At 43.6% G+C, this 72,089-nt stretch overlaps 2 protein-coding genes across 2 annotated transcripts in view; both read left to right on the top strand.

Annotated features, from left to right (window-relative positions):
• Nucleotides 1–6,376, top strand: part of LOC106590590 (catenin delta-2) — a 597,564-nt gene extending 591,188 nt beyond the window's left edge. The window contains exon 25 of the mRNA XM_045710617.2: nt 237–6,376. Within this exon, the coding sequence (XP_045566573.1) occupies nt 237–551 (315 nt within the window). The 3' untranslated portion in view covers nt 552–6,376. The remainder of the gene's footprint in view (nt 1–236) is intronic.
• A 16,514-nt stretch (nt 6,377–22,890) lies between these two features.
• Nucleotides 22,891–47,072, top strand: dap1 (Death-associated protein 1). Its single transcript, NM_001141583.1, is given in 4 exon segments — nt 22,891–23,043; nt 25,740–25,842; nt 37,756–37,798; nt 46,014–47,072. Coding segments are annotated over 4 exon segments (321 nt in total). The 5' UTR covers nt 22,891–22,988; the 3' UTR covers nt 46,134–47,072.
• Nucleotides 47,073–72,089: the final 25,017 nt, after the last annotated feature.

Genomic DNA, 72,089 nt, shown 5'->3' with positions numbered 1-72,089 from the left:
GGCATCTGGTGCCATGGTGATGGTTGTCACGGTTACGTCTTCAGGAAGGCGGAGGTTCTGATTAGCTCTGATGTCTTCTGGAATCTTCCCCACTGAACGCGCCGAAAATCTGGAGAGCTTGAAACCGTGGCAACATGAAACCATACTCCACCCTTATCCAATTAATAAACCTTATATTTTAACCTCAGATGAAGTTAGACAGATTAAACAGCTCTGTGTTTTCACTTCCTTTCCAGATCCCTCCCCAGCCCATGGCCCCTCAGGCAGACTGCTCCTCTACACCTCTAAAAGACTACGACACGTTCCCTCCATCCCTCCCTCCCTCCTTCCCCCCTCCGCAGAACCCTGGCCGCATGCTGGATGACTCCTTCTTCGAGCCTCCGGATCAGCCCCTTCCCCAGCCCCCGTCTCAGGCCACCACGGACCTCCGGATGCACCTTGGCCTTAAGTCCACCGGCAACTATGTGGACTTCTACTCTGCATCCCGGCCCTACTCCGAACTCAACTACGAGACCAGCCACTACCCGGCTTCACCTGACTCCTGGGTCTAAAGAAAGGAGTCACAACTTAACATGGGTCCTGGAGAGATACAATCTGGTGTAGGGTTTAGCTCCAGCCCAACACTAACAAACAGCACACCTGCAAGGTGTAATGAACCGTTGATTTGAGGATATTAGGTTGATTAGTGCTGGGCTGGAACAAAAGCCTGCATAGTCCCGTAGCTCTCCAGGATTGAGAGTGAAGAACACTGGTGTAGAGTAAATCGGGGGTGCGAGGTTAATGTTAGTAACCAACGGCAAAAAGGGATTGAAGGGGGTTAGGGGTGCTAGGGGGTTGTGAGGGGTTGAGGTGTGAAGAGAGACTGCGCATGTGCATGAATACCACAAGACATTTTGCTGCCAGTTCAGTTTGTTCAAAGCTTGTTCCACTGGGAGAGGGAGTGGATGGATGTGTCAGATAGAGAGATAGAGGGAGAGAGGGAGAGAGAAGATGAGAGGAAAACACCAAGCACAAGACAGGACAGGATGTTTACAGGAAAAACAAAGGGGGCAGCTTTCCACCCGTTCATTACATTGACTTCTGACTTTCATCGTCAATCAAAGCATCTACCTTTCTATGGAATGTTGTCTGTTGAAGAAGAATCTTCCAGCTTTTTAAGTTTTTATTTTCACATCTTTTTTATTTGTACTTTTTGAAGTTGTAGATGTACAGTATTTTGGTGTACAGTACAGTACAGTGACAGTTGACCTGGATGGTATTGTGTATATTACACATCTTGTCACTACCGACCGACCGACTGACCGGCCACTGGATATTGTTTTCTAGTAACAGAATAGAGACTGAGAAGAAAACACTTCCCACTGGGCACACCATGCCATTTCAATGTGGATATTTGGTTAATATTTGGTTTAGACAATGATCAATGAGATTACAACCTATATTCACCCACTCAAAAAGACCGCCAAAAGTTAGTTGAATGTCCAATGTGTTATCACTGTGCTTTCAACCATCTAAAAGCATAACCAAATTCCAATGGAAAAACAATGTCTTATTTTTGGTTTAGTTGTCACCCAAATGTCTATCACTGTGCTTTCAACCATTTTAAAAGCACAGCAAAGTTCAAATGGGAATACAATGTCAGATATTTTGTTTATACAACCAATTAATGTGTTATCACTTATCACTGTGCTTCATCTAATTACATTACAAGTACGTGTGCAAGTGATCAATACCGATGGAGATTCTACCAAATTATTACAACTGTGAAGATCTGCACAGACCTGCGACCACCTATACATGCTATCTTGATCACGCACGCTTTATATGATTACATAACAGGAAATGTATAGATGCAGTAAAATCTAAATGTGGCCATTGGATGTGTTACTAATTTTAAGGTTAAATGTTACATTAGTTTGTCAGATAGCCTTATCTTAAGGCTTTTTACTGTCTTACAAAAAGAATATTGAATTGTGTTCTGTTGACCAAGCAATGAAATATCAACATTTATAGGAGCTGTATCTACTGTATCTACTGTATCTACTGTTTGGATAACTCCATCTGACCCACTGGCTTCATCTTTAACTGGTATTTTTGGTTGAGTTGGTGACATGAATCCAACGTATAATTTGTAACTTGTCGACAAGTTAACAGGCTATTTATTGTATTCAGGAAGTGATATTGAATTGTGTTTGGTTGTCAACACAACCACATTTCAACATTTAAAGATGTATCTTCTGCTTGAATAGTTCCATCTGTGCCACTGAGGCTGTGTTTAATCGGATCAGCTGTGAAAACAAATCTGATGTGAAAAGTTCTGATGTGATTGGTCAAAAAAACAGATCAGAATTGGAATGCCTGTGTAAATGCAGCGTGACTTAGTCTGTCTTTAGTTCCAATTTGTATACAAATTAATAACTGTTGGATTCACGTCTCCACCTCAACCATAAATCAAAGTTTAAAGAATAGGAGTAAATCAAACTTGAAATGCACTTTAAATAACGTTTGATTTGATGTAGTCTTATTCTTTAACTTAGATCGTTGGTTGAGATGGAGACGTGAATCCAACATATCATTCATTAATTTGTAGACAAACTGGAATTAAAGCCAGACTAAGTCAGTGGCTCAGATGGAACCATCCAAATAGAAGATACATTTCCTTCAAATGTTCATGGTTGCGTTGACAATTCAATATCATTACATTTGAAATCAACCAGAGTCTGAAACCCTGGGTCTATAGTATATAAATTTTTAGTTGAATTATGGGTTGAATTGAAACAATAGTTGTTGATGACTTTGTAAATGCTATATAGGTCTTAGTAGTATAATTGATGGTATATTTGTGATATAGTATGGTCACATTTCAACTTTTCTGTCAAACCTACCCATTGGAATGACTTTGCTACCAACACTGAATCTATTTCATTTTTAAGTGGAGATTCCTGAACAGTTATTCTCACGATAGCACATTGGCAATAGTCAATCACAAATATTGTCGCTAAGCAGGGCTGGGCTTGGTTAGAACCCTGGATGGGAGACCAAACAGCAGCTGTAGGTAGATCAACTATCTAGGAGGTGCTGCCCAGCCTGTTACTTTTTTCTGATAGTGAATATAACATTGAAGATCTGATGTTGTTTTAAAGGTACAAATTCAACATGTTTTATACAAGGTTTGTCTATGTTGAAATTTGGTTACCTGATGATATAATTCTGTGATTGAAATTTCACCCTCAAAACAACAGTAATATTGATATTGTATTTTCCACATAGATTCCAAGTCACAATAAGTTGACAAATTACGTCGAAACAATGCTGATTCAACCAGTTTGTGCCCAGTGGGTTTGAAACAATGTCAATCAGTGATCACTGTCCTGTCTCCCCTTTCCAACCCACATCTGTTCTAACAGCCAGAGGGATGTGAGTCTGTTCTAACAGCCAGAGGGATGTGAGTCTGTTCTAACAGCCAGAGGGAAGTGAGTCTGTTCTAACAGCCAGAGGGATGTGAGTCTGTTCTAACAGCCAGAGGGATGTGAGTCTGTTCTAACAGCCAGAGGGATGTGAGTCTGTTCTAACAGCCAGAGGGATGTGAGTCTGTTTTAACAGCCAGAGGGATGTAGGTCTGTTCTAACAGCCAGAGGGATGTGAGTCTGTTCTAACAGCCAGAGGGATGTGAGTCTGTTCTAACAGCCAGAGGGATGTGAGTCTGTTCTAACAGCCAGAGGGATGTGAGTCTGTTCTAACAGCCAGAGGGATGTGAGTCTGTTCTAACAGCCAGAGGGATGTGAGTCTGTTTTAACAGCCAGAGGGATGTGAGTCTGTTTTAACAGCCAGAGGGATGTGAGTCTGTTCTAACAGCCAGAGGGATGTGAGTCTGTTCTAACAGCCAGAGGGATGTAGGTCTGTTCTAACAGCCAGAGGGATGTGAGTCTGTTTTAACAGCCAGATGGATGTGAGTCTGTTCTAACAGCCAGAGGGATGTGAGTCTGTTCTAACAGCCAGAGGGATGTGAGTCTGTTTTAACAGCCAGAGGGATGTGAGTCTGTTCTAACAGCCAGAGGGATGTAGGTCTGTTCTAACAGCCAGAGGGATGTGAGTCTGTTCTAACAGCCAGAGGGATGTGAGTCTGTTCTAACAGCCAGAGGGATGTAGGACTGTTCTAACAGCCAGAGGGATGTGAGTCTGTTCTAACAGCCAGAGGGATGTGAGTCTGTTCTAACAGCCAGAGGGATGTGAGTCTGTTCTAACAGCCAGAGGGATGTGAGTCTGTTCTAACAGCCAGAGGGATGTAGGTCTGTTCTAACAGCCAGAGGGATGTGAGTCTGTTCTAACAGCCAGAGGGATGTGAGTCTGTTCTAACAGCCAGAGGGATGTGAGTCTGTTCTAACAGCCAGAGGGATGTGAGTCTGTTCTAACAGCCAGAGGGATGTGAGTCTGTTCTAACAGCCAGAGGGATGTGAGTCTGTTCTAACAGCCAGAGGGATGTGAGTCTGTTCTAACAGCCAGAGGGATGTGAGTCTGTTCTAACAGCCAGAGGGATGTGAGTCTGTTCTAACAGCCAGAGGGATGTAGGACTGTTCTAACAGCCAGAGGGATGTGAGTCTGTTCTAACAGCCAGAGGGATGTGAGTCTGTTCTAACAGCCAGAGGGATGTGAGTCTGTTCTAACAGCCAGAGGGATGTGAGTCTGTTCTAACAGCCAGAGGGATGTGAGTCTGTTCTAACAGCCAGAGGGATGTGAGTCTGTTCTAACAGCCAGAGGGATGTGAGTCTGTTCTAACAGCCAGAGGGATGTGAGTCTGTTCTAACAGCCAGAGGGATGTGAGTCTGTTCTAACAGCCAGAGGGATGTGAGTCTGTTCTAACAGCCAGAGGGATGTGAGTCTGTTTTAACAGCCAGAGGGATGTGAGTCTGTTCTAACAGCCAGAGGGATGTGAGTCTGTTCTAACAGCCAGAGGGATGTGAGTCTGTTTTAACAGCCAGAGGGATGTGAGTGACTAGCAATATGGTCTGTTCTCTGAGGATGTGAAGTTGTTTTGTGGAAACTAAAACAGAAATGTCAAGCAGAAGCGGTTCAAGACCGATTACAAGACCAATGACATCATTCCACACTCCTTGTTGACAAAGTGCTTTTTCACTGCCTAAAAACTAAGATGTAGATATTTCAAATAGATGTTTTTGATTCTCCGTTTCCACACTCTGATATTTTATTTTGAAGATATAGTGTTTAAAAGGTTCTGAATTAAAATGTTTTTTACACATTTACATGATACAACCAGTCCATTCTACAAGAATCAACATTCTACATTCTAAGATGCGGCAGATAGCTTGGCTGTTAAGAGCGTTGGGCCAGTAACTGAAAGGTTGCTGGTTTGAATCCCCGAGCAGGTTATGTGAAAAATCTGTAGTTCTGCCCTTGAGCAAGGCACTTAACCCCAACAACAACTGCTCCCTGCATGCTGATAATGTTGATTAAAGCAGCCCCCTGCTCCTCTCTGACTCAGAGGGGTTGGGTTAAATGCAGAAGACACATTTCAGTTCAATGCATTCAGTTGTACAACTGACTAGGTATCCGTTTTCACTACTGTACATTAGAGAGAGAAGTGACATTGTGCTAATCTTTGCCCTCTCTGGTTCCAGCCCTAGACTGGAGGATGTATGAGAGACTCAGTTTACAGACAACCATGACCACTGACCCATCATCCCCTCTCCTGTTTGGAACTGTGTTTTGATGGGAGTAAGCTACATAGTACAAAGAGGTATCACTATAGAAATTGGGTACGTAAGTCCCCTTCTCAAATGTACAGATCTGCCTATGTTAGTTGAGCGTGTGTGTGTGTATGTGTACTTGGGTGCGTGTGCGTTCGTGTGAGTGTCTCTCGATCATTGTCTGAAAGTGGAGGTATCCCTCCAGATAAGTCAGATTTCTCAAGGTAAAAATCACTTGACTGACATATCCATATAGAATGAATGCCAAAACTATATATAGATATTACAGAATTTTTATGTGCAGGTGTCGGTGTCATTAAAAGCAACAACATTTTAAGGTGAAAAGACTTGTACGATATGCCTCTGTTCACTTGACTGTACTGATGATGATTATAATGATGAAGATCGAACCCCTGTATTGAGAAGACTGCTTTGCTCCAATATCCACACTAGCATATCCGTCATTGGCGATGTATTGGCCATGGATTCTAAGTAGGTTGCTAGCTAGTGTGGATATTGGAAGGTATCCTAACAGAACCCAGCTGATGATAATGAGGATGTTGACACTATGGTGTGAGTTGTGTTGTCGTGTGTCCTGGCTTATTAGAAGACTCTACTGCGTGTCGATGATACCTTTAACACCAGGTAAATAAAAGACTCTTTGCAATCTATTGTACCTATTCAGCCTTTATTTCACCAAGGTAAGTCATGGAGAACATGTTTAATGAATCACATTTTATTCATTATTTTAGTTCTATTTCAAAGTCGTATGTCACTGAACTTTCAAGAGAACTTGAAATGCCAAGGTCTACAGTGACAATAAAAAGCTCCCTTGAGGTTGGAGAACCATTGAGTTACCAGGGCATAAGTACAGATAATGTTTTGACAGTTCATCATTTTAACCCAACCTGGTCGTAGCCTTTTTTATCACATCCTACCATGTTAGCCTGGCTGACGTGACTCACAGCGAGGGAGCGCTGTGACGCTGCCCACTGGACACAGGCGTAAATTCAACATCGATTTCACTGAAATTACATGAAAACAACGTTGATTCAACCAGTGTGTGCCCAGTGGGTGGTCTGGACAGGAGTGCATTCTAAATGCAGTATTCCTGGATAAATGTGCTCCTGAATGTACTGAACTTTTATCAGTTCTCTCAACAACAACAAAATCTTTCATAGGGGGTTGAGTCCTTTCTTTCATGGGGGGTTGAGACCTTTCTTTCATGGGGGGGGGTTGAGTCATTTCTTTCATGGGGGGGTTGAGTCATTTCTTTCATGGGGGGTTGAGTCCGTTCTTTCATGGGGGGTTGAGACCTTTCTTTCATGGGGGGTTGAGACCTTTCTTTCATGGGGGATTGAGACCTTTCTTTCATGGGGGGGTTGAGACCTTTCTTTCATGGGGGGGTTGAGTCCGTTCTTTCATGGGGGGTTGAGACCGTTCTTTCATGGGGGGTTGAGACCTTTCTTTCATGGGGGGGTTGAGTCCGTTCTTTCATGGGGGGTTGAGTCCGTTCTTTCATGGTGGGTTGAGACCTTTCTTTCATGGGAGGTTGAGTCCTTTCTTTCATGGGGGGTTGAGAGCTTTCTTTCATGGGGGGTTGAGACCGCACATTGTTTGGATTTAAAAATCCAACAGTTGTATTGGAATGGGGCGGTGATCTGGGGTTGTGTGTGATTGTGCATCCCTTTCATTATCTACATATCGTGCAGACAACATCAAAATAACCTTTCCAGACTAAGGTAAGGAGGACTTCGAGTTATGTTTTAGCCAGACTAACCACATGTACCCAGATCTAAGAGTTAGGTGTTAGCCAGACTAACCACATGTACCCAGATCTAAGAGTTAGGTGTTAGCCAGACTAACCACATGTACCCAGATCTAAGAGTTAGGTGTTAGCCAGACTAACCACATGTACACAGATCTAAGAGTTAGGTGTTTGTTTTTTTATATATTTTTTAAACCTTAACCCTGACTTTAACTATTTGGAGTTAACCCTAACCTTCAAAATGTTGAGTTAATGCCTACACTTAGCCTTAAACACTTCCAAATTTGATGCTTGGGACAACTTCTAAATTTGAAGTTTGAGAAACATGGATGAACGTCTAGTTCTGATGTAAGACTGTGAGAGATGTGGTTGTGAATAGCTTGTGACCACAGAGCTGATGCACTGTAGAGGCCAGGCATACACTGACATGTTTTAAATAGGTTGATAATTCTACATAGGCTACCACTCTATAGATGAATAACCACAGTGACAACCCCTCTAATTTTCCTTAGTGGCGCAGTGGTCTTAGACACTGCATTTCAGTGCAAGAGGTGTCACTGCGGTACCTGGTTCGAATCCAGGCTGCATCACATCCGGCCGTGATTGGGAGTCCCATAGAGTGGTGCACAATTGGCCCAGTGTCGTCTGGGTTTGGCCGGAATAGGCCGTCAATGTAAATAAGAATTTGTTCCTAACTGACTTGCCTAGTTAAATAAAGGTCAAATGAAGACTATCTTTCTATGCTGTCACCTTTGATTCCATTCATCATAGAGGTACAGATGTATGATATTCATTTGACCAGTGTTGTCAAAGCAAAATAATCCTGCAGCAACAGGATTTGAACGTTTAGTCTATAATGTTGCTTGATCAGTGGTTAGTCTATTATCTGGGCAAAATTAGGCTACATGAAAAGTGCAATACTGTTAATATAAGCACTTGTTGCGGGTTTTCAGTGAATTTATGTAAGTCCTGCGGCTCAGAAAAATTGTCGGTGAGAACAGAGTGATAAAATTAAGATCCCACACCTGTAGGTTCCCGTTCACAAAGCCAGCCTGGAGGAGTGAAATAAGGAGGTAGTGACAATTGACTGGAATTAATTTCTTCAGTCTGTGTGAAATGCAGTGCTTTGTATTAACTCTGTTATCATGATTATTACCCTTCACAATAAGTAGAAAAGTTAGACTCTAGCAGAGAATAAAAGTCCCACAGCGGATGGGTGGTGGTACGTAATGTGGCATGAAATAGCTCTTCAATTTCACCTCAATTTATGTCTCCTAACACGGCAGAGATAGGCACCGTGCAGTAGACGTGGTACTGTTCCTCTCTGCTCTGATCTGCCCGACTTTGCCCATCCAGACGTGACAAACCTCGGGCACAGAGTCTATGCCGCTCTGACATTGCTCGTCCATATATTTATATATTCTTAATTCCATTCCTTTACTTAGATTTCTGTGTATTGGGTATATGTTGTGAAATTGTTAGATATTACTTATTAGATATTACTGGACTGTTGGAGTTAGAAACACAAGCATTTCACTACAGCCGCAATAACATCTGCTAAACACATCTGTGACCAATAACATCTGCTATACACGTCTATGTGACCAATAACATCTGATAAACACGTCTATGTGACCAATAACATCTGCTATACACGTCTATGTGACCAATAACATCTGATAAACACGTCTATGTGACCAATAACATCTGCTATACACGTCTATGTGACCAATAACATCTGATAAACACGTCTATGTGACAAATACAATTTTATTTGATTTGATTTTATTTGAGGTGTGTGTGTGAATGTGTGGATGTGCATGTGTGTAAGTGGTGGTTCACTCTGGAGGGTTTGTGACAAAAATCTATTTCTGATTAAACAAAGGTGAGCATTCAGCAGTGTGCCTCTGATACAGACAGACAGACAGATCTCAGACAGACCCAACACAATGTTGTACGAGGAACATAAATCTCATCCGCTTTAGGAGCGAGGGAGAGAGAAAGATGGATAGATACATAGAGAGAGTCAGAGACGGTGCAAGACAGAGGGAGGCATAGAGAGAGAGAAGAATGGGGAGAGAGGAAGAGGTAAAGAGTGTGTGTGAGCGAGAGAAAGAGAGAAGAATGGGGAGAAGAGGGGGAGAAGGAGAGAGAGGAGCCCAGACTGCTCTGAGTGATTTATTTAGAGCCGTGTTAGGAACCCTGACAGTTCAATTTGAGCTCTGCCTAGGAACCTGGCGTTGGGCGGATACGATGGGAAGGATTAATGTTGCTGATGAGCTAAATACAAAACCTCCAGTGTGTGGAACAGCAACATGAATGGAACAGGATAAATAATGGTAAACAACCCTGCTATGCACCTCACCTAACCTGAGTAACCATTGACTGGCAGGGAATGGCTTGGACCTAAACAGCTGTTGTAGAGATGCCACAGTAGGTGAGACACATAGTAGGCCTACTGTGTCTCATACGTCTATCGCCTTGTGAATATAACACAGTGAATATAACTCCATTTCATTGTGTCCCTCCCTCTCCGCCTCCTGCTACTCCTCCTGCTCATCCACACACAGAGGCACACACCATGAGGTGTCCTGTCAGGTGGAATCACCTCACCCTGAATGAGGCATGACAGTACAGTAGAGTGTTACCCAGCGGAGACATGGATAGAGGAGACATGGATAGACAGTTGTTCTTCAGTGTTGCAGCAGCCGCTGTCTTTGGTTTTAGCCTGCTGTGAACCCCTACCCCCTACGGAGAGAAGAAAACCTCCTCCAGAGAAAGGGAGCGATAGAGAAATCATGTGTTCTTGTCAGATGCAGCTTATCACTCACCAGTGACGTCCCCATTCTGTCTCTATGTAAACTTAACCGTCAAAGAGAGATCTCAGAGGCACACACACACACACACACACACACACACACACACAGCAATAGTTCTAGGACTTTGTGTTTGCCATTAGCTATGGTCGGAAAAACCCCCAGACAGACAGACAGACAGACAGACAGACAGACAGACAGACTTCTGAATGCTGATTGGCTGGCAGCCATGGTACAATTTGCAAAAAAATTCTAAAAACCTGTTTTCACTTTATCACTATGGGGTATTGTGATGTCATCATGGGGTATTTGTGTAGATTGATGAGGAAAACATTTAATTTAATCAATTTTAGGATAAGGCTGTAACGTTAAAAAAAAATTAAAAGGGAAGGTGTCATGTGCGTCGTAAGGATTGGATTAAGGCGCAGCGGGTAAAGTTCTCATCTTCTTAATGTATTTAAAGAAAACACTTAAACTAAATAAACAAACGACGAAACAGTTCCGTAAGGCAACACAGGCCATACAGGAAAACAACCACCCACAAGACACAAGTGAAACAATATCAACTAAATATGGTCTCCAATTAGAGACAACGACAACCAGCTGTCTCTAATTGGAGGTCATGCCAAAAAACCAACATAGAAATAGAAAACTAGAAATAAACATAGAAATAGATAACATAGAACCTAAACCCAAAACCACCGAAACACACAAAACAAACACCCCCTGCCACGCCCTGACCAAACTACAATGACAAATAACCCCTTTTACTGGTCAGGACGTGACAGTACCCCCCCCCAAAGGTGCAGACCCCGAATGTACCTCAAAACAAAAACCCCACAAAAACAACCCCAAACTTAAAGGGAGGGAAGGGAGGGTGGCCACCATCAACAACGGTCCCTGTGCTACACCCCCCCCCCCCCAATCCTCCCACTACGGAGGTGGCTCTGGCTCTGGGCGTAGCTCCCATTCAGAAAACTCTGGGCTGCGCGGCATCGCTGGAGACTCCGGGCTGAGGAGTGTCGCTGGAGGCTCCGGTCTGAGGAGCGTCGCTGGAGACTCCGGGCTGAGGAGCGTCGCTGGAGACTCCGGGCTGAGGAGCGTCGCTGGAGACTCCGGGCTGAGGAGCGTCGCTGGAGACTCCGGGCTGAGGAGCGTCGCTGGAGACTCCGGGCTGAGGAGCGTCGCTGGAGACTCCGGGCTGAGGAGCGTCGCTGGAGACTCCGGGCTGAGGAGCGTCGCTGGAGGCTCCGAGCTGAGGAGCGTCGCTGGAGGCTCCAGGCTGGGGACCTTAGCTGCAGGCTCTGTGCCATGGGTCATCACTACTGGTTCCGTGTCATGGATAATCACTGGAGGCTTTGTGCCATGGATCATCACTGGAGGCTCCGCGCCATGGGTTATCACTGGAGGCTTCGTGCCATGGATCATCCCTACAAGCCCTGGGCCATGGATCATCACTGGAGGCTTCGTGCCTTGGATCATCCCTACGGGCTCCGGGCCATAGATCATCACTGGAGGCTTCGCGCCATGGATTAACACTACAGGCTCCGGGCCATGGATCATCACTGGAAGCTTCATGCCATGGATTATCGCTGGAGACGTCGGACCATTGACCATCATTAGAGGCTTCCTTCGGGGCGCTGGAACTGGTCTCACCGGACTGGGGAGACGTACTTCGGACCGTGCGCTCACAGCAGGCACCGGCCTTACCGGGCTATGGTGGCGCACTGGAGGTAGAGTGCGCGGAGCAGGCACAGGGTACACTGGGTCTTGGAGGCGCACTGGAGGTCTGGAGCGCACGGCCTGCACAACCCGTCCTGGCTGGATGGTCACTGTAGCCCGGCATGGGCGGAGTGCTGGCACAGGGTAAACTGGGCTGTGCTGGGGAATGAGGGCTGCCGTGCGTGGAGCAGGCGCAAGGTAAACTGGGCCGAGGAGACGCACTGGAGACCAGATCCGTTGTGCCGGCACACTTCTTCCTGGCTGCCGGCCAACTCTCGCCCGGCAACGCTGTAGGGTCCTTATTGGCCACACCGGACTGTGCGTGCATATGGGCGACACCGTGCGCATTTCTGCGTAACAAGGTGCTTGCTTGATCCGTCACTCCCCATAATAAGCACGGGGAGTTGGCTCAGGTCTCCAACCTGACTCTGCCAAACTCCCCGTGTGCACCCCCCCCAAAAAAAATGTTTGGGGATGCCTCTCGGCCTCATGTAGCTCCCTTAATTTCCTCTCCCAGAAACGTCGTTCTGCCTTCCACGTCCATCCTTCTCCTCGGTGCTCCAATCCCCGCTGCTTGGTCCTTGTTTGGTGGGTAGTTCTGTCATGGGCGTCGTAAGGATTGGACCAAGGCGCAGCGGGTAAAGTGCTCATCTTCTTAATGTATTTAAAGAAAACACTTAAACTAAATAAACAAACGACGAAACAGTTCCGTAAGGCAACACAGGCTATACAGGAAAACAACCACCCACAAGACACAAGTGAAACAACATCAACTAAATATAGCCTCCAATTAGAGACAACGACAACCAGCTGCCTCTAATTGGAGTTCATGCCAAAAAACCAACATAGAAATAGAAAACTAGAACTAAACATAGAAATAGATAACATAGAACCTAAACCCAAAAACACCGAAACACACAAAACAAACACCCCCTGCCACGCCCTGACCAAACTACAATGACAAATAACCCCTTTTACTGGTCAGGACGTGACAGAAGGGGTCTGAATGCTTTCCGAATACACTGTATATCAGACCGTGTAACACGGGTATGACAACAACAAAAAAGAATTATGCTCTAATTGCGTTTGTAACCAGTTTATAATAGCAATAAAGCACCGTAGTATATATGGCCAATATACAACGGCTAAGGACTGTGTCCAGGCACTCCGCGTTGCGTCGTGCAGAAGAACAGCCCTTAGCCATGGTATGTTGGTCATATACCACACCTCCTCGGGCCTTATTGCTTAAATATACAGTACCAGTCAAAAGATTGGACACACCTTCTCATTCCAGCTTTTTTTTTTTTTTTTTTTACTATTTTCTACATTCTAACTATTAAATAACACATATGGAATCATGTAGTAACCAAAAAAGTGTTAAACAAATCAAAGTTTATATTTGAGATTCTTCAAAGTAGCCACCCTTTGCCTTGATGACAGCTTTGCACACTCTTGGCATTCTCTCAACCAGCTTCATGAGAAAGTCACCTGGAATGCATTTCAATTAACAGGTGTGCCTTGTTAAATGTTCATTTGTGGAATGTCTTTCCTTCTTGATGCGTTTGAGCCAATCAGTTGTGTTGTGACAAGGTAGCGGTGGTATACAAAAGATAGCCCTATTTGGTAAAAGACCAAGCCCATTGTATGGCAAAAACAGCTCAAATAAGCAAAGAGAAGCAACAGTCCATCATTACTTTAAGACATGAGGGTCAGTCAACACGGAACATTTCAAGAACTTTGAAAGTTTCTCATCAGGACCGCCACAGGAAAGGAAGACCCAGAGTTACCTCTGCTGCAGAGGATAAGTTCATTAGAGTTAACTGCACCTCAGATTGAAGCCCAAATAAATGCTTCACATAGTTCAAGTAACAGACACATCTCAACATCAACTGTTCAGAGGTGACTGCGTGAATCAGGCCTTCATAGTTGAATTGCTGAAAAGAAACCACTACTAAAGGACACCAATAAGAAGAAGAGACTTGCTTGGGCCAAGAAACATGAGCAATGGATGTTAGACCGGTGGAAATCTGTCCTTTGGTCTAATGAGTCCAAATTTGAGATTTTTGGTTCCAACCGCTGTGTCTTTGTGAGACGCAGAGTAGGTGAAAGGATGATCTCTGCATGTTTGGTTCCCACCGTGAAGCATGGAGGAGGAGGTGTTATGGGGTCGGGGTGCTTTGCTGGCATACTTAACCAGCATGGATACTACAGCATTCTGCAGTGATACGCCATCCCATCTGGTTTGGGCTTAGTGGGACTATCATTTGTTCTTCAACAGGACAATGACCCAAAACACACCTCAAGACTGTGTAAGGGCTATTTAGCCAAGAAGGAGAGTGATGGAGTGCTGCATCAGATGACCTGGCCTCCATAATCACCCAAACTCAACCAAATTGAGATGGTTTGGGATGAGTCGGACCACAGAGTGAAGGAAAAGCAGCCAACAAGTGCTCAGCATAGTACTGTTTGTGAGAACTCCTTCAAGACTGTTGGAAAAGCATTCCAGGTGAAGCTGGTTGAGAGAATGCCAAGAGTGTGCAAAGCTGTCATCAAGGCAAAGGGTGGCTATTTTAAGAATTTTAATTATAAAATATATTTTGATTTGTTTAACACTTTTTTGGTTACTTGTTGAAGACAATTTGCTGTTTAAAAAGGTTCTGATATGTGATTCTAGAGATCGGCACACTGTTATAGCATTAAAATGTCCTCTAGTCTAATACTGTCAAGAGAGATTAGTTGTTCAGAAGAGGACATAGTACTAAAGATTACATTATGTGATCATTACACTGACAGAGCAATAGCAAAGTCAGAAGACTTACAAACAGGCAGAGGGAACAGGGCTGCAATTGACTGTAATCATATACAACACAAACATAAATGTGTTCACTGTATGTCATTTTGTGGTAAATTATAATAAAATAATGTATCATTAATAGTATGGTAAAAGTGACACAAGCCTACCAGGCAAGCTTCGAGGCAAGTAACGCTGAAACATGCATGAGAGCATCAGCTGTTCAAGACAACTGTGTGATTGTGCTCTCTGCAGCTGATGTGAGTAAGACCTTTAAACAGGTCAACATTCACAAGCTCGCAGGGCCAGACGGATTACCAGGACATGTACTCCGAGCATGCGCTGACCAACTGGCAAGTGTCTTCACTGACATTTTCAACATAACCCTGTCTGAGTCTAATACCAACATGTTTCAAGCAGACCACCAAAGTCCCTGTGCCCAATAACACTAAGGTAACCTGCCTACTACCGACCCATAGCACTCACGTCTGTATCCATGAAATGCTTTGAAAGGCTGGTCATGGCTCACATCAACACCATTATCCCAGAAACCCTAGACCCACTCCAATTTCCATACCGCCACAACAGATTCACAGATGATGCAATATATATTGCACTCCACCCTGCCCTTTCACACCTGGACAAAAGGAACACCTATGTCAGAATGCTATTCATTGAGTACAGCTCAGCGTTCAACACCGTAGTGCCCTCAAAGCTCATCACTAAGCTAAGGACCCTGGGACTAAACACCTCCCTCTGCAACTGGATCCTGGTCTTCCTGACAGGCCGCCCCCAGGTGGTAAGGGTAGGTAACAACACATCCGCCACGCTGATCCTCAACACCTGGGCCCTTCAGGGGTGCGTGCTCAGTCCCCTCCTGTACTCCCTGTTCACTCATGACTGCACGGCCAGGCACGACTCCAACACCATCATTAAGTTTGCCGATGACACAACAGTGGTAGGCCTGATCGCCGACAACGATGAGACAGCCTATAGGGAGGAGGTCAGAGACCTAACAGTGTGTTGCAAGGACAACAACTTCTCCCTCAACATGATCAAGACAAAGGAGATGATTGTGGACTACAGGAAAAGGAGGACCGAGCACGCCCCCATTCCCATCGACAGGGCTGTAGTGGAGCAGGTTGAAAGCTTCAAGTTCCTTGGCGTCCACATCACCAACAAACTAGAATGGTCCAAACACACCAAGACAGTGGTGAAGAGGGCACAACAAAACCTATTCCACGTTCGGAGACTGAAAATATTTGACATGGGTCCTCAGATCCTCAAAAGGTTTTACAACTGCACTATCGAGCGCATTCTGATGGGTTACATCACTGCCTGGTATGGCAACTGCTCGGCCTCCGACCGCAAGGCACTGTGTGTACAGCCAAGTACATCACTGGGGCCAAGCTTCTTGCCATCCAGGACCTCAGAGGAAGGCCCTAAAAATTGTCAAAGACTCCAGCTACAGAAGTCATAGACTGTTCTCTCTGCTACTGCACGGTACCGGAGCGCCAAGTCTAGGTGCAAGAGGCTTCCCCTACCGGTGCCCCCGTATAGCCTCACTATTGTTATTTACTGCTGCTCTTTAATTATTTGTTATTCTTATCTCTTACTTTTTTGGAGATATTTTCTTAAAACTGCATTGTTGGTCAAGGGCTTTAACATTTACATTTTAGTCATTTAGCAGACGCTCTTATCCAGAGCGACTTACAGTAGTGAATGAATACATTTCTTTTTTTCATACTGGTCCCCCATGGGAATCCAACCCACAACCCTGGTGTTGCAAACACCATGCTCTACCAACTGAGCCACACACTGTAAGGTCTACCTGTTGTATTTGGCGCATGTGACTAATACAATTTTATTTTATTTGATCATTATTCTCATGACTTGAAGATGATGCATGCAGTAACAAGGAGAGCCTTGGAGTCTTCAGTGATAGTCTTCAATTCAGTTAAAGTCCTCAGTTCAGTTAAAGTCTTCAGTTAAAGTCTTCAGTTCAGTTAAAGTCTTCAGTTCAGTTAACCCCTAAAAGTCTAAGCAGTTGGGTTGAGGGTTCCACTAAGCTAACAATTGGAATTGTTTACCAAGGATCATTTATGTTGTTTACCATTTATCATTTATGTTCCACATAAATATTCTGCGGTTGGTGTTTTTTGTAATGATTTAAGTGACCATTGTGCTGTTGTTGCTATTAGAAATACTAAGATTTCTAAGTCTAACCCGCGTTTTATTCGTAAGAGAAATCTGAAGTGTTTCATTGAGCAGGCTTTCTTTCATGATTTGTTTTATTTTGACTGGAGCAAGATTGAGCTTATCCCTGATGTGGAAACTGCCTGGAAATTCTTTCATGATGGTTTTCTCCAAATAGTAAACAGACATGCTCCATTCCGCAGGTTCAGGGTTAAAGGGAGGGATAATCCATGGTTTTCGTCTGAGCTTTCTTGCATTGTTCACGACCGTAATCTAGCCTGGGATAAAGCAAGGAAATCGTGTTCTGATGCTGATTGGCTTGTTTTTAGGCAGTTACGAAACAAGTGTTCTTCTCTTCTCAGGAAGGCCAAATCTGAATATTTTATGTCTGTTACCACTGATAACCTGAATGACCCTAGAAAGTTTTGGAAGGCTATTAAGTCTATGTCTGGTAACAGTAATGTTAATGAATTACCGTCATGTGTATTGAAGGACTCTGTTGCTATATATGACAAAACTGAAATGCTGAATTGTTTCAATGAGCACTTTGTATCATCTGGTAGGCTGTTTGATTCAGTGTCCTCTGTCTCTGTACAACCTTGTGTGGATGAACCAGTGAGAGCTGGTCAAACTTTTAGCTTTTTGCCATTCTCAGTGCAGGTGGTACATAAAGCCCTGAAATCCTTAGATCAGAGAAAGCCTGCAGGTCCTGATCTTTTGGATCCCTGCTTTTTAAATCTGGCAGCTGATTTCATAGCTGAACCACTTGCATATCTGTTTAATCTAACCCTGGAATGTAATGAAATTCCAAAGATCTGGAAATCAGCATTTGTCCTGCCACTTTTAAAAGGGGGAGATCCAACTCTTTTAAATAATTATAGGCCAATCTCAAAGCTGTCACCCCTGGTGAAAATACTTGAAACCCTTGTGAGTGACCAGCTAAAAGAGTTTTTATATACTAACTCTATTTTATCAATGTACCAATCGGGTTTCAGGAAGAAGCATAGCACAATTACAGCAGCCATGAAGGTTTTAAATGATATCACTGAAGCTCTTGACAAAAAACAGCATTGTGTCTCACTTTTTATTGATCTCTCTAAGGCTTTTGATACAGTTGATCATGCTATACTAAGGCAGAGATTTTCGAGTGATAGAACTCAGTGCACTCAATTTGATGGGCTTAGGTCTGTTAAATTGTCTGTCTTAAATGGTGTGCCCCAAGGCTCTGTACTTGGTCCTCTCTTATTCACTATTTATATAAATAATTTAGACAAAAATGTCCAAAATGCACAACTTCATTTTTATGCTGATGATACTGTTATTTACTGTTGTGCTTCATCTCTTACAAAAGCTTTCCAGAACTTGCAAACTGCTTTTAATACTGTTCAACATACCTTGTCTCAATTGAAGCTTATCCTCAATACTGACAAAACTAAACTTCTGGTGTTTTCTAAAGCAAGAAATAGACCCCTGAACCTTTCACCTATTACTACCTTTCAGGGCAAGGAGATTGAGGTTGTAACCTCATATAAATATCTTGGAATTTTGATTGATGATGGCCTCTCTTTTAAAATGCATATTCAACAACTTACAAAAAAATTGAAGCTGAAATAAGGATTTTATTTTAGGAATAAGGCTTGTTTTTCTTTTGAAGCCAGAAGGAGGCTAGTATCAGCTACATTTATGCCTTTACTAGACTATGGGGATATTTTATATATAAATGCTTCCGCTCAGTGTTTGAGATCAATTGACACCCTTTACCATGGCACTTTGAGATTTATTTTAAATTGCAAAACCCTTACGCACCACTGCACTTTGTATACCAGGGTTGGCTGGCCTTCTCTAGTCACTCGTAGGCTCAGTCACTGGTATACTTTTATTTACAAAGCCATTTTGGGTTTACTACCTTTTTATTTGGGCATTTTTATTGTTCAGAAATGTGGTGGGTACTCTCTTCGTTCGAGGGACTTTATCTTGCTAACTGTTCCAAATGTCCGAACTGAATTTGGTAAAAGGGCTTTTATGTACTCTGCGCCATCGTCTTGGAATGCCTTACAAAATACTTTTAAACTGGAAGAACTTGTCCCGATTGGTATTTTTAAATCACTGATGAATGATCTTGAGACTGATTCCCTGACCTGTCAATGTTTTTAATTTGCTGTTTTTGATTTTGTTATATTCTTTGTTAATTTTATGGTTTTTACTAGATTACTTGTAGTTTTTCATGTTGTTTGTCTAATTTTTGTAATGACTTGGCGCTGCCTATCTTGGCCAGGACGCTCTTGAAAAAGAGATTTTAAATCTCAATGAGCCTTTCCTGGTTAAATAAAGGTTAAAAAAAAAAAAAAAAAATAAATAAATTAAAAAAATTAAAAATAAAAAAAATTTTGCTATTTGATTTTGAATTTTAGGACCCCTGTAGGTATATCAAAAAAAGATGTACAAATTATTTGATACAATATTGAATTTGGCCTTTACTACTATAGCCCATAGAAATGCAATGAATAACACAGTGCTAAAGGCGACACTACCGACCAAGGTTTAATTCCAGGCTGTATCACACCCGGCCTTGATTGGGAGTCCCATAGGGCTGCGCAAAATTGGCTCTAGTGTCGTCCAGGTTAGGGTTTGGCCAAGGTAGGCCGTCATTGTAAATAAGAATTCGTTTTTTACTGACTTGCCTAGTTAAATGAAAGTTAAATACATTTTTTTTTAAATCTATAAAAATAAAAAAAATCTATCATAAGAAAAAAGGGTTTGAAGTGTCTGTCCTATATTTAGAGGATATAAGAAAGCTCAGGATATATGCACCAAACATTAGGAGCACCTTCCTAGTACTGAGTTGCACCCCTCTACAAGGTGCAGCAAGGTGTCAAAAAGTTCCACAGGGATGCTGGCCCATGTTGACTCCAATGCTTCCCACAGTTGTGTCAAGATGGCTGGATGTCCTTTGGGTGGTGGACCATTCTTGATACACACAGGAAACTGTTGAGCGTGAAAAATCCAGCAGCGTTGCAATTGTTGACACAAACCGGTGCACCTGGAACCTACTACCATAGCCCATTCAAAGGCACTTAATCATTTGGCTTGCCTATTCACCCTATGAATGGCACACATACACAATCCATGTCTCAATTGTCTCAAGCCTTAAAAATCCTTCTCCTGTCTCCTCCCCTTCATCTACAATGATTGAAGTGGATTTAAGAAGGACATCAATAAGGGATCATAGCTTTCACCTGAATTCACCTGGTCAGTCTGTCATGGAAAGAGCAGGTGTTCTTAATGTTTTGTATACTCAGTGTATATAAGTGTATATATATTTTGGACACATATTTAACCCCTTTAACCCCTTTTATTACAAAACTAATTCCATACTTTCATAAAATGTTTTAACCGGTACCAGGTTACCTTCAGATGAGTTCCGTGACACTTGTGGGAAACATCATCATGTTTGTGAGAGTCTCCCCATTCCATAGTGGGGTCATATCAGTTTTTAGCCTATATGGTTCGGATGCTACAGACAGAAATTGGCACATCGATGGTACCGACTTCAGACTATTCCCAAGATGATTGTGGGGGTCATAGAGTAAAATGGAGAACACCATCGTGTTCGTGAGAGTCATATTAGTTTGTAAACCGTTCGGACACTACAGACGTTCAGACTCTAAGTACGATTTTCAGGATGTTTCCTGGTCTGACAAACAACGCTGTAGCTCTGCCACTTTCCACCACAGATGCAGAAGGCCGACATAGACGGATGCAGTGGTTTGAGACGCAGCCAATACAAAAACAGATATCTATAGTTTAAACAGATTTTGATGGGGATTTTTTATTATCCACCCTATTCTACTCCAGCCATTACCACGAGCCTGTCCTCCCCAATTGAGATGCCAGCAACCCCCTTCAGTTTACACACTCATATATATATATATATATATACTGCTCAAAAAAATAAAGGGAACACTTAAATAACACATCCTAGATCTGAATGAAAGAAATAATCTTATTAAATACTTTTTTCTTTACATAGTTGAATGTGCTGACAACAAAATCACACAAAAATAATCAATGGAAATCCAATTTATCAACCCATGGAGGTCTGGATTTGGAGTCACACTCAAAATTAAAGTGGAAAACCACACTACAGGCTGATCCAACTTTGATGTAATGTCCTTAAAACAAGTCAAAATGAGGCTCAGTAGTGTGTGTGGCCTCCACGTGCCTGTATGACCTCCCTACAACGCCTGGGCATGCTCCTGATGAGGTGGCGGATGGTCTCCTGAGGGATCTCCTCCTAGACCTGCACTAGAGCATCCGCCAACTCCTGGACAGTCTGTGGTGCAACGTGGCGTTGGTGGATGGAGCGAGACATGATGTCCCAGATGTGCTCAATTGGATTCAGGTCTGGGGAACGGGCAGGCCAGTCCATAGCATCAATGCCTTCCTCTTGCAGGAACTGCTGACACACTCCAGCCACATGAGGTCTAGCATTGTCTTGCATTAGGAGGAACCCAGGGCCAACCGCACCAGCATATGGTCTCACAAGGGGTCTGAGGATCTCATCTCGGTACCTAATGGCAGTCAGGCTACCTCTGGCGAGCACATGGAGGGCTGTGCGGCCCCCCAAAGAAATGCCACCCCACACCATGACTGACCCACTGCCAAACCGGTCATGCTGGAGGATGTTGCAGGCAGCAGAACGTTCTCCACGGCGTCTCCAGACTCTGTCACGTCTGTCACGTGCTCAGTGTGAACCTGCTTTCATCTGTGAAGAGCACAGGGCGCCAGTGGCGAATTTGGCAATCTTGGAGTTCTCTGGCAAATGCCAAACGTCCTGCACGGTGTTGGGCTGTAAGCACAACCCCCACCTGTGGACGTTGGGCCCTCATACCACCCTCATGGAGTCTGTTTCTGACCGTTTGAGCAGACACATGCACATTTGTGGCCTGCTGGAGGCCATTTTGCAGGGCTCTGGCAGTGCTTCTCCTGCTCCTCCTTGCACAAAGTCGGAGGTAGCGGTCCTGCTGCTGGGTTGTTGCCCTCCTACGGCCTCCTCCACATCTCCTGATGTACTGGCCTGTCTCCTGGTAGTGCCTCCATGCTCTGGACACTACGCTGGCAGACACAGCAAACCTTCTTGCCACAGCTCGCATTGATGTGCCATACAGGATGAGCTGCACTACCTGAGCCACTTGTGTGGGTTGTAGACTCCGTCTCATGCTACCACTAGAGTGAAAGCACCGCCAGCATTCAAAAGTGACCAAAACATCAGCCAGGAAGCATAGGAACTGAGAAGGGGTCTGTGGTCCGCACTTGCAGAACCACTCCTTTATTGGGGGAGTCTTGCTAATTGCCTATAATTTCCACCTGTTGTCTATTCCATTTGCACAACAGCATGTGAAATTTATTGTCAATCAGTGTTGCTTCCTAAGGGGACAGTTTGATTTCACAGAAGTGTGATTGACTTGGCGTTACATTGTGTTGTTTAAGTGTTCCCTTTATTTTTTTGAGCAGTGTATATATATATATAATCAATTGAGAATTCAGGCTATAATACAACAAAATGTGCAGTAAATCAGGGGCATGAATACTTTATGAAAGCACTGTACACTTACATGTTGTTTATGTTATGACTTAAATCTACTTGGTTCTATAAAAAAAAGGAGAGAAGGAAAGCAGTAACCTCCTTGCCTTTTGATTGATTGAGAGAGACAGAGAGAGAGATACGATTGCCTGCTTTTACAGTATCTATCAATGGGAAATTCTTTATTCTGGCACCAGCCGCCTCCCGTACCACCCTCCCGACGTCAGACTAAACTTGACTTTCCTATTTGTCTGATATTTTCTATGTCGTCATCACGCACAGTTGCCAAACAAGAAGCCACGTTGACGAACTGGACTGAAGTCGACTGCTGCTGTTTACCCCAGAAAAGAAAAGGAATAGCTATTTAAACGACTGTTTTCACGCTTCCGACAGATATTAGTTAGATATGTCTTCGCCGCCGAAGGAGAAAATCGAGACCAAAGGAGGACACCTCCCGGCTGGTATTGAACCTTATGTTGCTTTTTTAAAACGCAAGCAACATCGCTTTTTGTATTCATGGTTCAGCTGACGTATCACGGCATATGCATTAGGCCCATGTCAATAATTGCATTTGACAACGTTAGTTAGATATACATACATTTCAAGTAGACTAACATGTGTGTACTCTAACATGTGCTGCTGTTGAACAATATCGTATAGTTTAGCAATTAAATCAGTTTGTTTTTCTGTCGTTATGTCCTATTTCCCGGATGACGTGCCATATTGTAACGTTAGCTAAACGCCTGATCCACACCACGCCTATCGAATACGACTTAATCTTGCAAGACAATTTGATAGACGTTACCAATGCTAGATTTCCTGAGTGCCATTAAAGCTATATATTTGATTATAGCTTAGTATCGTGGAAGCTACCTGTAAAAGTCTGTGGGAAATCTGATAACGCCTAAGGAGTACGTGGACAGAAAGTAGGGCACGATAGTATGCCATAATTGCCAGAAGACACTGTTTCCTCCCATTACGCATGTTTACACTGGGCTGCACTGGGGTCAGTACGCAATTAGGAGTTACATTAACACCAAGGAGCGGTGCACGATATGGGTCGAAAAGCATACCTCAGTGCAGGAATGGGATTAGCCCATGATCATGACGCTCAGTTACATTACACATGAGTCACTGGACAAAGGTGTCTTCTATATGCGGGAGTTTTAAGAGCCAGGGGAGTTTTCTTAAGAGCCGTGACTCTGAACATTAAGGTGATACACCTTTTATAGGTTTAGGATTCCCACATAGCCACATTTCCATGTTACAGCGCTTGTTTAGGGAAAAGACGACCTGTGTGAATTAGGAAGACAATGTGGACTACCTGTACTAATTAGCTATCTGCGTTTCTGAACGTCTGTGCTGTGTGTAAACGAAAGACAGACCCCACACAGCTCTTGAGTGGCACAGTGGTGTAAGACACTGCATCTCAGGGCAAGAGGCGTCACTACAGACCCTGGTTTGATCCCGGGCTGTATCACAACCGGCCATGATCTGGAGTCCCATTGGGCGGCGCGCAATTGGCCCAACGTTGTCTGGGTTTGGACGGGATAGGCCGTCATTGTAAAATACAAATTTGTTCTTAACTGACTTGCCAAGTTAAATAAAATTAAAGTGTTGTCACTGAAAAATACTGTTTACTGTTAAAACCGGTTAAATCAGTGTACAGTATGTGTGTATTTTGATTTTGTGAAATTATTTTGATCTGATATGAAAGTAGAGGGATATGTTTCTAGAACCGTACTGCAATTGAGAATCAATTCACGTTTAGATGGAGTATTTGGGTTTGATTTTCAAGGGGGACCAGCACAAACTGTAGGCCTATGCACTCACTACTGTAAAGGCGTCCATATGCTTCCCAGCCGAAACTGTTCGTAAGAGTTTGTGCATATATTATGACAACATTTTGTGACGTTTTGGACTTCGGCAAGGTTTTTTTGGTTGTTCAGGGGGGCACTTTTTTTTCTTGATAAGCCGAAGTCGGTATCTGAAGTCTACGCCTCTTTGTCGGTGATTGATCAACAGTAGGGATTCTTCAATACATTTATTTAGTATTTATTTAACTCATATTTTACCAGGTAAGTTGACTGAAAAAACGCTCATTTACAGCAACGAGTCTTTATTGTCATTCAATGAGATGACTCATTTTCATGCAATTTTTTTCATTGTGAAATACTGCACCAAACATCTTAGTTAGATGTAAAATTGAGTCACTAAGATCTTCTCTGCAAAAACATCAAAATTAATGACAGATTTACTGAGTTATCTTAGATTAATTCAGACAATTTTGAGGAAGTGTATACTGGCTACGGTGTCTCAAAATGGACAAACAGAACTATTGCTGCTTTTTCAAATTTTTCAAACAAAGGTCTTTTAAGGGAGTATGTGAGCACACTCGTTTATGCACCAGACGAACTGAAGCATGCTGACGCCTTAAATCGCTCTGGATTAGAGCGCCTGCTAAATGTAAAAAAATATATGTATTTCAGCATGATATGAGTGCAATCAGTCTTCATTCTAGGTCACAAGCTATCTACTGTATGTCCTTTAAATTACACTGATTGGCCTGTCGCCCAGTTAGGCTATCTGTCTGTCTGTGGTTTATTTAACTGCTTTGGTGAAGGACATTTTCATTTTTCCTGAGCCTTTTATCTACCCTGTACCCTAATGCAGAGCTTCCCAAACTCAGTCCTGGGGATGGTTTTGTCTAGAAGGGATACAGCTTTTGTCAAAATTGACTTTTCATAGCAAGTGTAGGACAATCTACGCAGCAGGTTAGGAAAATTAACGTTTTGGGTTTAGAGTTGATGCGTTGATTATTTGAAACAGCTGTGTAGTGCTAGGACCAAACACTAAATGTGCACCCTTTGGGGTCCCCAGGACCGAGTTTGGGAAAGGTATCTGCTATCCGGGATCCTTGGGACGTCCCTACCCTAAACCCTTACCTAACCCTTAACTTAACCATTTTAAATGTCAACTTCAATGGGGTAGGGACGTCCCAAGGGTCCCGGATAGTATGGACCGTTTGGTAGAAGCTGTCCTAATGTGTGTCAACATGCATGTGGTGTGTGTTTGTTAATATGTTACAGTTTTAGTGTTTTAATGTGTAACCGTCCTAGTGTGTAGCTAATTGCGTGTCTGTGTGTGTGTGTGACAGTAAAGGCAGGGGGGATGAGGATAGTGCAGAAGCACCAGGGAGCAGCTCCACCTGAGACCCCTCCCATCAAAGATGAGGACGAGGACTTTGTGGAGGAACCTAGGTAACACACACACTAAACTTTGACCTGTGGCCTCTGAATAGCATGCCAGAACACTCTTGCTTCTTTTATTATCAATACACACACACACACACAGAGTCCTAATGTTTCATTTTTAAAACTGGTGAGAACATTCTACAAACAAGCCAATTACCCTCTAATTCACCAAATAACCCGTGATTGGCCGGTAGCTGTACTAGAGGAGAAAACAACCAGGTCTGATACTATCTGTTCAACAAGGTGAGGGCCACCTTGTTTTACTTAGATGGTTGTTATCGCCTACTGTTTAGTGGTTTTTCTGAACATGTGTCTGAGGCTTCATTAATGTGTTGTGTATGTCTGAGGCTATACTGAATGTTGGGTAAATGCATGGTGCTTTACACCCCCGCTAAGTTCCGCTCTGCGTCTCCACTCTTGCGAAATGTCTGTTTATACAGGTGAAATATTCCCACCACACTACCTGTGTGTGTGTGTGTGTGTGTGTGTGTGTGTGTGTGCGCTTCTTTGTGCGTACGTGCACGCGTCTGTTGAGTGTACTCTGCAAAGACAACCGAACGGTTGAACAACCTGTTGAGTTCTATGGAATCATTCAAACTCAGCTAGTCTTGTATTTTATTAGGATCCCCTTAGTTCCTGCCAAGGCAGCCACTACTCTTCCTGGGGTCCAAACAGGAACAACACAACAAAACAATAGTCTGCATCATTAATACAACCATACATTACACAATACATTGTGCGCTATACAAAGGTACACTGCTCCACCAATACAAGTGTACGCTATAACATTTTATAATATTACAACAATAAAATGTTAGTGTGTGCTGATGTCCTTAAAAGCAAACAAGATCTGTCGTTAGGTCTGGAAAAGTAAAGAGGGCAAGAGGTTTAGAGTATTGGAATGCACCCGGCAGGGTGTGCCCTCTACTGAGCCTGTCTAGAGAAGACTTTCCTATTCAGGAGTGTAGTAGTCACATGATTTCTCTTGACTCTGCAGTGGTCTGACCGACAACAAACTCTCTGTCTATCTTTTAATGGAACTTGTATACAATATGTACTGTAATTAATTTACATTTCTGTAGTACTCTGGAGGAACTTTTCTCAGAGAGACCGACAGACACAGAGACATACATACACACACACACAGTTGTAGTCGGAAGTTTACATACACTTAGGTTGGAGTCATTAAAGCTCGTTTTTCAACCACTCCACAAATTTCTTGTTAACAAACTATAGTTTTGGCAAGTCGGTTAGTACATCTACTTTGTGCATGACACAAGTAAATTTTCCAACAATTGTTAACAGATAGATTATTTCACTTAGAGTGAATTACAGTGGGGCAAAAAAGTATTTAGTCAGCCACCAATTGTGCAAGTTCTCCCACTTAAAAAGATGAGAGAGGCCTGTAATTTTCATCATAGGTACACGTCAACTATGACAGACAAAATTAGAAAATAAATTCCAGAAAATCACATTGTAGGATTTTTTATGAATTTATTTGCAAATTATGGTGGAAAACAAGTATTTGGTCACCTAGAAACAAGCAAGATTTCTGGCTCTCACAGACCTGTAACTTCTTCTTTAAGAGGCTCCTCTGTCCTCCACTCGTTACATGTATTAATGGCACCTGTTTGAACTTGTTATCAGTATAAAAGACACCTGTCCACAACCTCAAACAGTCACACTCCAAACTCCACTATGGCCAAGACCAAAGAGCTGTCAAAGGACACCAGAAACAAAATTGTAGACCTGCACCAGGCTGGGAAGACTGAATCTGCAATAGGTAAGCAGCTTGGTTTGAAGAAATCAACTGTGGGAGCAATTATTAGGAAATGGAAGACATACAAGACCACTGATAATCTTCCTCGATCTGGGGCTCCACGCAAGGTCTCACCCCGTGGGGTCAAAATGATCACAAGAACGGTGAGCAAAAATCCCAGAACCACACGGGGGGACCTAGTGAATGACCTGCAGAGAGCTGGGACCAAAGTAACAAAGCCTACCATCAGTAACACACTACGCCGCCAGGGACTCAAATCCTGCAGTGCCAGACGTGTCCCCCTGCTTAAGCCAGTACATGTCCAGGACTGTCTGAAGTTTGCTAGAGAGCATTTGGATGATCCAGAAGAGGATTGGGAGAATGTCATATGGTCAGATGAAACCAAAATATAACTTTTTGGTAAAAACTCAACTCGTCGTGTTTGGAGGACAAAGAATGCTGAGTTGCATCCAAAGACCACCATACCTACTGTGAAGCATGGGGGTGGAAACATCATGCTTTGGGGCTGTTTTTCTGCAAAGGGACCAGGACGACTGATCCGTGTAAAGGAAAGAATGAATGGGGCCATGTATCGTGAGATTTTTGAGTGAAAAACCTCCTTCCATCAGCAAGGGCATTGAAGATGAAATGTGGCTGGGTCTTTCAGCATGACAATGATCCCAAACACACCGCCCGGGCAACGAAGGAGTGGCTTCGTAAGAAGCATTTCAAGGTCCTGGAGTGGCCTAGCCAGTCTCCAGATCTCAACCCCATAGAAAATCTTTGGAGGGAGTTGAAAGTCCGTGTTGCCCAGCGACAGCCCCAAAACATCACTGCTCTAGAGGAGATCTGCATGGAGGAATGGGCCAAAATACCAGCAACAGTGTGTGAAAACCTTGTGAAGACTTAGAGAAAACGTTTGACCTGTGTCATTGCCAACAAAGGGAATATAACAAAGTATTGAGAAACTTTTGTTATTGAACAAATACTTATTTTCCACCATAATTTGCAAATAAATTCATAAAAAATCCTACAATGTGATTTTCTGGATTTTTTTCTAATTTTGTCTGTCATTAGTTGAAGTGTACCTATGATGAAAATTACAGGCCTTTCTCATCTTTTTAAGTGGGAGAACTTGCACAATTGGTGGCTGACTAAATACTTTTTTGCCCCACTGTATATCACAATTGCAATGGGTCAGAAGTTTACATACACTAAGTTGACTGTGCCTTTAAACAGCTTGGAAAATTCCAGAAAATGATGTCATGGGTTTAGAAGCTTCTGATAGGCTAATTGACATAATTTGAGTCAATTGGAGGTGTACCTGTGGATGTATTTCAAGGCCTACCTTCAAACTCAGTGCCTCTTTGCTTGACATCATGGGAAAATCTAAAGAAATCAGCCAAGACCTCAGAAAGAATTGTAGACCTCCACAAGTCTGGTTCATCCTTGGGAGCAGTTTCCAAACGCCTGAAGGTACCACGTTCATCTGTACAAACAATAGTACACAGTATAAACACCATGGGACCACACAGCTGTCATACCGCTCAGGAAGGAGACGCATTCTGTCTCCTAGAGATGAACGTACTTTGGTGCGAAAAGTGCAAATCCATCCCAGAACAACAGCAAAGGACCTTGTGAAGATGCTTGAGGAAACGGGTACGAAAAAGGGTGAGGCTTGCAAGCTGAAGAACACCATGCCAACCGTGTAGCACGGGGGTGGCAGCATCATGTTGTGGGAGTGCTTTGCTGCAGGGGGACTGGTGCACTTCAAAAAATAGATGGCTTCATGAGGGAGGAATATTATGTAGATATATTGAAACAACATCTCAAGACATCAGTCAGGAAGTTAAAGCTTGGTCGCAAATGGGTCTTCCAAAGGGACAATGACCCCAAGCATACTTCTAAAGTTGTGGCAAACTGGCTTAAGGACAACAAAGTCAAGGTATTGGAGTGGCCATCACAAAACCCTGACCTCAATCCTGTAGAAAATGTGTGGGCAGAACTGAAAAAGCGTGTGCGAGCAAGGAGGCCTTCAAACCTGACTCAGTTACACCAGCTGTCAGGAGGAATGGGTCAAAATTCACCCAACTTATTGTGGGAAGCTTGTGTAAGGCTACCTAAAACGTTTGACCCAAGTTAAACAATTTCAAGGCAATGCTACCAAATAATAATTGAGTGTATGTAAACTTCTGACCCACTGGGAATGTGATGAAAGAAATAAAAGCTGAAATAATGAATTCTCTCTTATTTCACATTCTTAAAATAAAGTGGTGATCCTAACTGACCTAAGACAGGGAATTTTTACTTGGATTAAATGTCAGGAATTGTGAATAACTGAGTTTAAATGTATTTGGCTAAGGTGTATGTAAACTTCTGACTTCAACTGTACATACACTACCGTTCAAAAGTTTGGGGTCACTTAGAAATGTCCTTGTTTTTGAAAGGAAAGCACATGTTTTTTGTCCATTAAAATAACATCAAATTGATCAGAAATACAGTGTAGACATTGTTAATGTTGTAAATGACTATTGTAGCTGGGAACGGCTTATTTCTTTTTAGATTTTTTGGGGTGGAATATCTACATGGGCGTACAGAGGCCCATTATCAGCAACCATCACTCCTGTGTTGCAATGGCACGTTGTTAGCTAATCCAAGTTTATCATTTTAAAAAGCTAATTGATCATTAGAAAACCCTTTTTTTTTTTTTTCTTCAATTATGTTAGCACAGCTGAAAACTGTTGTGCTGATTTAAAGAAGAAATAAAACTGGCCGCCTTTTAGACTAGTTGAGTATCTGGAGCATCAGCATTTGTGGGTTCGATTACAGGCTCAAAATGGCCAGAAACAAATAACTTTCTTCTGAAACTCGTCAGTCTATTCTTTTTCTGAGAAATTAAGTATATTCCATTTGAGAAACTGAAGATCACGTACAACGCTGTGTACTACTCCCTTCACAGAACAGCGCAAACTGGCTCTAACCAGAATAGAAAGAGTAGTGGAAGGCCCCGGTGCACAACTGAGCAAGAGCACAAGTACATTGGAGTGTCTAGTTTGAGAAGCAGATGCCTCACAAGTCTTCAACTGGCAGCTTCATTATAAATAGTACCCGCAAAACACCAGTCTCAATGTCAACAGTGAAGAGGCAACTCCGGGATGCTGGCCTTCAAGGCAGAGTTGCAAAGAAAAAGCCATATCTGACTGGCCAATAAAAGATTAAGATGGGCAAAAGAATACAGACACTGGAAAGAGGAACTCCGCCTAGAAGGCCAGCGTCCCGGAGTCGCCTCTTCACTGACATTGAGACTGGTGTTTTGCGGGTACTATTTATAATGAAGCTGCCAGTTGAAGACTTGTGAGGCATCTGCTTCTCAAACTAGAGACTCCAATGTACTTGTGCTCTTGCTCAGTTGTGCACCGGGGCCTTCCACTACTCTTTCTATTCTGGTTAGAGCCAGTTTGCGCTGTTCTGTGAAGGGAGTAGTACACAGCATTGTACGAGATCTTCAGTTTCTTGGCAATTTCTCGCATGGAATAGCCATAATTTCTCAGAACAAGAATAGGCTGACGAGTTTCAAAATAAAGTTATTTGTTTCTGGCCATTTTGAGCCTGTAATCCAACCCACAAATGCTGACGCTCCAGATACTCAGCTAGTCTAAAGAAGCAATAAAACTGGCCGCCTTTAATCAGAACAACAGTTTTCAGCTGTGCTAATATAATTGCAAAAGGGTTTTCTAATGATCAATTAGCCTTTTAAATTGATAAACTTGGATTAGCTAACACAACGTGCCATTGGAACACAGGAGTGATGGTTGCGGATAATGGGCCTCTGTACGCCTATGTAGACAACATTAACAATGTCTACACTGTGTTTCTGATCAATTTGATGTTATTTTAATGGACCAAAAAAATAGCTTTTCCTTCAAAAACAAGGACATTTTTAAGTGACCCCAAACTTTTGAACGTGTGTGTGGTGGTAGAGGAGGAGAGTGGTTGCTGTGTGGTAGCTGGACCACAGAGAGAGGCTTACCTTCCATCCTGGCCTAGAGGGAGGCTGCCATAATGGCTTCGGGTTCTCTCTGGAGAGATCAGAGGCGGCTGTGAATCTGCCCGTGTGAAATGCAGTAGAAATCCCCACTGATGCATGCAACTTGGCTCTTGCCCTAGTTCTGGCACAAGCTGTCGCTCATTAAAGAGCAAGTTTAGAGTGTGTGCATGTGTGTGTCCACCTGCTCTCGACAGTGGGCAGGTGGATTCTGTGTAAATGTGGAGCGGAGTCGCCAAGGGAACGCCTGTCACATACAATTTAGACCTCTAAGATGGATGGGAGGAGAGAGAGCGAGAGATGGACAGACTGAGTGGGGGGTAGAGAGGCTTGGTTCGCTCTCCCAGTCCAAGTAAATCTTGAACTGTTGAAGCCAGTCAGGAAGTTGACAGTGAAGTCAACAGAGCTTTTTCACCATGGTCAACTCCGCTCTGCCACAAACACTTCCTGGTCTTCTGGGACCGGTTGCACCAGTTGGGCGTAAAAAAAATTTGGCCTTAAATGATTGGTCAAATGTTTTGCACAACCAAAAATATGACTAGTCGTTGCTTCATCGTTCATGAGATTTGACGCTTCATAATGATGTTTGGTATGCTGCGCCTGTTACTAAGCTGTTACCATCCTCGTGGCAAAATTTACACTGTTTGTAAAGTGCGCTCTGCCCGTAAAGTATACACTTCACACATAATTTTGTAAAGCTCACCACATACATTTTGTTAACCAACTGGATGAATCGATAAATTATTACTGTGAGAATGACTATCAATGAGTGACCAGAATATTCCAATAAAATAGGCTAATGCCATTGAAGGCATGTATCAAATCTTTACTTACTGCAACTCCTAAAGTCATCAGTTTCTTTCTTTTTTTGGTGTTAAATCATTTTCCAGCGTGTGGTCAGCTATAATTTCATCACCGTATTTGATTGGGCCAGCACCATTGCGCTGATTTGAGACAAGCATGGGGACTCGTCTCAATAACTCACTCAATGGTAGATCTCCATGTTGATATTTATCTAAGTTAAGGTGAGTGCTCATGATGATATGGTCTGCTCATTAGTTTTTTATTTAACCTTTTTTTAACTAGGCAAGACGGTTAAGAACAAATTCTTATTTACAATGACAGCCTACCAAAAGGCCCACTGCGGGGGCAGGGATTCAAAATAAAAATGAGACACTACATGGCCAGAAGTATATGTGGATTCGGCTATTTCAGCCACACCCGTTGCTGACTAGTATAAAATTGAGCACACAGCCATGCAATCTCCATAGACAAACATTGGCAGGAGAATGGCCCACACTGAAGAGCTCAGTGACTTTCAACGTGGCACCGTCATAGGATGCCACCTTTCCACCAAGTCAGTTCGTCAAATTGCTGCCCGGGTCAACTGTAAGTGCTGTTATTGTGAAGTGGAAACATCTAGGAGCAACAATGGCTCAGCCATGCAGTGGTAGGCCACACAAGCGCACAGAACGGGACCGCCAAGTGCTGTAGTGTGTAAAAATCGCCTGTCCTCGGTTGCAACATTCACTACCGAGTTCCAAACTGCCTCTGGAAGCAACGTTGGCACAAGAACTGTTCGTCGGGAGCTTCATGAAATGGGTTTGAATTGAAATGCCGACTACGAACCAGGCCTAATCGTCTAACATCAGTGTCCGACCTCACTAATGCTCTTGTGGCTGAATAGAAGCAAGTCCCCACAGCAATGTTCCAACATCTAGTGGAAAGCCTTCCCAGAAGAGTGGAGGCTGTTATAGCAACGAAGGGGGAACCAACTCCATATTAATACCCATGATTTTGGAATGAGATGTTCGACGAGCAGGTGTCCACATACTTTTAGTGTATGTGGTTGTTCCACCTAGCTACGTTAAGATGAATGCACTAACTGTAAGTCGCTCTGGAGAAGAGAGTCTGTTTAGATGACTAAAATGTAAAAACGTAGTGGATCATTTTGCTCTTCACTGGTTTAGGGCTAACAGTAGCTTATATCCCAGTACAAAGCCATTTGACTTGTCTGTTAATCAATCAATGTGATGATGTTTCACTGAGTCGCCGTCTGTAGGCTGTATTTGGTTATTTGATAAGTGGAGGTGGCTCATCTATTCATTTGTTCAACCATCACTGATCAGACACATGTAGCATGCTATAATGTAGCGTAAATCAATTGTATTATTTTGCTATTGACACGTATAGGCAACTCCAAAAACCTGCGGAGGTTGTGAAATATGAACACTAACCTCTCTCTCTAAAGATACAACTGTTTCTATATCATATGTTGACGTAATAATAAAGAACCAAAAAGAAGTGGGCCCCCACCCAGCCAACATGTCTCCATCCAGGGGTACAGATTCCACATTTGGAGGAGGCAAAAGGCCACCCTCCAGATCGCAAGGCATTATTGTGAAATATTGGAGTATGGACATGCCATCTTCATTCCCAGTTACATTGTTTTTCAATTCTGTGCCAAATAGAAATAGTGTGAGCAGTAATAGGACCGAAGCGTAGTTTACATTGTTTAGGGGTTATATCAGTGTAGACCACCTCTCCCAGGGCAATACGAGACACCACTTTTCTCTCTATACTCAGCTAGGGGGCAGAAGAATCATGTCTCAACCAATTTTGGATGGAGCGAAACACTAGTGCCTGGAAATACAATTTTAAAGTTGGCTACGGCTAGTCCTATGTCTTTTGCTTTTTGTAAGTTTAATTTTTATCTGGGATCGCTTACCATGCCAAATACATTTTGAAAGCACACTGAATTTTATACCAATAGCCAGATGAGGGAACAATGGGTGTCATTGAAGTACAGAAATTCAACTGTGGCAAAATATAAATGTTGACAGTAGATATTCTGCCGTTTAACACTAGAACCGCTTGGCCTCGAGGGACCCCCCTCAAGCTAATGAGCAGTCAATCTGACCGTGTAATTAATACATATATGCTATCACAAAAATAATCATTTGGTTCTGTTTATAAAGGTCTTGGGTAATGTTAGAATATGAAAATATATATATTTAAATGAACACAATAGCATTTTCATGAGTTTTACTTTAGGCAGTATGTAAAAATAAATGTAAACTAAACACATTCAAGTATTCCATTTTTATTTGTGGAGTGCCTTTTTTACAACTATGAATCAAAAAGCAAATCTGTTGAATTGCGGTAATGTTGTCTTTAAATATTGACTAAAATACCAAAAATATCCCAACCTAAGATGCACGGTCAGCAAGACGCACAATCAAATGAAAAATCAGGAGCCTAAACACCATTATAAGCACCAAATGTACTTAATAAATTGAAAATCAGCACAGAAGCAATAATGGCATTAAATGAATGTGTCGATATGACCGCAGTCAATTATTGTCTGCTAGTGCTTAATGGTGTGTCTTCACACAATGTCATCTGTTGGAGCATGTCACATAAACAACGAAATCTGGTGAGTGCGTTGTTGTTGTTTTGAGATGTAGAGCCTGCTCTCTGATGACATTTTGTGCAGATAATCGTCCCGTAGCATTGTCACCGGCTTGTTCTATCTAAATGGTGCCGTCCCTTCCTGTCTCAGTTTTATTTGGTGGTTGTGTGGTCGCGTTCTCGCTTTTTTTGCGCTCAGGCCTCGGAGGTGTAGGTTAAAGCTCAGGCTGACGAGGCTCAGGCTGACGAGGCTCAGGCTGACGAGGCTCAGGCTGACGAGTGGAGAATGAGCGCCGCAGGTTCTGCTGTCAGGAGGAGGGGGGGGGGGGCAATGGGGGGGGGAAACGTTTTAAAAATGACATGCCCTCCTTAAACTGGTTATAACTTCATTTCTGTTGTGATATTAAGATTCTATCACTGACAGTGTGTTACATACACTTATTTAAGAAAAGTCAAGGACTGAGGGGGGCATGACTTTAAAAATGGCAGAGTAATGACAATGCATTTAATTTTGTAAAGTGGTTTCTTGCATCAAACACAACATGTAAGTTAAAGCGGGTACAGCCTCAGTGATCACAGTGAACGAGCACTGGAAGTTGCACAGTTTGTGCTCATCACAACTGAAATTGGAGGGAACAATGGAAATAGAGCCTGTGACCTGACTTCCTCTTTTGGACGTTAACATGGCGACACTCCATCTTAACTCCTCTTTCACATTTCTGGATTGATTGAACAGTGCAGAAGTTATTTTTTGGGGGTCAAGACCAGTATGTAGGGGATGTAGTTTTAGGCTTTTCTTTTAGCCTTGCTACGTTAGGTTAGTCGTTAACTTCTTGACAAGGTCGCGGGTGTTGTACCATGGATGCTAGCTACAATATGTAGACGACCTTAAGTGTGTATGTTACTTTATGTCTCCCTGTAGCCCTGCCCAAACTTCCAGAGGTAGTGGCTGAGGACAGCATTTTACCTCCTGTAATAGTTCTGCTGTTACACTAGACCGGACTCGTTTCTCATGTCAAGGTCCATGTCTACCTCGGAATAATCCCGCTTACTCTCTCTCATTCCTTCCCTCTCAATGCTTTTCCTCTCTCTCTCTCATTCCTTCCCTCTCAACCCTTTTCCTCTCTCTCTCATTCCTTCCCTCTCAATCCTTTTCCTCTCTCTCTCTCATTCCTTCCCTCTCAATCCTTTTCCTCTCTCTCTCTCATTCCTTCCCTCTCAACGCTTTTCCTCTCTCTCATTCCTTCCCTCTCAATCCTTTTCCTCTCTCTCTCATTCCTTCCCTCTCAATGCTTTTCCTCTCTCTCTCTCATTCCTTCCCTCTCAACGCTTTTCCTCTCTCTCTCTCTCATTCCTTCCCTCTCAATTCTTTTCCTCTCTCTCTCATTCCTTCCCTCTCAACCCTTTTCCTCTCTCTCTCTCATTCCTTCCCTCTCAACCCTTTTCCTCTCTCTCTCTCATTCCTTCCCTCTCAATCCTTTTCCTCTCTCTCTCTCATTCCTTCCCTCTCAATGCTTTTCCTCTCTCTCTCTCATTCCTTCCCTCTCAACCCTTTTCCTCTCTCTCTCTCATTCCTTCCCTCTCAACCCTTTTCCTCTCTCTCTCTCATTCCTTCCCTCTCAACCCTTTTCCTCTCTCTCTCATTCCTTCCCTCTCAACCCTTTTCCTCTCTCTCTCATTCCTTCCCTCTCAACCCTTTTCCTCTCTCTCTCATTCCTTCCCTCTCAACCCTTTTCCTCTCTCTCTCATTCCTTCCCTCTCAATGCTTTTCCTCTCTCTCTCTCATTCCTTCCCTCTCAATGCTTTTCCTCTCTCTCTCTCATTCCTTCCCTCTCAATGCTTTTCCTCTCTCTCTCTCATTCCTTCCCTCTCAACCCTTTTCCTCTCTCTCTCTCATTCCTTCCCTCTCAACCCTTTTCCTCTCTCTCTCTCATTCCTTCCCTCTCAACCCTTTTCCTCTCTCTCTCTCATTCCTTCCCTCTCAACCCTTTTCCTCTCTCTCTCTCATTCCTTCCCTCTCAACCCTTTTCCTCTCTCTCTCTCATTCCTTCCCTCTCAACCCTTTTCCTCTCTCTCTCTCATTCCTTCCCTCTCAACCCTTTTCCTCTCTCTCTCTCATTCCTTCCCTCTCAATCCTTTTCCTCTCTCTCTCTCATTCCTTCCCTCTCAATCCTTTTCCTCTCTCTCTCTCATTCCTTCCCTCTCAATCCTTTTCCTCTCTCTCTCTCATTCCTTCCCTCTCAACCCTTTTCCTCTCTCTCTGCTCCAAAGGTGTGTTCTCACCCCTCCCTCCTGTCTGCTGTTTGAGTTGCAGTGTAGATCCAGACCAGGATTGATGGTAGTCATTTAGCAGGTTGGCAGGCAGGTCCACAGCACCACGATACTGTGGCTGAGCTCAGGGCTCTCTCTCCTCTGTTCTCTCTCTCCTCTGTTCTCTCTCTCTCTCTGCAGTCTCTCCCTCTGGAGTCTATACTCGGCCAGGATGCTTCTTTCCTTATAACACACTCACTGTTCAATGGGATCAAACAGAAGCAATTTCTGTTCCTGTCTTTGTAACATCCTGAAAAGAAAGTCGATGGTCAGTGGTTTTGATATTGACACTGACGTTTCATCTCAACAAAATGTAATTTTGTCCCGTCAGAGTATTGACATGGAGATAGTCTGTTTTTTTTTAACTTCACTCTCTTTCTGTCTCTCTGTCTAGCCCACCAAAGCCCACTGTGGTCGTTTCAGGAGTGGTTACAAAGGTAAGTGGTCACACACCTTAGCCCACCCCTTTCCACTCATACGCCATACTGACCCCCCCTGTCTAAGCTCACCCCCCTGTGGTTCCTACTTACCGTCTGTACCTTTTTTAATCCTCTGTCTGTTATTACACCTGCAGGCTGTGACTAGCTCTCTGGCTCTACCCCCAGTCTTTCTTTAACACGCCTGCAGGCCCTTTACCTCTCTGGCTCTACCCCCAGTCTTTCCATGTGTCCTCCAACACGCCTGCAGGCCCTTTACCTCTCTGGCTCTACCCCCAGTCTTTCCATGTGTCCTCCAACACGCCTGCAGGCCCTTTACCTCTCTGGCTCTACCCCCAGTCTTTCCATGTGTCCTCCAACACGCCTGCAGGCCCTTTACCTCTCTGGCTCTACCCCCAGTCTTTCCATGTGTCCTCCAACACGCCTGCAGGCCCTTTACCTCTCTGGCTCTACCCCCAGTCTTTCCATGTATCCCCCAACACGCCTGCAGGCCCTTTACCTCTCTGGCTCTACCCCCAGTCTTTCCATGTATCCCCCAACACGCCTGCAGGCTGCGACAGGCCTTAATTAAAGCCTGGTGAACCAGGGGGCAGCTGTACAGATGACTTTATATTCTCCCACTGAGATGACCTTGGAGAGAGGAGCTACATCTCCCTGATAGATCTGAGGCAGTAAGGCTAGCCTTTATCTGTTGAGGTTTGGTGAACTAGGGGTTAACACGGTCTAGATTCCACTCCAATTATATTGCATTCCTATGGAGAGAGATCTCTCTCAAACACTAAATTTCTCTCTCTCTTCCTGCGTTACTGTCTTTTCTGGTTGCCAGCCATTTTAATTCTGCATCATTAAAGTATCAATATGTAACTTTTTGGGCGACCTGAATAAATACACATAGAAATGCGAGTTGTAGATCTGTCATTCTACTTGAAAGCAAGTCTAATACCCTGACTACACCGCTCGCATCGCTTGCGCGAGCGTTGCAAAATAAATGTAGAAATCTGTTATTCAGTTATTGCACCCACACTGCTCGCGTGCGCCAACGAGCGTCTGCGTTGCCAAAGGCTAAAATAGAACAAATTAGCTAGCAAGTACTAGCTAAATTGCCATAAATGTTTTTTTTAAATATTTTAACCTGTGTGTCGTTATCGCGTTTGGTGGGGGGGACAAAATACATTTATGCACGACGGCGCGCGCGTGCAGCCGGTTTGGGTTCCGTGTAAGAAGTGGTAGATCTGTTCTATGTGCGATATTTCTATGCTTCCCGTTCTTTTGTGTCTTTCACTTTCGGTTTTGTTCACCAGCTTCAAACTGCTGAAACAACAATATTTTTGCTTTAAGTAAATATATTTCACAGCGGTTTAGATGGTACAATAAATCTCTACACTATACTGAACAGAAATATAAACGCAACATGTAAAGTGTTGGTCCCATGTTTCATGAGGTGAAATAAAATATCCCAGAACTTTTCCATAAACACAAATAGCTTATTTCTCTCAAATGTTGTGCCCAAATTTGTTTAATCCCTGTTATTGAGCATTTGTCCTTTACCAAGATAATCCATCCACCGGACAGGTGTGGCATATCAAGAAGCTGATAAAACAGCATGCTCATTACACAGGTGTACCTTGTGCTGGGGACAAAGGCCACACTAAAATGTGCAGTTTTGTCACACAATGCCACAGATGTCTCAAGTTTGTGCAATTGGCATGCTGACTGCAGAAATGTCCATCAGAGCTGTTGCCAGATAATTGAATGTTAATTTCTCTACCATAAGCTGCCTCAAATGACATTTTAGAGAATTTGGCAGTATGTCCAACCGACCTCACAACCGCAGACCACGTGTAACCATGCCAGCCCAGGACCTTCATTTCCGGCTTCTTCACCTGCAGGATCTTCTGATACCAGCCACCCGGACAGCTGATGAAACTGAAGAATTATTGCACAAACTGTCAGAAACCGTCTCAGGGAAACTCGTTGCCCTCACCAGGGCCTTGTCCTGAATGCAGTTGGGCGTCAAAACTGACTTCAGTGGGCAAATGCTCACCTTCGATGGTCAGTGGCACGCTGGAGAAGTGTGCTCTTCATGGATGAATCCCGGTTTGAACTGTACCGGGCAGCTGGCAGACAGCTTGGATGGCGTCGTGTGGGCGAGCGGTTTGCTGATGTCAACATTGTAAACAGTGTGCTCAATGGTATGGGCAGGCATAAGCTTTACACTATTCCTGGAAGCTGAAATTGTTCCAGATCTTCCATGGCCTGCATACTCACCAGATATGTCACCCATTGAGTATGTTTGGGATGCTCTGGATCAATGTGTACAGCAGTGGTGTGTTCCAGTTCCCTCCAATAATCAGCAAAATTGCACAGCCATTGTAGGTAACTTAACCTCCGCCACACTCATCCTCAACACAGGGGTGTGTGCTTAGTCCTGCAGCCCCAACCACATCGATGGGGTTGCAGTGGAGCGGGTCAAGAGCTTCAAGTTCCTCAGTGTCCACATCCATTAAGGACTTAAAATGGTCCACACACGATTTGGCACTACAGAGGGTGGTGCGGACAGCCCAGTACCTGGGGCTGAGCTCTCCGCCATCCAGGACCTCTATATCAGGCGGTGTAAAACGGAGGCCCGGAAAATCATTAGACTCAAGCCACCTAAGCCATAAACTCTTCTCACTGCTTTTGCACGGTACCGGTGCTTCAAGTCTTACACCAACAGGCTCCTAAACAGCTTCTGTTCCCAAGCCAAATAGCTAACTAAATAGCTAACTAAATAGCTAACTAAATAGCTAACTCAATAGCTAGATGGACTATCTGAGTTGACCTTTGTATTTCATTTTTCTCTATGGACACTGACACTCCAACACACACACTTCTTCATAATTTGCTCACACACACACAATATGCAAATACAGTGCCTTCAGAAAGTATTCATACCCCTTGACTTTTTCAAAATGTTGTGTTACAGCCTGAATTTAAAAGGGATTAAATTGAGATTGTGTTCACTGGCCTACACACAATACTCATAATACTCAATGTCAAAGTGGAATGATATTTTTACAAATTAATAAAAAATTAAAAGTTGAAATGTCTTGAGTCAAAGTATTCAACCCCTTTGCTTAAAGTCCCATAATAAGTTACATGGACTCACTCTGTGTACAATAATAGTGTTTCACATGATTTTTGAATGACAAGCTCCTCGCTGTACCCTACACATACTTTTGGCCATGTCGTGTAATTGTATGTGGACACCCCTTCAAATGTGTGGATTAGGCTATTTCAGCCAAACCTGTTGCAGACAGGTGTATAAAATCGAGCACACAGCCATGCAATCTCCATAGATAAATATTGGCAGTAGAATGGCCCGTACTGAAGAGCTCAGTGACTTCCAACGTGGCACCATCATAAGATGCCACTTTTCCAACAAGTCAGTTTGTAGAATTTCTGCCCTTCTAGAGCTGCCCCGGTCAACTAAGTGATGTTATTGTGAAGTGGAAACGTCTAGGAGCAACAACGGCTCAGCTGCGAAGTGGTAGGCCACACAAGCTCACAGAACGGGACCGCCGAGTGCTGAAGCGCGCAGCGCATAAAAATTGTCTGTCCTCGGTTGCAACACTCACTACAAAGTTCCAAACTGACTCTGGAAGCAACGTCAGCACAATAACTGTTCGCCGGGAGCTTCATGAAATGGGTTTCCATGGCCGAGTAGCTGCACACAAGCCTAAGATCAGCATGCACAATGCCAAGCGTCGGCTGGAGTGGTGTAAAGCATGCCGCCATTTGGATTCTAGAGCAGTGGAAATGTGTGATGGATCACGCTTCACCATCTGGCAGTCCGACGGACAAATCTGGCTTTGTCAGATGCCAGGAGAACGCTACCTGGCTGAATTCATAGTGCCAACTGTAAAGTCTGGTGGAGGAGGAATAATGGTCTGGGGCTGTTTTTTCATGGTTCTGGCTAGGCCCCTTAGTTCCAGTAAAGGGAAATCTTAACGCTACAGCATACAATGACATTCTAGAAGATTCTGTGCTTCCAACTTTGTGGCAACAGTTTGGGGAAGGCCCTTTTTTTGTTGTTTTTGTTTCGGCATAATTCCCCAGTGCACAAAGCGAGGACCATACGGAAATGGTTTGTCGATCGGTGTGGATGAACTTGACTGGCTTCCACAGAGCCCTAATCTCAACTCGATCGAACACCTTTGGGATGAATTGGAACGCCGACTGTGAGCCAGGCCTAATCGCCCAACATCAGTGCCCAACCTCACTAATGCTCTTGTAGCTGAATGGAAGCAATGTTGCAACATCTAGTGGAAATTCTTCCCAGGAGAGTGGAGGCTGTTATAGCAGCAAAGGGGGGGACCAACTCCATATTAATGCCCATGATTTTGGAATGAGATGTTCGAGCATAATACTTTTGGCCATGTACAATTATCTGTAAGGTCTGTCAGTCGTGCAGTGATTTTCAAACACAGATTCAACCACACAGGTCAGGGAGGTTTTCCAATGTTTTGCAAAAAAGGGCACCTATTGGTAGATGGGTGAAAATAATACTTTAATCTTGAAGTATTGAATTACATTTTGGATGGGGTATCAATACACCCAGTCACTACAAAGATACAGGCGTCCTTCCTAACTCCGTTGCCGGAGAGGAAGGAAACCGCTCAGGTATTTCACCATGAAGCCAATGGTGATTTTAAAACAGAGTTTAATGGCTGTGATAGGAGAAAATTGAAGATGGATTAACAACATTGTAGTTACTCCACAATACTAACTTAATGAAAAGAAGCCTGTCCAGAATAAAAAATATTGTAAAACATGCATCCTGTTTGCAATAAGGCTATAGTAATACAAAGTGTTATGTTTGGGGAAAATACAACACTACACTGAGTGCCACTTCATATTTTCAGGCGTGGTGGTGGCTGCATCATGTTATCGGTATGCTTGTCATTGGCAAGGACTACGGAGCTTTTTTGGGGGATAAAAAATAAATGGAATAAAGCTAAGCACAGGTAAAATCCTAGAGGAAAACATGGTTCAGTCTGCTTTCCACCAGACAATGGGAGACAAATGCACCTTTCAGCAGGACAATGACTTAAAACACAAGGCCAAATATACACTGGAGTTGCTTACCAAGATAATATTGAATTCTCCTGAGTGGCCTAATTACAGTTTTGCCTTAAATCATCTTAAAAATCTTTGGCAAGACTTGAAAATGTGACTCGTTTCAGGAAACTAGGCTTATGTCGCGGGTCACTACTTCACAAGAGAGCCATTTGAATGTAAACTTTAGCAACCTTCCGGGTAGCCATGGTTGGCTGAGATAATGAGTGGGCTGGACATGCTGAGAGATGAGTTAGGATTGGTCTGCCATATAACACGCTTCTGTATATTTGAGCTGGTCATTATGTGTAGGTAATCCTGTCTAATGTGGCATTTTTAAAGATGTATCGTGTAGTGGAACTGCATAAGTGTTGCTCTCCACTTTCTGGAGGACCAGGTCTTGAAGTCAGTGGAATTAGAGTATGATAGCTAAGGAGATGGAGAAAATACCTGTCTCCAGATTACATCTTCAAACTAAGGGCAACCATGGCATCCATGTCAGGGAGAAGCATCCATCTATGACGTATACGGGTAAGATAGTCTAGCTAGCTACGTTTTCAGATATTACACGTTTCTAATTGAGTCATTTTCATTTCAAGTTAAAATGTACTGTTAGCTAGCTAGCTAACCTTACGTGAATGATCTTATTATTTGTATCTCAGAGCCATTTGCTTGGCTAGTTATACCCTAATGTTAGCTAGCTGACATTGAACCAGGTTGGTTAGCTACCTGCAGATTCATGCAGGGTAGTAACGTCATGAGTTGGGATTATGGTTCATTGTTTACCTAGATAGCTACAAGTCTTAACAAAAGACTCCACTATGCAAGTAACCATTTCAATATAATGTTTATGATGTCACTGCGACAACTGTTGATAGATGTACAGTAGCTGGGAAATTCACTCTGGCTATCTACTCTGATTTCTGAGTGTGCCAGAGTGTAGAATAACTGACAAATTTACGAAAGCTCGACACCCGTTGAATATGGCCGGTGTCAGTAAACGGCAAAAAAAGCGTAAGTTGTTGCCAGCAGCACAGTTGAAGTCACCAATGCTCTAGATAACATAAAAACAGCCTAACCAGCTCTGCTAGGGAGAGTAAAATGGTCAGTGAGCTGTTCTCTCATTTTGTGTCTGGAAGTAGCTAGCCAACGTTAGCCAGTTAGCTTGAGTGCTTGACTGTTGTTAGTACAGAACGCTCGGATCAATCCTTAAAGAGATGGGTGGGGCTAAAGCTTAAGAGGGTGTGAACAATGCTGAATGGGTGTAGACAAAGAGCTCTCCAGTAGGTACCAAAACAACATTCAAAGGGGTTACAAGTTTAGCAACTTTCAAAGCAGAATTAGTTTCCGGTTGTTCCTCAAATGCAGTGTATGATATACCATTCTGTAGCTCTGTGTGTCTGATTTTATCCAATGTAAATAAATACATTTGCAAACAATTCTAAAAACATATTTTCACTTTGTCAGTATGGGTTTTTGTGTGTCTGCGTGGGATTTTTGGGGGTGGAATCCATTTTGAATTCAGGCTGTAACAACATAATTTACACTGACTCTACACACATGCACACCCACTCACATACAATTATCATATATGCTTCTGCTACTCTGTTTATCATATATCCTGATGCCTAGTCACCTTACCCTATACATATCTACCTCTAACAATCCAGTATCCCTGCACATTGTAAATATGGTACTGGAACTGGCTGACCCTGTGTATAGTATGCTTACTTGTGTTATTTTTATTTCTTGTGTGTTTTATGTTATTTCTAGTGCTACATTGATATTGATTATTGCGTTGTTGGGTTGAGTGTGCAAGAAAGCCATTTCACTGTACTTGTGAATGTAACATTTAAAACTTGAAACTATCAAACTTCTATATGTATCCCCATCCTGACCTATAATTTACAATATGAGTGAACTAGTTTTCCTTCCAAATGTTGGAATGGTGTGGGCGTACCCCAACAGAATGGTGTGGGCGTACCCCAACAGAATGGTGTGGGCGTACCCCAACAGAATGGTGTGGGCGTACCCCAACAGAATGGTGTGGGCGTACCCCAACAGAATGGTGTGGGCGTACCCCAACAGAATGGTGTGGGCGTACACCGGTCATTAAAAATATTCATGCGTATAGACTGCTGATTGGCCAGGTCATCCTCTGAGAGAGAAGTTTGAGGTGGGGTTTTTAAAATTATAATTTTTTTTAAATCCAATGCTTTGGCCACAAACGAATATAGAATGAGTCAACAACATTATTTGGGTATGAGTTAACAGAATATGGACTTTTTAAAAGTGAGATTTTCACTGGACAGTTACTTTATGGGGCGGCAGGGTAGCCTAGTGGTTAGAGCGTTGGGCTAGTAACCGAAAGGTTGCAAGTTCAAATCCCCGAGCTGATAAGGTACAAATCTGTCGTTCTGCCCCTGAACAAGGCAGTTAACCCACTGTTCCTGGGCCGTCATTGAAAATAAGAATTTGTTCTTAACTGACTTGTCTAGTTAAATAAAGGTAAAATAAAATGTATGACTTTCTGGGAATGAAACACAACATAGACCGTCAACAAAGATTTCCCTATAGAGTTTAGACTACATACTAGTTAGTTTTTATCGTACCAGCTCCAGTTGTGTATAAGGGGGTTCAGAGTGATGAGATGCCCAGATGTAGGCCTCCTAACCTGGGTAACGAGGTCTGTCACCTCCCTGGCTTCTAGATCTAATACCTCAGCTGCCTGAATTGTTTTCAATAGGGGTTATGGTCAAAAAGAGATTTGCCTTCTTGAACATTACAAAACTCAGACATGGCACATAAAACACTGCAGTTTTGCCTGGAGTGTGTGTGTGTGTGTGTGTGTGTGTGTGTGTGTGTGTTCTCTAGCCTCAGATATTCTGACTTCACTACTGTAACACAACTGTTATCTATAGCCTTGTTTACACTTGCAGTTTTTGAATTGACTCAAATAGAAATGCTCTGTATAAATGGTCTGGAATCAGATTGAGGAAAATATGAATATTAGTGGTAACAAAAAAATGCATTTCAACGAATTCTGAGATTCTGTGTGTGCGAGTGCCTCTATTCTGTAACATAGCTGTACTAAGTGTCTGTGTGGTTCTGTTCCCAGGGTGATAAGGACTTCACCCCTGCAGCGGCCCAGGTAGCTCACCAGAAGCCCCAGCCATCTATCACCAAGATGCCCCAGAACCAGCACCTCACTCAGCACATTCACCAGCCCCGCAAGTGAGGCTACCACCAAGTTTACCCTCCCTCCACTAACTCTGCTACAACTGGCCTCGCAAGTAATCACCACAAACACAGATCTACGATCAGTTTTGTGTTTACCCCGTCCAATGCTTAAGTAAAGATTTGAGGAAGGGAAGCTGATCCTAGATCTGTGCCTAAGGGAAAGCCAACGCAATGTGATCAATGTACCACAGCAGCCTTCCGACCAACCCAACAACCAATCACAAGCCAGAGATGAGCTCAAGCTCCTGCTTTCCCGCCACAACTGTCCTCACAGACCATAGTAGCCAGAAAGCAGCTTCTTAAGCCTGCACCCCACCAATTATGTGAAAGAAATGGTGTGGAACCACAGAAATCAACCAATCAAAGAACTACAGAAACCCAATCAAGCATGTACCCAATCTTCAAGTGCTCAGGTTACCAGGGCAACCCTTGTTAAGCATTCCATATGATTCCATTTCCTCTTTGTTCTTAACTTTCTATGAACAAAGAACCTGTCATCATAGAAAATGATAGAGGCCTCTAGTTGCCTAAAGGCAGCCTTTGCATGGGCAGCGAAGGCCTTCCACCATTTTTAATGTAGTCAATTGAGTGGGACATCCAACTTCATTGGCTGATCCCTCCTGGTGACCCTGTTGGAGTCATGTCCAACTGGGTCATCAGGAGGGATGAGCCAATCGTGACGAAGAAAACTGACAACTTCAAAATTGAGATTAGGGTTGAGGTGCTATAATGGCACAGATACAAGATGAGTCTCTCTATGGTTGTCATAGACCACACACACACAATATCCCATTTATGCCAGGTGTTGTTCATGTCAACTATAATTTCAGACTTTATTTAATCAAGAAGGATTTTTAGTTTATAAAGTGTAAAAAAAATTCCTTAGTCTGTGAATGGACTTAGGTGTGGTTGTCATAATAAATACAGATTTAACTTTAAAATCATTGTTTTATGTCTTCAATGTTACTGGGTAATTATGTCATTTTGTGTTGTGTATTAACCTTAGTGACCTGCATATACAGTACCAGTCAAAAGTTTGGACACCTACTCATTCTAAAGTTTTTCTTTATTTTTTACTATTTTCTACATTGTAGAATAATAGTGAAGACATTAATACTATGAAATAATACACATGGAATCATGTTATATACGAAAAGTGTTAAATCAATATTTTTTATATTTCAGATTCTTCAAAGTAGCCACTCTTTGCCTTGACAGCTTTGCACTCTCTTGACATTCAACCAGCTTCATGATGTAATCACCTGGAATGCTTTTCCAACAGTCTTGAAGGCGCTCCAACATATGTTGAGCACTTGTTGGCTGCTTTTCCTTCACTCTGCGGTCCAACTCATCCCAACCCATCTCAATTGGGTTGAGGTCGGGTGATTATGGAGGCCAGGTCATCTGATGCAGCACTCCATCACTCTCCTTCTTGGTCAAATAGCCCTTACACAGCCTGGAGGTGTGTTTTGGGTCATTGTCCTGTTGAAAAACAAATGACAAATAAGTGCAAATGTCGTGGAAAATTGTCTTAAAAGTAACACTCTTACAAGAACTTGTAAATTCAATATAGACTTTAATACAAAGTAGCAAAGCCGAGCTGGTCCGCGGAACAACTGACTTTCTCAGGCCCCAGCTCTGCTTTTATGCACATACAATACATCCTTTATGTAAATGAAGAAAAACCCTTTATGCTTTCTGCCACCATTATCTTTCAATCCTATGGATAACGCCCACATCTGAGGATAACGCCCATATCTGCTCTTATTTCTAACATAATGGTGGCCAAACTTTCCTCACGTGGATATAAAATGAATGCATGCATCGCATGCTTACCCTTACTCATTTGTCCTTGTTATCTTTACTTATGGTTAGGTGTTTATCTCCTCCTCCCTTCATTAATGTATCTCTGTTTTTCCTTCCCTCAGCACATTCTCTTTTCTCCCACATAAATCCCTCCTCTGGGACTAATTAGTCCCACACAAAACATGATTAACCAGGAGAATTTAAGGATAGGGGTAATAACAATAATAACAATAATAATAATCCAACAGCCGGTAAGTGTGTGGAACGGAATGTGAACAGATAAAACGTGATCATACTCTGGACCAAACATCTCAGATCCCCTCACATGGATCGGAGTAAAAGATCCAGTCAAAGTTAAAATTGGCAATGAGGATATATATGTGACAAATTAATATACTATGAGGATACACATGACAGATGAATATGTTATGAGGAAGCATGAGCATGTAGTACAAAGCCCTGCCTGAGGTTGTCTCAGCTATGTAGAATATATGAAATAATACAAAGAGTTATATCAAGAAAAGAAATAATAAACATAATAAGAATAATTAAAAGGTAATGCATGAATATATTGCAATATACGAATAATATATGAATAATATAATATATGATTAATATATAAATCTGAACAAGGCCCAAACGATCAAAAATAAAAATTACAAACATCATTCCAAAATGAGACATTCTAACACGATCCTCCCTCGCGGACACCTCTCTGACATGTACTGAGCACATATTACTCATGACTGCTAGAAGATTAAGGACATGGTCCGTAGACACTTGTAACCGGAAACATCCTCTGTTACCTAACGTATAATACATGTTCATCATTTTAGGAAGGCAAAACTAACTTTTAATTAAAGAAAAGCATACATTTATATATGTATGAAACCAATGGAACAGACATAAAAGACAACATATACTTTAGGCCTGTTCAGAGTTATACCAGGAGTTATGTCCTAGGGGCACACTCCTCATCTGCACAAATAGGACAATCCCCTCTTTGGCACATTGCACAAAAGAAAGGTTCGGGATGATGGAAATGTCCATTAATGTCAGCTTGGGAGCACCACTTGCAACGCCTAGGTTTTGGACATTTTTTGTGTACATGAACAATCACTAATTCACCAGAATCGGGTTTTGTGCCATACACCGGAAACCCACCAGGTCGCCAGTCATGGCACTCATAACCTCTTCCACGGATCACCTCATGGAGACAGTTAGGGTTTCCAAAAGGACAATCAAGGGGACCTCCAACAGCATTGCAAGGGTTCCCATACTTATTTGTATAATGTCCAGGGTTGCCTGGGACAGGATTGACTACGATAGGTGGATCCAAAATATGATCCTTAAACTTGATTCTTAACCTCCTTTTTCGTTCAGGGTTGACTCCACGCACCGACATCTGCTTAACCGCAGTCTTGACCACGATTGATTTAACTAAAGGTAACACACAGCAAAACACAACGCCTAATGCCACTAGGCCTCCACCCACCATGATGGCCAGCCTAGTAAACATAGCGCCCCATTTTCCTAAGGCCAGGTCCAACCAATCCCAGACATGAGAATCAGACCCAGCATTCGCTTTCACTTCTGTTCTTAACCCTTTAAGTTTATTCATAGCTAGGGAAAATGTTCCATTAGGTGCAGTGTTATTGGGAATAAAGGTACAACACGCATCTCCATACATTACACAAACTCCCCCCTTCTCCGCTAAGAGCCAGTTGAGAGCTTCCCTGTTTTGCCATGTCATCTGGCTTGTGGCCTTTACCTGTTCTCCTAAAGCTGTCAAAGCAGAGTCTGTATAATTTATAAATCTTTGTTGGTTATAATATATATAATTAATCCACTCTAAGTTCTTATTGGGTGTGACCCACAAAAATATAGATTCAAACCCAGATTTAACCTCATCCCTGGCTTTAAACTCATTGGGCACACCCCTGGGTTGTCCAATTGAATCAAGGTATACTTTAGGATCCGATTCATATTCTCTCTTAGTTCTAGTTTTAGCGTGCTCCACCTGGGGTATTTTAATAATGGCAACTTGTTGGACTGCTCTGACTAACGCACACAACCCAATCCATCCTTCAGGAAGAACATTCAGAAGTTTGTTTTTCCCACACATCCAAAAACTATCAGCAATACCTCTATCTTGGTTCTTTAACATGGTAAGAGATGGTGCAACCTGAGTAATGCCGCCACACGACCCCTTCCTATTTGTAATTAATCCTTTCTCATCAAATTTGCGAATCCCCACAATCTCTAACACCCAGATAGTGTCACATTTAACAGTTGTGTTTCCTACGTTAATCCCACCAATACCATAGTTATAGAAACATTCATATTTTCCCTTAACCACAGTACTTTTGTCTATCTGAGGTCTAGTTAAGTCAGTTTTAATGTTGTATGCAGCGCATTCCTTATTAGCCAGTACAGTCTCATTTAACATTGTTTTACCCCTAGTACTACCCAAGGCCATTCTGCATTCAATGTCACACAAGGGAATATGGTACTTTCCTGGTTTACAATTAGCATTTTTCCAATTAGCACAACTGTCAAATGATGCAGGTTCAGGTACTATTAATACTTCAGACAAAGGTGATTTGCTGCACAAGATACAATTGTCCATCCTATGTCTGTCCGCCGTATACCTAGCCCATTTATACCAATCATTCTTTACCGCTTTTTCCAATGTCTCGTCCTTGAGTGGTTCTGGTTCTGCCCCACCCGCTGTCTCGTTCATATCATATCCTTGAGGTGAACTGTTTGGTTTCGTCAACAAGTTCCAAATGTCAGTGAAAAACCCTCCTGATTCCGGTGTTTCTGGTTTCAGTGTAGGTTTCGCTGTAGGTGTAGTCACAGGTGTCTTTGTAGGTGTAGTCACAGGTGTCGTTGTAGGTGTAGTCACAGGTGTCGTTGTAGGTGTAGTGGATTTCTTACCTAGAGTGGTAGATGTTACTCCTGTCGTGACCACTGTGGTATTTACAGCTGCTGCCACAGTTGTCGTGGTTCTAGTTGTTGTAAGTACCTTTGGATCGGGTGCTGGTGTGAATTCAATTTTCATGGTGGTTGTACTGCTTCCTCCAACCAGTTCTGTATGTGTCAGCTCAACTATAAATTCTTCTCCTTCAACTGGTTCAATGTTTTTTATGCTGAGCACCCATTCATTTTCTTCTTTAATTACTGTTAGGTCACATCCTTTGTGATCCCAGACCACTTCTCCCTTGGTCTGATGATGAGTCCATCCACAGTAGGCGACTTCCGGTAGGGGTTTCATCCTGTATATTGCGACTGTTTTCTGTTCTCCTGCTTCCGTTATGATCTGAGGTGGGACTATAATTCTGACCCTGTTCTTCCCACCTGGTTGTCTGTCAGGTTCCTCTCTTTTTTCCCTATTCAATTGTTCATCGGGGAGACCAGGTGAGTGCCGAAAAGTCAATGTCGGGAAAAGCCCCTTGCTCTTCGGCCCTTGGATCATCTCCCTCTTATGCTCCACCTGGCTCCCCATTTGGGTTGTCATCAATTCCAGGGAAGAGTTGTTCCCATTCTTCGGGGTGTACTTCTGGATCCCATTGTATTGGGCTTTCGCCATAGATATCTGCCACAGTAGGCATATCACCAGGAGTATCAGGCATATCGTTTCCCCCCCCCCTTGGAGTCTCTGGTCCCATAGGCTTGAATATCGTTGGTTGGCCAGTTTCTTCTCCTGCCCTGTCTCTTCGTTTACTCCTTCTGAGGGCAGTTGGTGGTGTGTCAGCCGTCTCTTGGCTTTCGCCTGGCTTGCTAGCTTCCTGGCTTCCTTCCGAAGCCTCGTTCTCTTCCGCTGTTCCTTCTCCTGTCGTGCCCCCGTTTGGTGTATCAGCATCCTCTGGGTCCTCATTCCTATTCGGTTGTTTCCTCCTGTCTGTCGGGACCCTGGTGCAGTGGTTGAGATGATACCACGTTTTGCTTCCTTTCACCTGGACGGCTGTCGACGTTGCTTCGGCCACCTCGTAGGGTCCTTCTCTCCTTGGTTGATCCCACTTTCTCCGGAACACCCGAATGTAGACCAGATCCCCTGGTATCACCTGGCGTGGCCCTTCTGGTCTCTGCTCCGGTTCCTTCTTTTTCTCCTGTGAATATATAGCTTCATGTATCTTGGTTAGATGCTTTACATATGATTTTAGTTCTGTTTCTAGTATGTCTAACGAGGGACCTTTATACAGTCCCCCTAGTGATGGCACAGGCATGGGTCGACCCGTAAGCATTTCATGCGGTGACAAGTGCGTGTTTCTGTTAGTTTCCATGCGACTGCTCATTAGTGCAAGCGGCAAAGCATCTACCCAGTTAAGCCCCGTGGATAGGCAAATCTTTATTATTTTATTTTTCAGCGAGCCGTTGGCTCTCTCTACGATTCCTTGCGATTGGGGATGATACACACATCCTAGTCTTTGTTTCATCCTTAGTTTCTGTATTATGATTTTTACCACTTTTTGTATGAACGCCGCGCCATTGTCTGAACTGATTTCTGATGGAATACCAAACCTAGGTATTATTTCTTTTGATAAGAATTTTATCACGGTGTTTGCTCCTTGATCAGCCGATGGTATTGCTTCTATCCATCTGCTAAACCTGTCTATTATGACTAGCATGTATCTTTTACCATAAGCAGGTTTTATCATGTCTACATAGTCCATCACAATGTGTCGAAATGGTCCTTCTGGGACTGGTATGTGACCTATAGGCGTGGTTATACCTTCACGTATGTTGTTTTTCGCGCATATTTCACATTTTGACAAGACGTCATCTACTGTTGCTTGTAGATAAGGAGACCAAAAACCTTGTTTTTTGATTTGTCTTACCACCTCCCCCCTTGCACAATGATCTAGATCATGTGCATCATTAATAAGCAAACCCAATAATGTGGTAGTGGCAAGTATGGCACCATCATGTGTTCTCCATACCCCATGTCTATCAACAGAGGCTCCCCTCTGTATCCAGGTATTTTTCTCGGTGATCGTGGCACGAGCCTGAATTTGAATCAACTCATCAGGAGTGGTGAGTGGCGCAATTCCGATTACATCTAATAACGGTGCCGTTAGAATAGGGACAATACATCTAGATGCCTTTTTGGCAGCCTCGTCAGCTGCATTATTGCCCCTGATAACAAAATCATTACCTTTTTTGTGAGCTTGACATTTAATTATTGCCAGTCTCCTAGGGTACATTAAAGCTGTCATTAGTTTAACGATTTGTGCATGATGTTGGATAGGAGTTCCATCACTCTTTTTAAACCCTCTCTGCTTCCATACTGCACCAAACAGGTGACACACCCCATGTGCATAAGCCGAATCGGTGTAGATGTTAACTGTCTTTCCCTTTCCTAGCACGCAAGCAGCCGTTAATGCTTGTAGTTCAGCCAATTGGGCTGAACATGGTTGGGGGCAATATTCTATTACTACCTCGGTGAAGGCTCTACCTTGTTCCTTAACTACTGCAAACCCTGCATGATTACCAGTGTAGTCCTTAAAACAGGAACCATCTACAAAGTAATTCTCCAGGTTACTTCCCTCACGGTCCATTAATGGAATGGACTCTAAATCAGGGCGCAGTTTGGTAAATGTTAGGGCTTCAGCAACACAGTCATGTGCTTGTCCTTCAAAGTCAAATGGAATTCTGTCAGCTGGATTGACAGTGTTGCATCTTTTTATGGATACGTCCGGGTAAGTAAGTAAAGTCATGTAGTCTAAGGTTCTAGCGTTAGTTAACACAAATCTCCCCTGTTCTATCAGCTCCACTATTTTATGATGGGTACTTATAATCACTGGATATCCCATGGTGATCGTCGAGGCTTTGTCATACGCGTAATGTAAGGCTGCTAATCCCTGATAACAGGGCGGGTAGCCTTGAGCTACTGGATCCAATTTAGAACTGTAGTGAGCAATAGGTTGTTTCTTTCTACCGCTACATGTTTCCTGCATAAGAATAGCGGCCGCATAGTTGTCACACCTATTTGCTACGTATAACAGAAATGGTTTAGTGTAATCAGGTGCTGCTAGGGCCGGTGCTGTTTGCATTTCCTTTTTGAGTGTTTCGAATGCAATGACAGCATCGGAGGTCCACTCCAGCGATGCTCTTAGATTAAGCTGTCCTGCTTCCTTCATTATTTCTCTCAGAGGAGCCGTTTTGATTACATACTCCTCTATCCAATCAGAACTAAATCCTGTCATTCCTAAAAAGGTCATCATTTGAGCTACCGTTTGGGGCAACGGTGCTTTGCTAATTCCCTCTAGTTGTCCTGGAGCTATTGCTTTAGTTCCATGGGCTATTGTTCTGCCTAAGTACTCAACCTGGGGTTGACAGTACTGTAATTTTGCTTTAGAGACCTTGTGTCCTCCATCCGCTAACCTCTGCAGGACTTTTAGTGAGTCAGAGTGGCACTGTTCTATCGTGGAGGCACAGATTAGTAGGTCATCTACATATTGGATCAGAGTGCCGTCAAGCATTAATTCTTCTAGATCTGCTCTCAATATTTGATTGAACAAGTGCGGGCTGTGCCTAAATCCCTGGGGGAGACGAGAGTAAGACAGAGTTTTACCTCTGTACCTAAATGCAAACAAGTGCCTGCATTCCTCCGCCAGGGGGACACTAAAAAATGCTCCACACAGGTCAATCACGGTGAAGTATTTGGCATCTGGGGGAACATTAGTCAGCAGCGTGTGAGGATTGGGAACTTCTGCTGGACAATCTTGTGCTATCTCATTAATAGCCCTCAAGTCGTGTACCAGTCTCCATTTTTTACCATCGGCTTTAAGTACAGGTAGCAAAGGTGTATTGCAGACGCTTGGCATCTCAATTAATACTCCTGCCCTGATCAGTCCCTCAATCGTTGATCTTATTCCCTCCTCAGCTTCGGGTTTCATAGGATACTGGGCTTTCCAAGGAGGTTTGGTGTCTGGCTTGACTTTTATGTTGATCGGGCTTGCTGATTTGACAAGCCCTACGTCGGTATCATGTTGTGACCATACTTCCGGTGGTATGATTTTCTCCATTTCTTCTCTAAGCTCGCCAATTAGCCCTATCCCTTCTCCTAACACTACTTGTTGGTCTACACTGACCTCTATCTCCCTAGGATCGCCAATCATCATTGTAGTAGTTACTATCTTGATGAATGCTTTATCTTTGGAGTGAAAAATCAATGGATTGTCTGTTTTGTCCCACTTTGTCTTTTTAGCTTTCCTCATCATGGGTCCCACATCCTTTGATGTGAAACCTTGATTTACTAGCAATGTGATGTGAGGGATAGAGTCCGAGACATTGAACCATTTCAGCACAAATTCAGAATCGTCTCCGTCCATCACATCCATTGCCGCTCCCTGTTCTCCAATGATTATACATTGGGACATAATTGGTGCTTTCCTGTTATTTGCCCCCAAGACCCAGAGCTGCTCTAGCAACGGATCCTGATGAGGGTCAAATTGCATTGTGCAGTGATATTCAGACCTTGCTCTAACTGCTCCGGGTATCTGGGCCTGAATAAATTTACCCCATCTTCTTACTGTCCTGTCTACATCTGTTTCAATACCTCCTAACCAATATACGTTGGCTGTGGCCTCTGTGTTTACCACCGGTAATTGTAATCCTATTTTTTCTATTATCAGCCCGTCGGGGGAGCATTTAATTTGTATACCCATTTGGCATAGGGCATCTCTTCCTAATAGATTAACCGGTGTTTGATCTGATACCAGTATTGGGATTGTTGCTGATTTACCGTTAGCAGTAAGACGAACTGGAGCGGTCATTGGATTTAGCTGCGCTTTTCCCGAGAATCCTATTGTTTTGGCATATTTACCAGACATGGGGAGATGAGAGGCATAATTTGGACTCACACATGTGTAAGTGGCTCCAGTATCTATTAACATGGGTACGCCTCTATTCTCTATTTGAACCTGCAGCATAGGCTCTTGGTCAGCTCCTGTAGTTAAAATTGTAAACTGACCCTCCCCTTTAGGATTCTCTGGGCATCCCTAGTATATCTGATTGGGTCCTGACCATGGGTTCACAGGGCCCGGGGGTGGGTTCCGGTCACCCTGCCATCCGCCAGTAGGGCCCCAGGGATTCTGGTTGCCCCCAGCAGGTGGCTGCCAGCCACTGGGGCTGTTGTGTGCTGGTGAACGCCTATTGTGCGTATTATCCCCAGTACAATCCTGCCACGGGTTTATGGGACATTCACGTCTGGTGTGCCCTTGTTGGTAGCAGCCCCAACACACACCAGGTGGCCCCCGTGGGGTCCTGGTTCCTTTCCCCTGTATATTTCTTTGTTGTCTGTTCCCACCAGTCCAAATCGGGGGCTGTGTGTACACATTTGCTACTGGCAATGGGACAGGCACTTGGGTCCGGCCAGGGGTCAACGGTTGCGGCCCTCCTGGGGAAACAGCAGCCATTGTTCCTATCTCGGACACAGAGGTGGTTACTGAGGCCTGGATCTTTTTCTTTCCTTTGGTCAGTTCTTCTAGCTGCAACTGGGCCAGCCTTCTCTGGATGTCTTTCCCTTGCTCAGCTTGTTTTTGTTCCTCCCTTCTATGTTTCTCCACAGCGTGAACCACATAGTCACAGAATTCTTTGTATGGTTTTGAGGTAAGTCCCACCACGTCCTCCAGCCGGTTCCTTACTGGCTGGGGCATGGCTTCCACCACTGAGGTCCGGAACATTGTTGTCATCAATTCATTTTCCTCCGGATCCTGTTCTGTTTCCATTCTCCATTTTTTCAATTGTCCATGCAGGTACGCAGCTGGGTTTTCTGTAGCTCCAATGGCCTCTCCCCTCAGTGCCTTGGGGTCCACCTTTGTTGGGTATGTTGGGTATGCTGCCCTTAGGGCCCTCCAGACGGCAGGCCTATACCTGTCAAACATCAGTCCGTCTCTTGACACCTCCCACTCTGTGCCGTTGATTCCTCCCTCCTGCATGATTTCTCCCATTCTCTGCACGCTTGTTACCCTTGCCAGTAATGCCCTTATGTCGCCCACCGCCAGTAATTTCCCCATTGTAAATTCTTCAAAGGTTCTGATCCACTTCCCAGCTCCTTCATGGAGATCCGGCAGCCGAGTGACCAAACCCTCCAGGTCCTGCGTAGCCCATGGTATGTAGTGCCCCTGATTTCCTTTTATCAGGATTGGGCATTGGTTATACGGATCTAGACTATAGTGTTTTGCTTTTTTCTTTGCCCTGTCTCTGAGCACCATGTGATCTGTCTCTGTGGAGTCTTGTCTCAGACTCTCCTGTAGGTTGCGAGCTGCTGCTTCATCTTGCCTCTCTTGCTCCCTTGCGTACTCTTCCGTTGCTTGCTCATATTCTTCTCGTATCTTCTGTGTTAGTAGGCGGTTCTTCCTTTCTAATAGATCTATATCGAATCTATTATCTTTTCCCTCATCCTCAGATTCTTCCCCAAAGTTGCTGTCTGCATCAGATCCTTCAGGAGTTTTTGGGTGTTTCTGTGGCTTCTCTTCTTTCTTGTCTTTTTCTTTTCTTCCTTCTGTTGTGTGTTGTTTCGGTGTTTCCTTCTTTCCCATTTCTGTTTCCATTGCTTTCAGGGTTTTTATCAAACCCCCATAGCAATTGAAACCTTCTTCTTCGCTTCTTGTGTGTCTCTTTGTTTTTGTTGGACCTTTCCCTGCTGAGTGAGGGGGTGCACCCACTGCTCTGGGTGTGCAGGCCTAATCCTCCTCCTCTGTCACTTCCACCCTCCCTCTTATTTCGATCTGTCCGGTTACCATGGGATACTGCCCATGGGGATAAGGTGGTGGCTTATTCTCCCACACACCCTTTTCCTCATTTTTCTTGTGATCCTTCTTCAGCATTTCTCTTGCCGTTCTCATGCTGTGTAACAGGCCCATTCCTTCGTCTTTAAACATTTTCAATATTTCATTCTCTCTTTCTCGTTTGTTCTTTCTTTTCTGTTTTTTATCGTTTGGTTTGTAGTTTTTTATTAGGGTCTCCATTTCCTCACACACAGAGACATCCAATGTCCCCTCTGCAGGCCATTTGGTATTATACTTTCTAGTACGTTTTTCCCATTTTTCAGATGTTTCTTTTATTTCATTTTTATTCAAAGGGTGTCTGGCCCCCAAGATCTCTACCGGTGTCCCATTCCCTTTGAAAGACATCTTTGTCTTTAGCTTTACTTTCCTGTATTAAATCCCTTTCCTAGGCTGCGGCCTCCTAGGGACCCAGCAATCCTAAAGTGTTTTATTTTACTTGTGTTTACACTATGCTGCGTTATCCGTTTAGTGAATGCCAAACATTTATTGCGGTTCCGTGTGTTATCTTATTTAATTCTGGCTTAACCTGTCTTTATTTTTACTTCTTGTTTTAGTGTATATCTTTATCTGTGTGTGTTTCCTTTCCTCCCTGCGCACTGTGTGTGCTATGTGTATGTGTTTACTGTCTCCTTATTGTCTTATTTTCCTAGTTTTATCAATTTTTAATATACTGTATTATATCGATGTTTTATCTTTACATATAGCTCTCCTTATCCGTTACCTATTGGTTTTATTCCCTTCTCTCCAGGAGAGTTTTACCCCTACTCTCCCTATCTATATCGAGCGGCTACACAGCGGAGCTTCACAGTTCCTCCCCTGTCCCAAAATAGCGCGCACACACACCTGTTATCTCTCCTCCTTGCTCTATGCTTCTGACTTGTTCTAATATGCTTCCTCAACCTAGAGAAACTTTCACTCCCTCAAACACACTTTTTTTATTTGCATTCATACAATCTTTATTCACATTCGTTCATCCACACCCTGCTTTACCTAAAGCAACCTATAAAACCTCAGTCTATTCCTGATACACTTCCTCAACACAGGATAACTTTGTACTCATAGGATTTTTGTAGTGTGTCGGAAATTCTGCTTAATCGAGTCAGTTTCCCTTCACACTGTCTGTCCCCCCTTGTACTGTCCTCCGTTCCTCAGAGCAGCTACGTGGTGGACCCTACTGATCTTCCGGCGCCGTTAGCAAAGCGGAGCGTTATTATCTGTAGGACTAACTTTTCACGGTTACTATTCGTCTACCTAGATCGAATCTCTCCCGTGCCCTATCTGCTCACTGCATACAGATCCTCGTTCCTCGAGCGATATCGTGAGCAGCCCACTCAATCAAGCCTTCTAATTTTCTCCTAGGCGCGATTGTGTAGGATTTCTATCTATTTATCTATTTGTTCTGACCACACGTATACAGCAGCAGTAGCCCCACGCCAGGTCAGGCAGTCCAGCCGAAAGAGAGCAAATGCACACACCTCTTGGGCCACACAAGGTTCCCAGATCTATGGTCTCGTGAGAGGAGCAACCCGAATCACACACCCAACACGAACCGCCTGATCAGGTTGATTGGGCTGTGTTAACGCACATCCCAAAACAGGTCCTGAAACAGTCGAACTCGGCCAAGCAGAATCAGACGGGACAATCCCTCCCAACAAAACCACACATGTGGGCCCGTTAGAATGGTCCAGTCAGCGCAGGCGCAAGCCCTCCCCGCTAGATACCCACACAAGCCGGTCCACTATCCACTGCGCATGTAATCCCAACAAATTGTACACATATCACATTTAATAATTCCCCATTCATGCATGCATGCAGTTCTATTGAATTCAAAAGTTCTTTTAGTACCACTAAATTTTTCAGGAGTTCTTTAAATAGAGAGACCTACGTGGCGTCTCCTTCGTTGAGACTGAATCTCCGAAGCAATCTACACAAACATTTCAACTATTGTAAGAACAAGCTTACCTTATTATAGTTGGGCGGCCACCCGTTTGCGAGACTGCTCCAGAAAAACCGTCACCAACCAAAAACGCCGTTGTCCGAGGTCCCTTCAACTCCTGGCAAGCTCGCCAAAGTATGTCGTGGAAAATTGTCTTAAAAGTAACACTCTTACAAGAACTTGTAAATTCAATATAGACTTTAATACAAAGTAGCAAAGCTGAGCTGGTCCGCGGAACAACTGACTTTCTCAGGCCCCAGCTCTGCTTTTATGCACATACAATACATAGGTCCATCCTTTATGTAAATGAAGAAAAACCCTTTATGCTTTCTGCCACCATTATCTTTCAATCCTATGGATAACGCCCACATCTGAGGATAACGCCCATATCTGCTCTTATTTCTAACATAATGGTGGCCAAACTTTCCTCACGTGGATATAAAATGAATGCATGCATCGCATGCTTACCCTTACTTATTTGTCCTTGTTATCTTTACTTATGGTTAGGTGTTTATCTCCTCCTCCCTTCATTAATGTATCTCTGTTTTTCCTTCCCTCAGCACATTCTCTTTTCTCCCACACAAACCAGATGGTATGGGGTGTATCGCTGCAGAATGCTATGGTAGCCATGCTGGTTCAGTAAATAAATCAGACTGTCACCAGTAACGCACCATCACACCACCTCCTCCATGCTTCACGGTGGGAACCACACCTGCAGAGATAATTCATTCACCTACTCTGCGTCTCACAAAGACACGGCGGTTGGAACCAAAAATCTCAAATTTGGAGTCATCAGACCAAAAGACAGATTTCCACCGGTCTAATGTCCATTGCTCGTGTTTCTTGGCCCAAGCAATTCTCTTCTTCTTATTGGTGTCCTTTAGTAGTGGTTTCTTTGCAGCAATTTGACCATGAAGGCCTGACTCAAGCAGTCTCCTCTGAACAGTTGATGTTGAGATGTGTCTGTAACTTGAACTCTGTGAAGCATTTATTTGGGCTGCAATTTCTGAGGCTGGTAACTCTAATGAACTTATCCTCTGCAGTAGAGTAATTCTGGATCTTCCTTTCCTGTGGCGGTTCTCATGAGAGCCAGTGTCATTATTGCACTTGATGGTTTTTGCAACTGCACTTGAAGAAACTTTCAAAGTTCTTGACATTTTCTGGAATGACTGATCTTCATGTGTTAAAGTAATAATGGGCTGTCATTTCTCTTTGCTTATTTGAGCTGTTCTTGCCATAATATGGACTTGGTCTTTTACCAAATAGGGCTATCTTCTGTATACCACCCCTACCTTGTCACATCACAACTGATTGACTCAAATGCATTAAGAAGGAAAGAAAATCCACAAATTAACTTTTAACAAGGTACACCTTTTAATTGGAATGCATTCCAGGTGACTACCTCAACAAGCTGGTTGACAGTGTCCAAAGCTGTCATCAAGGCAAAGGGTGGCTATTTTGAAGAATCTCAAATATAAAATATATTTTGATTTATTTAACACTTTTTTGGGGGGGGGGGTTACTTCATGATTCCATATGTGTTATTTCATAGCTTTGATGTCTTCACTATTATTCTACAGCCTAGAAAATAGTCAAAATAAAGGAGTACCCTTGAATGAGTAGGTGTGTCCAAACTTGACTGGTACTTCACTTTGTGATAATAAACTACACACACACCATAATATTATACTCTACCCACCATAATATACTGACACACTCCAGCCACATGAGGTCTAGCATTGTCTTGCATTAGGAGGAACCCAGGGCCAACCGCACCAGCATATGGTCTCACAAGGGGTCTGAGGATCTCATCTCGGTACCTAATGGCAGTCAGGCTACCTCTGGCGAGCACATGGAGGGCTGTGCGGCCCCCCAAAGAAATGCCACCCCACACCATGACTGACCCACCACCAAACCGGTCATGCTAGAGGATGTTGCAGGCAGCAGAACGTTCTCCACGGCATCTCCAGACTCTGTCACGTCTGTCACGTGCTCAGTGTGAACCTGCTTTCATCTGTGAAGAGCACAGGGCGCCAGTGGCGAATTTGCCAATCTTGGTGTTCTCTGGCAAATGCCAAACGTCCTGCACGGTGTTGGGCTGTAAGCACAACCCCCACCTGTGGACGTCGGGCCCTCATACCACCCTCATGGAGTCTGTTTCTGCACATTTGTGGCCTGCTGGAGGTCATTTTGCAGGGCTCTGGCAGTGCTTCTCCTGCTCCTCCTTGCACAAAGGCGGAGGTAGCGGTCCTGCTGCTGGGTTGTTGCCCTCCTACGGCCTCCTCCACGTCTCCTGATGTACTGGCCTGTCTCCTGGTAGCGCCTCCATGCTCTGGACACTACGCTGACAGACACAGCAAACCTTCTTGCCACAGCTCGCATTGATGTGCCATCCTGGATGAGCTGCACTACCTGAGCCACTTGTGTGGGTTGTAGACTCCGTCTCATGCTACCGCTAGAGTGAAAGCACCGCCATCATTCAAAAGTGACCAAAACATCAGCCAGGAAGCATAGGAACTGAGAAGTGGTCTGTGGTCCCCACCTGCAGAACCACTCCTTTATTGGGGGTGTCTAGCTAATTGCCTATAATTTCCACCTGTTGTCTATTCCATATGCACAACAGCATGTGAAATGTATTGTCAATCAGTGTTGCTTCCTAAGTGGACAGTTTGATTTCACATTAGTGTGATTGACTTGGAGTTACATTGTGTTGTTTAAGTGTTCCCTTTATTTTTTTGAGTAGTGTATTATACTACACACCATAATATTATACTACCCACCATAATATTATACTCTACACATCATACTATTATACTACACACCATAATATACTGCTCAAAAAAATAAAGGGAACACTTAAACATCACATCCTAGATCTGAATGAAAGAAATAATCTTATTAAATACTTTTTTCTTGACATAGTTGAATGTGCTGACAACAAAATCACACAAAAATAATCAATGGAAATCCAATTTATCAACCCATGGAGGTCTGGATTTGGAGTCACACTCAAAATTAAAGTGGAAAACCACACTACAGGCTGATCCAACTTTGATGTAATGTCATTAAAACAAGTCAAAATGAGGCTCAGTAGTGTGTGTGGCCTCCACGTGCCTGTATGACCTCCCTACAATGCCTGGGCATGCTCCTGATGGTGGATGGTCTCCTGAGGGATCTCCTCCTAGACCTGGACTAAAGCATCTGCCAACTCCTGGACAGTCTGTGGTGCAACGTGGCGTTGGTGGATGGAGCGAGACATGATGTCCCAGATGTGCTCAATTGGATTCAGGTCTGGGGAACGGGCGGGCCAGTCCATAGCATCAGTGCCTTCCTCTTGCAGGAACTGCTGACACACTCCAGCCACATGAGGTCTAGCATTGTCTTGCATTAGGAGGAACCCAGGGCCATAACCCACACCATAATACACAGACCTCTACTCTGATACTATGTCCCACTGACACAGACCTCTACTCTGATACTATGTCCCACTGACACAGACCTCTACTCTGATACTATGTCCCACTGACACAGACCTCTACTCTGATACTGATACTATGTCCCACTGACACAGACCTCTACTCTGATACTATGTCCCACTGACACAGACCTCTACTCTGATACTATGTCCCACTGATACAGACCTCTACTCTGATACTATGCCCACTGACACAGACCTCTACTCTGATACTATGTCCCACTGATACAGACCTCTAAAATCAAATCAAATCAAATTTATTTTTATATAGCCCTTCGTACATCAGCTGATATTCTCAAAGTGCTGTACGGAAACCCAGCCTAAAACCCCAAACAGCAAGCAAAGCATGTGAAAGAAGCACGGTGGCTAGGAAAAACTCCCTAGGAAAAACTCCCTAGAAAGGCCAAAAACCTAGGAAGAAACCTAGAGAGGAACCAGGCTATGAGGGGTGGCCAGTCCTCTTCTGGCTGTGCAGGGTGGATATTATAACAGAACATGGTCAAAATGTTAAAATGTTAAAATGTTCATAAATGACCAGCATGGTCAAATAATAATAATCATAGTAGTTGTCGAGGGTGCAACAAGCACGTCCGGTGAACAGGTCAGGGTTCCATAGCCGCAGGCAGAACAGTTGAAACTGGAGCAGCAGCACGGCCAGGTGGACTGGGGACAGCAAGGAGTCATCATACCAGGTAGTCCTGAGGCATGGTCCTAGGGCTCAGGTCCTCCGAGAGAAAGACAGAAAGAGAGAAAGAGAGAATTAGAGAGAGCATATTTAAATACATACAGGACACCGGATAAGACAAGAGAAATACTCCAGATGTAACAGACTGACGCTAGCCCCCCGACACATAAACTACTGCAGCATAAATACTGGAGGCTGAGACAGGAGGGATCAGAAGACACTGTGGCCCCATCCGATGATACCCCCGGACAGGGCCAAACAGGCAGGATATAACCCCACCCACTTTGCCAAAGCACAGCCCCCACACCACTAGAGGGATGTCTCCAACCACCAACTTACCGTCCTAAGACAAGGCCGAGTATAGCCCACAACGATCTCCGCCATGGCACAACTCAAGGGGGGGCGCCAACCCAGACAGGAAGACCACGTCAGTGACTCAACCCACTCAAGTGACGCACCCCTCCCATGGACGGCATGGAAGAACACCAGTAGGCCAGTGACTCAGCCCCTGTAAAAGGGTTAGAGGCAGAGAATCCCAGTGGAAAGAGGGGAACCGGCAAGGCAGAGACAGCAAGGGCGGTTCGTTGCTCCAGCCTTTCCGTTCACCTTCACACTCCTGGGCCAGACTATACTTAATCATAGGACCTACTGAAGAGATAAGTCTTCAGTAAAGACTTAAAGGTTGAGACTGAGTCTGCGTCTCTCACATTGGTAGGCAGACCATTCCATAAAAATGGAGCTCTATAGGAGAAAGCCCTACCTCCAGCCGTTTGCTTAGAAATTCTAGGGACAATTAGGAGGCCTGCGTCTTGTGACCGTAGCGTACGTGTAGGTATGTACGGCAGGACCAAATCGGAAAGATAGGTAGGAGCAAGCCCATGTAATGCTTTGTAGGTTAGCAGTAAAACCTTGAAATCAGCCCTTGCCTTAACAGGAAGCCAGTGTAGGGAGGCTAGCACTGGAGTAATATGATCAAATCTTTTGGTTCTAGTCAGGATTCTAGCAGCCGTATTTAGCACTAACTGAAGTTTATTTAGTGCTTTATCCGGGTAGCCGGAAAGTAGAGCATTGCAGTAGTCCAGCCTAGAAGTAACAAAAGCATGGATTAATTTTTCTGCGTCATCTCTACTCTGATACTATGTCCTACTGATACAGACCTCTACTCTGATACTATGTCCCACTGACACAGACCTCTACTCTGATACTATGTCCCACTGACACAGACCTCTACTCTGATACTGATACTATGTCCCACTGACACAGACCTCTACTCTGATACTATGTCCCACTGACACAGACCTCTACTCTGATACTGATACTATGTCCCACTGACACAGACCTCTACTCTGATACTGATACTATGTCCCACTGACACAGACCTCTACTCTGATACTATGTCCCACTGACACACCTCTACTCTGATACTATGTCCCACTGACACAGACCTCTACTCTGATACTATGTCCCACTGACACAGACCTCTACTCTGATACTGATACTATGTCCTACTGACACAGACCTCTACTCTGATACTATGTCCCACTGACACAGACCTCTACTCTGATACTGATACTATGTCCCACTGACACAGACCTCTACTCTGATACTATGTCCCACTGACACAGACCTCTACTCTGATACTGATACTATGTCCCACTGACACAGACCTCTACTCTGATACTATGTCCCACTGACACAGACCTCTACTCTGATACTATGTCCCACTGACACAGACCTCTACTCTGATACTATGTCCCACTGACACAGACCTCTACTCTGATACTGATACTATGTCCTACTGACACAGACCTCTACTCTGATACTATGTCCCACTGACACAGACCTCTACTCTGATACTGATACTATGTCCCACTGACACAGACCTCTACTCTGATACTGATACTATGTCCCACTGACACAGACCTCTACTCTGATACTATGTCCCACTGACACAGACCTCTACTCTGATACTGATACTATGTCCTACTGACACAGACCTCTACTCTGATACTATGTCCCACTGACACAGACCTCTACTCTGATACTATGTCCTACTGACACAGACCTCTACTCTGATACTGATACTATGTCCCACTGACACACCTCTACTCTGATACTGATACTATGTCCCAATGACACAGACCTCTACTCTGATACTGATACTATGTCCCACTGACACACCTCTACTCTGATACTATGTCCCACTGACACAGACCTCTACTCTGATACTATGTCCCACTGACACAGACCTCTACTCTGATACTGATACTATGTCCCACTGACACACCTCTACTCTGATACTGATACTATGTCCCACTGACACAGACCTCTACTCTGATACTATGTCCCACTGACACAGACCTCTACTCTGATACTGATACTATGTCCCACTGATACAGACCTCTACTCTGATACTATGTCCCACTGATACAGACCTCTACTCTGATACTGATACTATGTCCTACTGACACAGACCTCTACTCTGATACTATGTCCCACTGACACAGACCTCTACTCTGATACTATGTCCCACTGACACAGACCTCTACTCTGATACTGATACTATGTCCCACTGACACAGACCTCTACTCTGATACTATGTCCTACTGACACAGACCTCTACTCTGATACTATGTCCCACTGACACAGACCTCTACTCTGATACTATGTCCCACTGACACAGACCTCTACTCTGATACTGATACTATGTCCCACTGACACAGACCTCTACTCTGATACTATGTCCTACTGACACAGACCTCTACTCTGATACTATGTCCCACTGACACAGACCTCTACTCTGATACTATGTCCCACTGACACAGACCTCTACTCTGATACTGATACTATGTCCCACTGACACACCTCTACTCTGATACTGATACTATGTCCCACTGACACAGACCTCTACTCTGATACTGATACTATGTCCCACTGACACACCTCTACTCTGATACTGATACTATGTCCCACTGACACACCTCTACTCTGATACTGATACTATGTCCCACTGACACAGACCTCTACTCTGATACTGATACTATGTCCCACTGACACACCTCTACTCTGATACTATGTCCCACTGACACAGCTCTACTCTGATACTATGTCTCACTGACACAGACCTCTACTCTGATACTGATACTATGTCCTACTGACACAGACCTCTACTCTGATACTATGTCCCACTGACACAGACCTCTACTCTGATACTGATACTATGTCCCACTGACACAGACCTCTACTCTGATACTATGTCCCACTGACACAGACCTCTACTCTGATACTGATACTTTGTCCCACTGACACAGACCTCTACTCTGATACTGATACTATGTCCTACTGACACAGACCTCTACTCTGATACTATGTCCCACTGACACAGACCTCTACTCTGATACTGATACTATGTCCCACTGACACAGACCTCTACTCTGATACTATGTCCCACTGACACAGACCTCTACTCTGATACTGATACTATGTCCCACTGACACAGACCTCTACTCTGATACTGATACTATGTCCTACTGACACAGACCTCTACTCTGATACTATGTCCCACTGACACAGACCTCTACTCTGATACTGATACTATGTCCTACTGACACAGACCTCTACTCTGATACTATGTCCCACTGACACAGACCTCTACTCTGATACTGATACTATGTCCTACTGACACAGACCTCTACTCTGATACTATGTCCCACTGACACAGACCTCTACTCTGATACTGATACTATGTCCTACTGATACAGACCTCTACTCTGATACTATGTCCCACTGACACAGACCTCTACTCTGATACTGATACTATGTCCTACTGACACAGACCTCTACTCTGATACTATGTCCCACTGACACAGACCTCTACTCTGATACTGATACTATGTCCTACTGATACAGACCTCTACTCTGATACTATGTCCCACTGACACAGACCTCTACTCTGATACTGATACTATGTCCTACTGACACAGACCTCTACTCTGATACTATGTCCCACTGACACAGACCTCTACTCTGATACTATGTCCCACTGACACAGACCTCTACTCTGATACTGATACTATGTCCCACTGACACAGACCTCTACTCTGATACTATGTCCCACTGACACAGACCTCAACTCTGATACTGATACTATGTCCCACTGACACAGACCTCTACTCTGATACTGATACTATGTCCCACTGATACAGACCTCTGATACTGAAGGACTAAAGACTGGATGAAATAGTAGTCATGCTTATTTATAAAGCCTTATCATGGCCATTTTCTAAATCAGTGATCATATGTTTTAATTTTCATAGTGACAGTGAATTGAGCCTGGTATGCAGTACCCCCTGTCTCCCAGCAGAGTGCGCCAGTCTGAGTTTCCCAGCCCTGTTATACGTTTGGATATGGTAAAAGATTGGGTTTGATGACTCTGATCCTAGATCTGTGGTTAGGAGGTGGATTTGCAGATGGAGAGATGCCAGTCTGACAGAATTGATGACCACGTCTCAGGGTTTATAATCTCAGGTGACTATCTCAGACTGCTTCTGTTCATAACAGTGATTTTAATATTATCTTATGGCTCTCTGTCTACAGCCTATCCCTCTCCCTTCATAATGATGGCTTTTACAGCTACTTCCAGTGCCTTTCAGAAAGTATTCATACCCCTTGAGTTATAAAAAATAGAAAGAATGTTACAGCCTGAATTCAAAATGAATTTAAAAACATGTTTCTCACACATTTACACGTAAAACCCTATAATGACAAAGTGAGAAAAATACAGAAATATCTAAGTCAATACATGTTAGAATCACCTATGGCAGCGATTACACCTGTGAGTCTTTCTGGGTAAGTCTCCAAGAGTGATTACAGCTGTGAGTCTTTCTGGGAAGTCTCAAAGAGATTTGCACACCTTGATTGTACAATATTTTCACATTATTCTTTTTAAAATTCTTCAAGCGCTGTCAAGTTAGTTGTTGATCATTACGATTATCAAGTCTTACCATAGATTTTCAAGCAGATTCAGGAACATTCACTGTCGTCTTGGTAAGCATCTCCAGTGTAGATTTGGACTTGTGTTTTAGGTTATTGTCCTGCTGAAAGGTGAATTTCTCTCTCAGATTCTGTTGGAAAGGACACTATACCTCTAGGATTTTTCCTGTGCTTAGCTCTATTCTGTTAATTTTTATTTAAAAAAACTCAGATGACAAGCGTACCCATAACATGATGCAGCCACCACCAAGTTTGAACATATGAAGAGTGGTACTCAGTGGTGTGGTGTGTTGTGTTGGAGTTACAGCAAACCTAACGCTTTGTATCCAGGACATTAAGTTAATTTCTTTGCCACATTTTTTACCGTATTACTTTAGTGCCTTATTGCAAACAGGATGCATGTTTTGGGAATATTTGTATTCTGTACAGGCTTCTTTCTTTTCACTCTGTCATTTAGGTTAGTATTGTGGAGTAACTACAATGTTGTTGATCCATCCTCAGTTTTCTCCTATCACAGCCGTTAAACTCTGTAACTGTTGTAAAGTCACCGCTAGCGGCATAGTGAAATCCCTGAGCGGTTTCCTCACTCTCCAGCAACTGAGTTAGGAAGGACGCCTGTATCTTTGTAGTGACTGGGTGTATTGATACATCATCCAAAGCCTAATTAATAACTTGCACCATGCTCAAAGGATATTCAATGTCTGTTTTTTTTTATTTTTTTACCCTTCTACCAATAGGTGCCCTTCTTAGGGAGGCATTGGAAAACCTCTAGTCTTTGTGGTTAAATCTGTGTTTGAAATTCTTTCCTTGACTGAGGGACCTTACATACACTGCTCAAAAAATAAAGGGAACACTTAAACAACACATCCTAGATCTGAATGAAAGAAATAATCTTATTAAATACTTTTTTCTTGACATAGTTGAATGTGCTGACAACAAAATCACACAAAAATAATCAATGGAAATCCAATTTATCAACCCATGGAGGTCTGGATTTGGAGTCCCACTCAAAATTAAAGTGGAAAACCACACTACAGGCTGATCCAACTTTGATGTAATGTCCTTAAAACAAGTCAAAATGAGGCTCAGTAGTGTGTGTGGCCTCCACGTGCCTGTATGACCTCCCTACAATGCCTGGGCATGCTCCTGATGAGGTGGCGGATGGTCTCCTGAGGGATCTCCTCCCAGACCTGGACTAAAGCATCCGCCAACTCCTGGACAGTCTGTGGTGCAACGTGGCGTTGGTGGATGGAGCGAGACATGATGTCCCAGATGTGCTCAATTGGATTCAGGTCTGGGGAACGGGCGGGCCAGTCCATAGCATCAATGCCTTCCTCTTGCAGGAACTGCTGTCACACTCCAGCCACATGAGGTCTAGCATTGTCTTGCATTAGGAGGAACCCAGGGCCAACCGCACCAGCATATGATCTCACAAGGGGTCTGAGGATCTCATCTCGGTACCTAATGGCAGTCAGGCTACCTCTGGCGAGCACATGGAGGGCTGTGCGGCCCCCGAAAGAAATGCCACCCCACACCATGACTGACCCACCGCCAAACCGGTCATGCTGGAGGATGTTGCAGGCAGCAGAACGTTCTCCACGGCGTCTCCAGACTCTGTCACGTCTGTCACGTGCTCAGTGTGAACCTGCTTTCATCTGTGAAGAGCACAGGGCGCCAGTGGCGAATTTGTCAATCTTGGTGTTCTCTGGCAAATGCCAAATGTCCTGCACGGTGTTGGGCTGTAAGCACAACCCCCACCTGTGGACGTCGGGCCCTCATACCACCCTCATGGAGTCTGTTTCTGACCGTTTGAGCAGACACATGCACATTTGTGGCCTGCTGGAGGTCATTTTGCAGGGCTCTGGCAGTGCTCCTCCTTGCACAAAGTCGGAGGTAGCGGTCCTGCTGCTGGGTTGTTGCCCTCCTACGGCCTCCTCCATGTCTACTGATGTACTGGCCTGTCTCCTGGTAGCGCCTCCATGCTCTGAACACTACGCTGACAGACACAGCAAACCTTCTTGCCACAGCTCGCATTGATGTGCCATCCTGGATGAGCTGCACTACCTGAGCCACTTGTGTGGGTTGTAGACTCCGTCTCATGCTACCACTAGAGTGAAAGCACCGCCATCATTCAAAAGTGACCAAAACATCAGCCAGGAAGCATAGGAACTGAGAAGTGGTCTGTGGTCCCCACCTGCAGAACCACTCCTTTATTGGGGGTGTCTTGCTTATTGCCTATAATTTCCACCTGTTGTCTATTCCATTTGCACAACAGCATGTGAAATGTATTGTCAATCAGTGTTGCTTCCTAAGTGGACAGTTTGATTTCACAGAAGTGTGATTGACTTGGACTTACATTGTGTTGTTTAAGTGTTCCCTTTATTTTTTGGAGCAGTATATAATTGTATGTGTGCGGTACAGAGATGAGGTAGTCATTTAAAAATCATCTTAAACACTTTTTTTGCACACAGAGTGAGTCCACGCTTATTATGTGACTTATTAAACAAATTCTTATTTTGGCTTGCCATAACAAACGGGTTGAATACTTATTGACTCAAGACATTTCAGCTTCTCATTTTTGTTTAAAAACATAATTCCACTTTGGCATTATGAAGTATTGTGTGTAGGCCAGTGACACAAAATCTCTTTTTAATCCATTTTAAATTTAGGCTGTAACAGAACAAAATATGGAAATGAAACTATGCACCTGGTACTTATAAGGAAATGATGCACCTGGTACTTATCATGAAATGATGCACCTGGTACTTATAAGGAAACGATGCACCTGGTACTTATAAGGAAATGATGCACCTGGTACTTATCAGGAAATGATGCACCTGGTACTTATCAGGAAATGATGCACCTGGTACTTATCAGGAAATTATGCACCTGGTACTTATCAGGAAATGATGCACCTGGTACTTATCAGGAAATGATGCACCTGGTACTTATCAGGAAATGATGCGCCTGGTACTTATCAAGAAATGATGCACCTGGTACTTATCAGGAAATAATGCACCTGGTACTTATAAGGAAATGATGTACCTGGTACTTATCAGGAAATGATGCGCCTGGTACTTATCAGGAAATGATGCGCCTGGTACTTATCAGGAAATGATGCGCCTGGTACTTATCAGGAAATGATGCGCCTGGTACTTATCAGGAAATGATGCGCCTGGTACTTATCAGGAAATGATGCACCTGGTACTTATCAGGAAATGATGCACCTGGTACTTATCAGGAAATGATGCACCTGGTACTTA

Source organism: Salmo salar, chromosome 29 (genome assembly GCF_965601325.2).
Source record: "Salmo salar chromosome 29, fSalSal1, whole genome shotgun sequence".
Classification (NCBI taxonomy): Eukaryota; Metazoa; Chordata; class Actinopteri; order Salmoniformes; family Salmonidae; genus Salmo; species Salmo salar.
Note: the sequence above shows the minus strand (reverse complement) of the source record. Positions and strands in the feature narration are given on the sequence as shown.